At 38.9% G+C, this 51,519-nt stretch overlaps 1 protein-coding gene and 1 non-coding gene across 3 annotated transcripts; both read right to left on the bottom strand.

Moving 5' to 3' along the window:
* Positions 1–12,061: 12,061 nt before the first annotated feature.
* Positions 12,062–12,168, bottom strand: LOC145765784 (U6 spliceosomal RNA). Its single transcript, XR_014288657.1, has one exon. It is a non-coding gene; the product is annotated as a U6 spliceosomal RNA (small nuclear RNA).
* Positions 12,169–18,636: 6,468 nt separating this feature from the next.
* On the bottom strand, positions 18,637–48,896 carry LOC145787918 (alanine aminotransferase 2-like). Of its 2 annotated transcripts, XM_082599758.1 has the most exons (11): positions 48,609–48,896; positions 32,147–32,236; positions 25,743–25,851; positions 24,681–24,814; positions 24,389–24,502; positions 23,731–23,940; positions 23,003–23,085; positions 22,194–22,356; positions 21,357–21,578; positions 20,467–20,579; positions 18,637–20,230 (listed from the first exon to the last, which is right to left on the bottom strand). In XM_082599758.1, exons 1-11 carry the CDS (start codon positions 48,810–48,812, stop codon positions 20,137–20,139), a joined length of 1,536 nt encoding a protein of 511 aa, XP_082455884.1. In that variant the 5' UTR covers positions 48,813–48,896; the 3' UTR covers positions 18,637–20,136. The 2 variants fall into 2 exon arrangements, with proteins under 2 accessions (XP_082455884.1, XP_082455890.1); XM_082599764.1 differs by lacking the exon at positions 32,147–32,236.
* Between the last annotated feature and the right edge of the window lie 2,623 nt (positions 48,897–51,519).

The following is a 51,519-nucleotide window of genomic DNA, read 5'->3' as shown; positions in this document are numbered from 1 at the left end:
AAAGTGGCGCCTAAGCGGTTTTGGAACTGGGCTTTTCAAATGTTGACTGTACATGAATTGTCTTTTTAAGAAAGTATTTTAAGTCTGTTTGGGTGGAAGTATCAAAGTTTAGACTATTCTGCACACCTGACTGTCAAATTTGTGAAACCCTTTCTCTGTCCATAGTACGTTACACACTTGTTTTTGTTGAATACCATCTTAAATCATTCATACTGTCTTAAAAGTAACATTTTCAAGGTTGTAAGAAATGAGACACATCTACATTGCTCTCATAAAGCAACTTTCCTACGTCAGTCCAGGACCTGAATGGCGGCCATTTTGAATTTTGACGTCACGGGCCGCCATTTTGAATTTTCGTTTGGTTAATTAAACTTTTGAAATCTACATAGTCCAAAGTACATGTGTGCCAATTTTCATGCTTGTGTCACCAAATGAAGTATTTTCAGGGTTATCTACCTCACTACAGCAGTAATCATGCTCTCGATTTGATTTTGCAAGATGTTCTAAATCTAAAGGAAGTGAGGCTTATTGCCGATGCCTTAAACTTCGTTCAAAGTTTTACAGCTGTAATTCGTGAATCGTCAAAACATAAATCTTTATTTATGTCACTTTTTGGCTCCGATGAAGTTTCTTGCAATTTGCTGGGTTTGTGCCCTACTCGCTGGAGCGTTCGTACTTCTGCCCTCGCTCGTGTTGGTAAGTGCTACCCTACCCTGTTGCAATGTCTGACCGACATGACAGAGGATAGTGCAATGGAAGGAGACTCACGTGCAAAGATATTCAGCTTGGTAAAATAAGCACGCACGATGCGGCTTTATTTTGCGATTACCTGCAGAGGTGAACCTTTTCAGCCTGCAGAAGCCGTCGCTAGACAGCTCCAAAATAAGAAGATCTCCGCTTCTTCAGCTTTGGGTCCATCACCATTTTCCGCGAACGGATCAAAAATCTCAGAAAAGATGAATCCGTTTCCAAGCTTGTGGAAGCAGCAAACGTCTTTGCGTCTGCCCAGTAGCGCACCCAGCATGGGGCTAAGGGGGCTCAAGTTCCCCCAAACTCGCCACAAAAAATAAAGTTTTTGTATGTTCCCTATGTATACCTTTTGCTTACAGGTTAGATATGAATAAGACACAACAATACAACAGGGCTGAGCATTATAACAATATATTTTACATATTACAAATAGTTTTAACAGTCGAACGTTTTCGGCTTAATTTTAAGCCCTAATCAAGAATCAGAAAATAATTAATAAATGTATTAAATTTTAACTTCTTGAAGGTAAATTTACATTAGGAAAAGGCAACTTCATAAATAACTACAAAAAAATTTGCACCACAGGGAACGTGATGCATCAAGTAAATGTTGAGGAGAATGGACGCGCCTCCAGCAAATAATTATTTGTTTAAATTTGGGTTGTAGCGTATAGCGTTAACAGTGCTTCCTGAATTTTGGTGTCAAATTGGGATTTGCCTTTGAGTAAAATTATAAATGAGTCAGCAGAGAATTTTTGATCTGTGCAAAAAGAACACTCCATGATATGGTCTTTGATGGCACCTTTCTTTAACTCCCTAAAGTTTAGATGCTCCCGTACTCTCGTGGTCAAATGTCTGGTGGACAACTGGACATACCGATGTACCATACCGTCATACGTCAATGCCGAATCACACGGACATGTAAAACTGCATAGGTCTACGACATTTGAGCAGAGAGACGAAGGCGTCTGGGACTTTAATTGAAAATAAGAACTAATTTTGAATGTTTTGTATGTAGGAAAAACGTCCACATCAAATTTAGCCTAACGTTTACAAAATTAGTGTTTTGTTTCAAACTGTTTTCGTACTAGTTGTTGGTTTCGCACTTATCTGTGTTGGCAAACGGAAAGCTAATTTTATCTTGTCATAGGCCTACATGACGAAAAGTCGAGATCTATAGAAGATTGCGAGAGTGGACGTAGGGATGAGAGTGTTGATGGTTCTAATAGCTTGGAGTTCACTAGGCCAACTTCTAATCTGATTTGAGAGAACGAATCCTGAAGTATCGGCAACCGGTGGGTTGTGGGCCGTGAGTGACTTTAAATATTAATGAAAGGGATGGGCACAGTGCCGGTCATAGGGTATTTCGGGCCCTGTGCGGAATATACTTTGCGGCCCCCAATGACAATGATCCAATTCAGTAGCGAAGCTAGATATTTTGAAAGGGGAGAGGGGGTGGTCTTACGGTCGGCGGGCGAAGCCTGACGGCGTCAACGCCGAGGGCGACACTCTGTGGCGGGGGTCTGGGGTCCTCCCCCAGAAAATTTTGAAAAATTACTTTGAATTTGGGGCATTCTGAGAGCATGTTCAACAAAAATTTGGGTATGAATATTACTGTAAAATGGTGCTGTCCGGTGGCATAGCAAAAGAATAAGATCATACTTTCCTCAGCATTTTCCGGAAATATAAAGCTATGCCTCTATGTTGATTTGGATGCAAACTATTTCGTCCCCTAAAAAATTCTTACCCCAATTCCGTACCCTGAAATCGGAGTAACAAAATCAAATTTCGACCTAATTTGTTCCCTGAAAAGATCGAGAGAAATTTTGAAATGTTTGCGGCAACTCCGATCAGCGACTTCGGCTCTGTTGTTTGTATTCTCGATCTTTTCAGGGTACGAAATGCTCAGGGGACAAAATAGGTTGCACCCGTTGAGTCTCTATGTTTTCTTGTTGCTTATTCCTTTGTTGAATTCACTTTGTTGAATTTTTCCATTGGAAATAACAAAATTACTGCATTTTCTGAGTAAATTGGCCCAGACTTCAACAACGCTTAGTGATCGTTTTAGCATTGTTGCAAGTTTAATTTTATTTACTTGTGCTATCGTTATTTTGGCCTCCAAGCACGCAGATTTGGCTGCCGAGAAGGAGCTCCCGGTAGGCAACGATGGCTTCCAAAACAAAACGAGTTTTAAGGCCTGTACTGTGTTGCAGTTGCAAAATTTTGAGCCGTAAATATTATTTTGAGGCAAAAATGAAAGATTATAAATAGGCTAAAAGCGAATAGCAGAAATTGTTATATTGCAAAATGTGCAAGAGATCACATGACTTTAAAAGGGCACCATTGCCCCCCCCCCCCCGCCCCTCCATCTGCAGAAAAATTGAGGGCAAGGGGCATCCGCCCCCCCCCCCGCTTCCGGCGCCCCTGGTGCTAGTCCAGCCCAGGGCATCTCAAAATCACTTGAACCTTGTATGCAACGGCTAGGCTAGTCAAGACTAAGCTCAATACTAGTAAAGTTTGTCTCCAAAGCAATACTGTTAATTTTGTTTAATTACAGCTTGGGAATACGTCAACTTTTCAACAAAGTTTGAATGCATTTTTTCAAAGTTTGGGGTAAACACGTGCTCAAAACGCACGAAATTTAATGTGAAATTTCAAATTTTGTTGGGGGAGATCCCTCAGACCCCCTGCGAAGACGTTCGCCTTCGGCAAACTTAGCGACGGGCTTCGCCCCCCGGACTATTTATTGCAGCCCCACTGCTCACAAACAGCACCAGCCGCCACTGCCGTAGCCCACTGCTTAACAAAGGACTTCCCCTTTTCCTGCTAATTTAGTCGATCGTGTGGTTACCAGTGTGTTGTGCCTTTTTTTTTTTTTGCGCAACGCTCAGAGTTCAAGATGGATACCACTACATCTTGCAGCTTTCCATATGAAATGGATTTGTTTCCTGTCTCATCATTAGTGCGTCCGCTCCGGGAGCCGTCCACACACCCAAACACTCAGCAGGCACACCATACTTACATGGAAGATACCTACCAGGGAGGCGAGGGACTCACTACGACCGAAGGGACCCACCGCGGTAGATGGTAATCTGTGGATGTAAATGTTTGGTTAGTGGCTGCCTCAAGCTGATCTGCCTGTCTCGACTTTCCTCTTGCTGATCTTGGAGCAGACTAGGAGATGGCGGGTCAAGCATGGGAACTGGCGCGTTTTGGTAGATAATTTATTTTTTAATTTTATTTGAGTTTGTTTGTGTGTGTGTATCTTCTTGTTGCCCGCTTGAAGAAGGGCACCTGTTTGGAGAAAACGGGCCACTGCAGTCTGACATCTCATTTGGCGGAGATGCCAGAGAGGAGCGGCCAGAGGGAAGGTAGCTTTCGCTGACCCCAGAGTCATCTTGGAATGGGCCGCTGCAATCCTGTCATCCCAGGGCGAGTGGGATGACGGAGAGGGACGGTTGAAGATTCCCCGCTGCAATCACTCTTCCTGCATCAGGCCGTTGCAGAGGAGTGAGAGGGACGGGTTAAAGGTGGGTTGTTACGCCCTTGGCTGTCTAAACTTCTTCAAAGATGATCTACGACCGTACTGTGCTAGTGAGACCCACCGCTGTAATCAGTCATCCCTACCACCGAGGACGACTGAGAGGGCGGTTGAAGAGAGGGTCTCGACTGGTTCTTCTTTCTTCTGACCGTAGGAGGAGGTTTAGAAGGAGTAGAAATGTCAGATGACAAAGGAATGTTATGCTTTTGTGTTATGTCTTTCGTTTTTGTCATGATGACCCACAGGGCTTGAATAGTGGACCGTTTTGTGTCCTGTATGTATGTGTCGCCTATGTCCAGAGATATCTTCTTTTGGATGATGGTGTGTTTGGCGACATTCATCATGGTCAAAAGAATCGGGTTGTTCTTCTGTCCGTCAGGGATTTGGTTGTAGAGGATCATGTCCTTTGTTATTTCCATGTCTTCGTTGGTTAGGTCAAGATATTGTTGTTTCAGGCGCTCCCATATTCCTAGCGCAAAGGAGCATTTGGTGAGGACGTGGGCCACATTGTCTTCTGGTTTTTCTGCAGAATTTGCAATTTGTTGTTCTGTCGGAGTGTATTGATCTATTAAAATCTCCCCATTTGTATCCTCCATGTGCAATCCGAAAGGACATGGAGGATAGGTGAGGTGGAAGGAGGAATTTGATTTCTTTATTTCTTAGAAGAATTTCGTTCCAAGGAATCTTCTTTCCGTTTTGATCAATCTTGTTAGTCTTCTTTTCATTTTGCGTTTTCAGATTGAGGTAGATGTTTTTATAGGAAGTATTTTCCCAGTAGTGTTTCAAGCCTTTGAGTTTGCAAAAGGACTTGAAGATGTCCGCATACATTTCGTTTGGAATTGGGGCATGCGGAATGCTGTTGGAGAACAGATGAGGATTAATGTGTCTCATTCTGTAGCTCAAATTGAACATGGCCCATTCGTGCCAGATTTCGGTGGCGTCTTCTAGTGGGAAGAGGTGTCGAATTCTGTCTATGCGACTAGTTTGGAATTTTGATTGGATGTCCACCATGTTGATGCCTCCATCTTTGACAGGAGGAAATGTCTTGCTTCTCTGGAGCTGTTCAAATGGCGAAGGATACCAGAGGAAGCCGAAGAGGATTTTGTTTAGTTCTTTGATGTGTTGTTTCGTTGGCATCAGCACTCTACTGAGATGCAAAGTGACGGGTACCAAGAGAGTGTTGATGATGGAGATCTTTCCACAGAGGGAGAGTCTTCGTGGTTTGTGGATGTTGGCGATCGTTTGAGTTTTCCTGATGGCGGTCTGCCAGTTCATCTTGTCGAGTTCTGTTTTGTTTGTTCCTAGCCAGATGCCCAGGATCTTGACGTTATTCAAGATCGCAGCTTCTGGAAAGAGCTGCTGAGCTCTTTGGGCCAGGTCAGGTTTGGACGCCAGGATCTGGGTCTTTCCCTGGTTCACTTTCTGGCCGGACATCGTCTGGTAGATGGCTAGTTCTCTGTTGATTTCCTTGAGAGATGGAATGTCTTTTGTGATGAATGTAGTGTCGTCCGCATATTGCTGGATTTTGATTGTCAGCTTGGAAAAGCGAAAACCGTTGATAAGATGGTTTTTCTCTATGCGACGGGTCAACACGTCGGCACAGATTATGAAATAGAGCATGCGGAGGGGACAACCTTGTCGAATGCCCCTTTTGACGTTGATTCGTTTTGTTAAAGCTCCGTTGATTTCTATTTTGCTTTTTGTTTTGTTGTAAACCAAAGACAGGTAATTCATCATTATTGGTTTTACTCCGAGTTTCTTCAAGATTCCATAGAGGAAGGAGTGACTAACTCTATCGAAAGCTTTTTCAAAGTCAGTTATCATGATGTACAAGTCCCTGTGCTGTGTTTGAGAAGCTTCCAGGGCAGCTTGTATGTTCATTGTAACATGCTCTATTCTGCGGTTTGGCAGTCCACATTTCCGATTCGGACAAATCAGGTTTGTGATCATGGGTGTGAGTCTGTTGGAGAGGATTTTACTCAAGATCTTGTAGTCTGTGTTGAGCAGAGAGATCGGTCTCCAGTTTTTGAGCTTTTCTTTTCCACCTTTTGTTAAAGATTAACTTCACTTTTGCTTCTCTCATTGAGGGAGTCATTGTTTTTCTCATGTAGCAATTTGTAAGCATCTCTAGAATGTCGTGTTTCAGGAAATGCCAGCATTTTTGGTAGAATAATGAGCCGAGACCATCTGATCCAGGTGCAGAATCCTTGTTAAGAGAATTGATGGCGGTTTTTACTTCTTTTAGACTGATCAGCTGTTCCGCTTGTTCAGCTGCGTCTTCCTCAATTTTGGCCTCTCCAAGAATGTTCAGGTGGTTGTCTTGTTCTTGAGGGTTGATGTCGTTTTCCACACCCCATAGGGAGTGATAGAAGCTGTGTACTTCTTTAAGAATGTCTTTTTTTTTGGTTAGAGTTGTGTTGTTTGTGCCATGTATCTCAGTGATAGAGCTACTTTTACAGTTTTTTTCTTCTGCTTTGAAGAAGCTTTTGGAGGGCTCTTCATCGCTTGTTGGAGTTGTTCTGGATCTGATTTGAGATCCGATTGCTTTGTAGTCGTAGAAATTTTGGATTTTCTCCAAGAATTCCGGTCGACGTTCTTCCAAGACGTGGTTTGGATGAGCGTCCAGAGTGAGGAGCATATTGATGATGAACTGTTTTATTTTGATCAACGACGCACGAGTACAAAATAATTGACACGGCGAGAAGAACACAATAAACATAGCCAGGTCAGAGACTTTAAAGAACCGGCCTGCCACGCCCCATGGAGGCGGGGAGCGGCGTGATTATGGGGTGGCGATGCACCCGGAAGGAAGTCCACCAGACGATGATGAACTGTTTTATTTTGATCAACGACGCACGAGTACAAAATAATTGACACGGTGAGAAGAACACAATAAACATAGCCAGGTCAGAGACTTTAAAGAACCGGCCTGACTAGAGATGTAAAAAAACGTTTTTTTTTGTTTTTAAAAAAAACGAGCTCGTTTTTTTGTTTTTTATCGTTTTTTTTGTTTTTTATTCGTTTTTTTTGTTTTTTTTACCTATTTTTTTATTAAATGTCACAATATGCAGCAATTAGGGTAAACTCATTGCAATAGCGTCTCTTTCAACAAAAAAATAGTCTCATAACTCGTATAACATCTTTCAAATGAGACAATATGTCTCTCAAGTCTCAACACACGAGCTATAAAGGTTTCTCATCGTCTCAAATAGTAACACAGTGTCCTATGGTTGGCACATCTCAAGTATTGTCTGTAATTTGGTTCAGCCAGTTGTTAAATGCAGTACCACACTCGTGTACAGTTTCGAAGCCACCTGGGATTTTGGTTAATGGGCATGTTACGTTAGGACCAGGTGGTCAGGGTCCTGTTTCTCTACTTCACAAAGGCACTTTTCACCAGCACACCATTACCAGTACAACGTCAAGAGATTGTTCCAGTTGATGTGCATTTGGTGCAAACGTGATGAAAATCACACAAGCGGTTCTCGAGTTATAAGTGAAATAACTTTAGCCACTAAGTGGCTTTATAGATAAGGAGCAATAGAAAAACGGCCATATCTCAAGAACCGCTCAACATATTTACATAAGTTTTAGCTCTACCCCCATGTTTTATGGGGTGGGCTATCTGTTTATGAATATTAAAACAAGTTTTGGCTACTACTTTTTGAGCTAAAAAGAAATTAACCTCTTTGTTGTTACGCATCAATAAAACCATGGTGCGTAAATTAAAAAAAAATAATTGGGTAGAAGAAAGATTGATGACAAGTTTGGCAAAAGCAGTGTAGTGCTAAAGTCCCAACTTTTAGCCCAAATCACATTTAAATGTAGTGAAAGATGGAAACGTTTTGATGTTTTTTTATTTTCCCTGAAGAGATTCAATAATCCTTTGTGACGTCATAGTCATGTTTGTTTTCCCTTAATCACACCATTGTGCTGTCATAGACATGTTTAAAAGAAGTATGGTTATTGGTTGCACTTAATCCATCCAATTTGAACTAGTTCGCAGAACTTTGAGACTTTAGCACTTTTTTTGTCTTTGCCTAACTTTTCGTCAATCTTTCCTCTGCCCAATAAAAAAAATTAAAGTTTGCGTCATGGTTTTATTGGAGCGTAACGACAAGAGGTCAATTTCTTTTTATCTCAAAAAACAGTAGGCCTAGTTCTCAAATAAAATAAGTTTTCATCTTTGATGTTTGTTTTGTATCTTTATCCTGCATTGTGGGAATATGGGTAAAACTTTATTCTTGTCAGGAAAAGCATTATAAAGCATTTATTCACTATGTGAACACTGAGCACTGAGCAGCGCTGAAAAACTCCACTTTAAAGGAAAAATGTCTTCATTCAAGGTTGGTAGAATGGTAGTTACTAGCAATAGTCAACATGGGTGGTGGGCATTTGAAAGGAACATTAACCTAAACCTTTTTTGACAAATGCACTAACTTTTGACAGCTAAAAATATCAGTGATAAGGTCTCTTGCATTATATGTCCCAAATAATCTGCAAGAAGCATCAATGACGAAGTGTCCAATCCAAGATCTTACAACACACGAAAAGAATACTTCTGTTTCAACATTTATAAAGCATATACATCGTTGGCAAGCTATCAGTTACAAAACATGTTTAAACAAGCTATTGGCAATAGCTTGCATTAGTAAATTACCACGTCCACAAACAAGGTAAATGTGTGTACTGAATACTGCCACCTTGTTTTGTCAAAATTTCGTCAACCCATTGAGTGTGTACAAGAATAACCAGTACCACAGTATACTAACATCATAGGCTAACTTCCATAAAAGGAAAAAGAAATTAACTCATCTACATTATGTCATGTATCAAATTTCATTAATTCAATGTTTGTCAGGTCTACTGCCACAAACATGCCAGAGAATGAAGAAGAAAGCGAAACAACATAGGTTCTCATAGGACTATGCAAGAACATATGCTGCCAAACACAAACACTTAGGAATTTCAGCACACCAATAAAACTATTTTTAGTAATTTAATGTTTTTCAAGAGCACTATAATGAAACTAAGCTGTAAATTGCAAAAAAATTGCAACTTTTCCAGAAAAATATGAAAAAAAACAAAAAAAACCTAAAAACGAGTGTTTTTTTTTGGCTCAAGTTTTTTTTGAAAAAAAACACGTTTTTTTAAAAAAAAAACGGTTCGTTTTTTTTGCATTTACATCTATACTAGAGATGTAAAAAAACGGTTTTTTTTGTTTTTAAAAAAAACGAGCTCGTTTTTTTTGTTTTTTATCGTTTTTTTTGTTTTTTATTCGTTTTTTTTGTTTTTTTTACCTATTTTGACATTAAATGTCACAATATGCAGCAATTAGGGTAAACTCATTGCTATAGCGTCTCTTTCAACAAAGAAACAGTCTCATAACTCGTATAACTTACTTTAAATCAGACTATATGTCTGGTATAGGCCTATTTTTTCATTGCAATTTTGTAGATCCCAAGTCTCAACACACGAGCCATAAAGATTTCTCACTGTCTCAAATAGTAGTAACAGTGTCCTATGGTTGGCACATCTCAAGTATTGTCTGTAATTTGGTCGAGCCAGTTGTTAAATGCAGTACCACACTCGTGTACAGTTTCGAAGCCACCTGGGATTTTGGTTAATGGGCATGTTAGGACCAGGTGGTCACTGGTCAGTGTCCTGTTTTTCTACTTAAAAAAGGCACTTTTGAGCAGCACTCCACACCTTTTCCAGTACAACGTCAAGAGGTTGTTCCAGTTGATGTGCATTTGGTGCAAACTTGATGAAAATCACACAAGCGGTTCTCAAGTTATAAGTGAAGTAACCTTAGCCACTAGGTGGCTTCATAGATAAGGAGCAATAGAAAATGGCAATATCTCAAGAACCGCTCAACATATTTGGATAATTTTTAGCTCTACCCCATGTTTTCTGGGGTGGGCTATCTGTTTATGAACATTAAAACAAGTTTTGGCTACTACTTTTTCAGATAAAAAGAAATTAACCTCTTGTCGTTACGCACCAATAAAACCATGATGCGTAACTTTAAAAAAAATTTTTTTTTAATCGGGTAGAGGAAAGATTAATAAAAAGTTTGGCAAAAGCAGTGTAGTGCTAAAGCCCCAACTTTTAGCCCAAACCACATTTAAATGTAGTGAAAGATGGAAACATTTTGATGTTTTTTATTTTCCCTGAAGAGGTCCAATACTCCTTTGTGATGTCATAGTCATGTTTGTTTTCCCTTAATCACACCATTGTGCTGTCATAGACATTTTTAAAAGAAGTATGGTTGCACTTATCCATCCAAGTTGAACTACTGTAGTTTTCAGTACTTTGAGACTTTAGCACTTTTCTGTTTTTGCCAAACTTTTCATCAATCTTTCCTCTACCCAATAAAAAAAAAAAAATTAAAGTTTACGCATCATGGTTTGATTGGTGCGTAACGACAAGAGGTCAATTCTCACTCCTTTTTACTCCAGCGTAGTTCCCAAATAAAATAAGTTTTCATCTTTGATGTTTGTTTTGTATCTTTATCCTGCACTGCGGTATAGCCTAATATGGGTAAAACTTTATTCTTGTCAGGAAAAGTATTATGAAGCATTTATTCACTATGTGAACACTGAGCAGTGCTGAAAAACTCCACTTTAAAGGGAAATTTTCTTCATTCATGGTTGGTAGTTACTAGCAATAGTTAACATGAGTGGTGGGCATTTGAAAGGAACCTTAACCTAAACCTTTTCTGACAAATGCACTTACTTTTGACAGCTAAAAATATCAGTGATATTAAGATCTCTTGCATTATGTCACAAATGATCTGCAGGAAGCATCAATGACAAAGTGTCTAAGACCTTACAACACACGAAAAGAATACTTCTGTTTCAACATTTATAAAGCATATACATCTGTTAAGCTATCAGTTAAAAAACATGTTTAAACAAGCTATTGGCAATAGCTTGCATTAGTAAATTACCACAAACAAGGTAATGTGTGTTTAGTTCTGAATACTGCCATCTTGTTTTTGCCAAAATTTCGTCAACCCATTGAGTGCGTACAAGAATAACCAGTAGGCCTACCGGTATACTAACATCGTAGGCTACATTCCATAAAGGGCACTTCCATAAAAGGAAAAAGAAATTAACTCATCTACATTATGTCATGTATCAAATTGCATTAATTCAATGTTTGTCAGGTCTACTGCCACAAACATGCCTGAGAATGGAAAAGAAAGTGAAACAACGTAGACCAGGGGTCACCAAATGGCGGCCCGCGGGCCGCATGCGGCCCGCCACGCTGTATCGCTGCGGCCCGCGGAAGGTAACAGCGTACAAGTATACTCCAGACTTTTCTTGAGGAGTTAAAGAGCACGAAGGCAAAAAATACTTTCCGGGAAGCATATTTTTGCATTGCATACGATTCCACCGATCGACCAATCAGATTATAGTTCTAGGTGGGGGTTACTTAAAGTTATTCCAATGCGATGTCCAGCCACACTGTCCCAGTGGTTGATTAAAACGTCTGTTTTCGAATTTCGAAATTGTCTGTGAGCATAGGGTTGCTTATTTTAAGTTTGCAAATGTCATGTAAACACTAGTGCGAGTTTCACCGTTATTGTGTTTCACGAGCAGTGTTCTCTTTATGCAAGTTTTTGTTGGCAAAATAGGTCGGTGTGCCAACTTAATTTATAATAAATTGGCAAAACATTATATATAAATTTAGACACTTTTTCTGATTGTATTATGAAAATATTTAGCTTAGTAGCCTAGGCCTACTGCAAAACGTTTTTTTTTTAAGAAATATGGAACGCTTCACGATTTTGCGTGTCATCCTTGCCCAGGAGCCATGCTAATCTTCTCTGGATCGTTCCAATTATAGTATATGTACTGCCGAAGCAAGTACTGCAAAATGTTGTTAATCAACAAATTCTTGCCACGCTGATAAGCACCGCAAGTGACAGTTGTCTATAATAAAAGAAAGATTTATTGACTCTCACAAAATGGATGAAAAACCAACTCATTGCTTTTTTAGAGGAAAGACTGTTCATGATTTACGATAGAATTACGATTTTTCGGTGATTTCCACAAGCGTTTGTTTCATGGTACCTGGTTTCTTTTTCCCTGTTATTGGAGCCTATTTTTCGCTGATATGTTTGCAGGTCACTATTGTTGCCACTTGCCTGTATTGCGATGTGTCAAACATTTCCTTGTTTACTGAAACTGTTAATTGCAAGATATCTTTTGCGAAGCGAAGTAACAACACCACTCTTGCTTGGCGATGAATATTCTGATGAAACCGCTCGCCTCGCTATAAGTGCACAAAACAAGTGGCCTCGTTTATTAGGCATTGTTAAAAAAAGTCAAAAGTGTTGTAAAAGGAGCTTGGCCTGGCAGTAGCGTCGTTCGATTAATTTTGTTGCTGCAGTATTCTAATATAAATATGAACAACATGTAACGCTGGATACTGGGTACGAAATGCGTTCTTTTCTAGCATAAGAGTCAACCTACCTAACATTTTATTAGTGCGGCCCGCCACAGCTCTCCTTAGTGCCAAAGTGGCCCGCATGCAAAAAAGGTTGGTGACCCCTGACGTAGACTATAGAGCTATGCAAAAAACATATGCTGCTGCCAAGCACACACACTTAGGAATTTCAGCACACCAATAAAAGCATTTTTACTAGTTTAATGTTTTTCAAGAGCACTATAATGAAACTAAGCTGCAAATTGTAAAAAATTTGCAAATTTTCCAGAAAAATATGAAAAAAAACAAAAAAACGCGTGTTTTTTTTGGCCCAAGTTTTTTTTTGAAAAAAAACACGTTTTTTTAAAAAAAAAACGGTTCGTTTTTTTTGCATTTACAACTCTAATCTATACTATACTCATCTATACCACCATTTACATCTATACTCTACTCTACCTGCCACGCCCCGTGGAGGCGGGGAGCGGCGTGATTATAGGGTGGCGATGCACCCGGAAGGGAAGTCCACCAGCTTAGGTCGCGGGGGCCTTTTCAGCATTTGTTTGCCTTGATCCCAGGATATTAGCATGTTTGGTGGTTCCATTTGTGGTACGTTTATAGTCCAGTTTTCCCAAGCCGTTTCGAGCTCTGTTATGACGTGTGCATATTGCAATATGCTATTATTGATTTTGTATGAATATTCACCCCATTTGATGTGTTGTTGATATTTGAGATAAATTATCGGTAATGTGCAGTGGTCTGATGATGTGAAGTATTCATGTTTGATGTTATGATAATTTTCAAGTGCATATTGATTTATGTATATTCTATCTATCCTGGTCCTTCTATTGCGGTTTTTGTATGTGAACAGTCTTTTGTATGGATGTTCTTGTCTGAATATATCTGTCAATTGGTTATGACGTATGAGTGTTTTAAGTGATGTTTTATCCTGTGTAGTTTTGAAGTTTTGCGGCTTAGCAGTGTCCAACGGATCAAGGATCACGTTAAAATCACCAAGTAAGACCACATGTTCATGTTCACATTCCCGCATAGCCTCGGAGAGTAGCTCAAAAGAGGACTTTCTCTCTCCGATGCTCTGCGGAAGGTATGCGTTGAATATGTTTATGTTACTTTTACCACATTTGATGTTGAGAAGGTGTATTCGATTTTGTAGTATGGTGTGGTGCCATATGTGTTGTGCCATATTTCACAAAAATTAGGTAAAAGGATGACGCAGTACTTGTCTAGAAAATAAAAAACTTGGTTAAACGCCATACAGCCCTCTTCAACAAGGTAGGCCTAGTTACAAAAATTTTGGCGACGTGGAATTTTTTTTCCTGACTCCGGTGTCACAAATAAGTGTGCGCAAACCAAGAAAGTACCGTAGTGCAGGGGTCCATGGTAAGCAAAAGTTGAAGAATTCCCTGTGTAGAACTCTAAACCAGTGATTGTCAAACCTTAGCCTATCTATTCCGTGCCATTTGGAAGTTTTGTACAGTGTTCGCGTACCAACTATAGGCTATCAAGAAAACCTCAACAAGATAAAATATAAGCTGCAATAAAAAGCAAGAAGGTTCAACCAATTCTGCTCGCATAAAAATTGAAAAAAAAGTATCAAATAGTTTTTATGACATGGATGTAATTTCATAGGCGCCGACTTTTATTTTTGCACGGGGGATAGCACAATATGGCAACCTAAAAACTTTCAAACTGCATGTTTTTGTTTGATTTTTACTAAGCGCGTTTCGTAGATACAATTGTCTTTTCACACCTGATTTGTAGCTCGATAATTTACAAATCAACTTTAAAACAAAGCACAGGGAGGTATGTCGTGAATTTTATTGTTATGTTGCTGCTCTGACACTTAACAAGCTGGCAAGCATGGCAAGCTGCATGCATAGAAAGTGTTTCTTGTGATGATGTAGAAAGCATATTTTTATAGTTTTTAACGCAAGCATTCAACAGTTACTGCTGCACGATGGCATGCATTGGTTATGTGTACCGTACTATAGTTTACTGCAGATGTATAGCCCTTGGTTTTGATGTCAGCAGTTAGCAAGCGCCTGCAATACTGCAGAAATTTGACTATGAGAGCAACATACCTAAAACATTATATCTGGACGTGCAATGTGCATGCCTATCTTAATTTTGATATTAGCTTATTGGCATACTACAATGGAAAATTAATTAAAGCACTTGAATGCATACTCAATGAGGTGTTTTAACACAGATAAGTTATTTTTAAGATAAGCAATGGATTCTAGAAAAAGATCGTATAGCCTACAGATATAAGGTAGAATTATGTACAGTGTGCAAAAAAAGGTTTTACTCTGATTACAAAAAATAACACCTGAAGAGGATACACAGTGAGGATAGTAACATTAAGTTTATAAAAGTCAATAAAGACCCAAATACTTTTTATACAAAATATTTAAATGGGGTTGTTTTTTTTATTTGCGGGGTGTAAAACAATATTTGTTACTCCTACCTACCATGCCAAAGTGCAGAAGCATCGAGCAATGCACAGGCAAAGTATCTTCAAAGATGAATTCAGTTATTCTATCTTGATTAGTTTGGTAAGAAATTCTAGCTAGCTGGTGATCTTGTTATGTTAGTTTTTCACTGTTATCATGCACCACATACATTATATTTGGGCAATTTCTATAAAAGCGTGCAGATTTGGGCAAATTTACGTTCTGCCCCCCAAAATGGTTTGGTCTCGTACGTACGCACGCCAATGCATGTCATTGATCGTTTTCATGTCCTGCTGAGAATAACGTGACAAAAGTGAAGAACACTGTTTAAATAAGTCTAAATAAATGCTTTGGTAGTAAGCATCTACGGTAAAAAAAAAACGGTTGCTGTTGCTGGTCATCGAAAGATCTTGCAGTACGTCTACCGCGGCCACGCGGCAAAGATGGCAACTGCAAACCCATATCAACAGCTGATTTTTTACCGAGAAACTTTTACAGAGTTCTGAATTAATGGAGTTAACGACGCCACATTTATTTTGTTGTGCGAAATTGCCCATTTGCAAATCAGACAGAATGCTCTATCTTTGCATCTAGCCTATCGTATTCTAGCCACCGGAATTCGCTCTCCCGCGAGTTTTGACAGCTTCTCCCTTCAACAGCGATTATCCTGCTCTTCCACCTCTCTGATCGTGCTAACGCCTTTTGGCAGTGGCACACTTTCGTTTCGTTCAGGCGTTTGGTCACTTTCATGCTGGCTGAAATCCTGACTAGACGCAACAAAAAATGACTCAATGGAGGGCTGCAATTTTGAACGCTTTTTCGGTGGCATCATTAAGCTGAATAAAACTGGAATGTCGGGAAAACTTTTACTGCACGACTTTTCGTAATTTTTTCTATGATGTAACAAGCAACTCCTATGTCAGACCAATAAATTCCCACCTCACAGTTTGTCATGCAATGTTACTGCATGAAGTAGATAACAAAGTAGAAATTAAAGCATGAAGTAGCCTAGATGACGCAGTACACTCCAATTGAAATCGGAAAATAATTCAAAATGCAAAATCTTGAGTAGCCTAATTGAAAAAGGTTGCTTTTATTATTGGGAATTGGCAGGGGGTGTAGCTTTCCTCGAATAGAATCATGTAAATTTGCAGAACGTTAAAATTGCTACTTTTCTAAGTGCACTTTTTAAATAAAACTCAAAAAATTTCGAAAATTGCATTTTTTTTAATGAAATTTGAAAATAGATGTTCATTTAGGGGGTGGAGCTATCAATCATCTAGATAATTTTATTTCCAAGTATTTTATAGCTGTCATAATTTATAGCCATATTATGAGCATGTAGCTTGTTTGATGTTACGCGAGTATCATACTTGTGACAAAAACAATCATTTTCTTCGCAATACTGTATTGGTTCACCTCTTGCTTTACGTTGACTTGAAGCGAAAACCAATGATCAAAAAAAAGATTTAAACGTCCGTTCAAATTACATTTATTTGCAGTAAGTAATGTAACCTAAACGGGGTGGCTGCCACCCCGCCACAGCGGTTACGGGGTGGCGTGGCCACCCCGTAAGTCGGCGCCAGTGTGTAATTTATTGCTTTTTTCCACCAATTGGTCAATGCGAGGGATAATTTCGCCAATAACGCATCTAAAATCATGCCTAGGGTCAACAAAACAGTTCCTGCATTTCGATTAGATGGTGATCGAAGCCGAGAACCCCTATTGCATCATAATCGCTTGAATCCACCTCCCCCTAAACCAGCGGTTCTTAAACTGGGGGGCGCGCCCCCCTTGGGGGGCACGAAAGGTACACAAGGGGGGTGCGAGCGATGTCAAACTATGTGACTAAACGCATGTGACTAAGTGGATTTATTGCCAGGATAAAGCAAAAAAGTCCCAATGCCATAGGATCTCACTGCGTGATTCACCGTGAGGCTCTGGCCTCCAGGACTCTACCAGCTGCAATGAAAGATAAGCTTACAGTAATCATACGAGCCGTCAACTTCGTCAAAACCAGTGCTGTCAATACGAGACTGTTTGCCAAGCTGTGCAAGGATAAGGATTCGAACCATGAGACTCTCCTCTTCCATACATCTGTTCGTTGGTTATCGAAAGGTAATATGTTAGCCCGCGTGTATGAAATGAGAGATGAACTGATGCTATGTTTGGAAGCTCATGGGAAGCAAGATCTCCTTCTGCCATTTTCATCAGAGAAGTTTCAGCTGGAGTTGGCATACCTCGTGGACATTTTCAAGGCCCTCAATAACGTAAGTCTGCTCTTGCAGGGCAGAAATACTAACCGGATTAATAGCTATGATTCCATTCGAGCATTTGCGGCAAAGCTGGGGTTGTGACACCGCCGAATACAAATAGGAAATGCAGCTTCATTTCCCAACCTAGATACTGCACTTGACAAAAAGCAACTTGAACTGGAAGGTGAGCTTAAAGCTGAAGTGGAGGCTCACCTTCAGCTTTTGAAACAAGAGTTCGAACGCTATTTCCCAGACTTGGGTGACACCGACCTTCCAGAATGGAAGATGACAAGAGATCCCTTTTGTGTTAACGAGGACATTCTTCCCGACGGTTTGCAAGAGGAATTCTTGGAAATAAAGTGTAACTCCACTGCAAAAGACGATTATGAAGCAATGCCACTAACTGATTTTTGGGTTAAATATTTGCACATATACAAGGGAGTGGGTAGCGTGGCGATACGCACACTTCTTCCGTTTTCGTCCACTTATCTGTGCGAAAGTGGCTTTTCTACACTTTTGAACATAAAAACAAAACATCGAAACAAACTTATTGATTGTGAAGCCGATCTGAGGTGTGCATTATCAGCTACAAAGTCTCGAATTAAACTTTTGGTTTCCGAAAAACAATTACATCCTTCACATTGATGAAAGCTAAATATAAATTCCTGTAGTCATTACACATAAATGTTTGCTAATTTTATAGTTTGGTGGGGCGCAAGTTTGGATGACACGTCAAAGGGGGGCGCGGCTCAAAAAGTTTAAGAACCCCTGCCCTAAACGAAGTAAAGGATACAAAAATGCACATTGCGTGATCTGAAAGTTCTCGCAAATTTTACTATTTTTATCTTAGCTCGTGTTAACTTCAGTGAGTTGCTCGCGTAGGCTACCACATGGAAGACTTTCGCCACTAGTGGAACGCGTACTACAGTGTGAGAACGACTGCTTTAGACTAATGGCTTGCTTTGTTGCGTTGCAATCACACAAACCAAGCAACAAGAGTTCTTTCACCGGTTAAGAACAAAGCTATGTGGAACCAATGGATAAAATAATTACTTGTCATGGGGAAGTAAAATAAAAACATCCATTTTTGAAGAGGCTTGTACTTTTTAGTGTAAGCGCTTGTCGTTTTTCCGTTCGTACTTGTGTTTTCTTGTTGAGAAAACAAAGAACTTCGCATCTTTCGTTAGCATACGTTGTATTAAGGATGCAGTACGTCGGTATGGCGTCGATGGTAAATCAATGAAAACGCTTTTATTATTTGGGTCGAGAAGTTGTAACGTCACTTTGACGTTGGCAAACACATAAAAAATGCTCCATCGACAAAAAGCATCCAACATTTGCTGAAGAACACGTCACACCAATGAAAAAAACACACCAAATGAAAAAAGAAAGCAAGAAACAAGTGACTCAAGGATAAGTTGAGCCACATTAACCTAAAAATGCATCTAAAATAGAAACTAGGCAATAGAATTATCAATAACTGGAAATAACGAAGCCAGGTTGAGAGAAAAACACCAGCGGCATTTGCTTATCAGACTGACTCTCCAACTATAGGCCTGCAGATTAAGTTAGATATTTCATCGGGGCATGAGTAAATCTGTAAAAAAAAACGGCACAAGAGTTGGTAGGATCGAAGCACAATCCACTCCTGGAAATAATACTGGATCCATTACATAATCCATTGCTGGAATGAACTTTTAATAATAAAGTACTGGATGACTTGAAAGTGTATGCTCGCATCAAATGACGCTTGAGGATAAAGCAAATGCCTTTGAAGAATACGGCACTGTATTAACTTTTCATGTAGGCCTACGTAACTTTTCGTAACGTATTAATTAACAACCTGAACTTATTAAGTCACACAATATTTGAGCGATGGGTCTTAATTGAACTGAACCTAATCCAATGCTTGTAAAAGTACTTCAAATTTTATGAGACAAAGAGTGAAAAATACAAACTAAGCAAAACTGTTTGCGTTAAGGTACAGGATAAATCGGCAAAATCAAATAGGCAGTCGTTCTGTTGAGAAATTATCTTATGAGTTCAAAAACTATTTTTCTAACAAGACAATGTCATCCAATTGTTAGTGTTCCCAATCCCAAGTATGACAACTTGCCTGACCAAAACATCACAAACATGCGGATAAACAAAATTAACTTTCATCGTTGTTAAAATGCTACTTTGTGTATCATTTAATAAAAGCATATATCTTATATAAAAACACTCCGCAATATAAAAAAGTATGAGAAAAAGCGACCCATGTTTAAACCAGGATGTATTAAAGATGAATTTCAATTCTAGGTTGCCTTAAGCACTTTTACAAAAATAGACTGTGTAGTGTGTACTGTGTAAGCATGAGTATTATTCCACCAAGTGAAATTGCTCTCCTTACATCTTTACATTGTTGTAACAATGTAAAAAGAAAAATGCTTCGGTTGCATTCATTACTAGTGACATAAAAGGTCAAGGGAGTGATGTGGCATATTGTGGATGATGATTGAGTTAAAGACTGGGTAAATCATGCTGAATGAAGATTTGATTCGGAGCGAAACAGTGCGATCCCTGCATCAGAAAGTGAACTGCCGCGAGAGAAGTCTAGATGAGATTGGATGCCGACTTATTCACATTGTGTTCATCAAATTAAAAATCTGCATATTTGAAACTGTAACAACATGTAATATTCGTTACTCGGCAAATTTCTCAAGAAAAGCGACATGAAAATCGCGGAATAACTTGAATAGAGATTTCATTTTGTCGACAGGAGGGAGAATGGTCATTCTGAAATATAAAAATAGATGTGAATAGTTGTTGATAAAACCACAGTGGTCTGTTTTCAACCAGGCCAGTGACAACTGTTTTAATGAATGGAACGAATTCGAGTCCGGGTAGGTTTGCGCCAGACTTTAAATACATTACAGACAACAACGCATGCGATCTTTCGTAATTGAAGCAGTGGTGAAAAGAAAACAAATCATTAAAGACAATGTTCGAAGTAAGTAGAGAAGAAAACTTACCTGAAGTGATGAGTGCCTGGCCGTTGTCCAAACCCGCTTCCTGGCACGATACAAATCCCTGTATGCTCCAGAAGCTGCTGAGCGTAGAAACTATCAGGAGTTTCGCCTCTTTGCTAAATAAAAGAAAGTTTTGAGCATTGGTTCCCAACTTGGGGTATGCGGCCCACAAGGGGTGCACAAAGTATTAGGGAGCCCTTGGATGCATTATTTAAATAAAATCAAATTGATGAAGTGTAATGTTGCAAAATCTTTTCTCAGGGAACCTTTTATATTTTATAAGCTTCGAGGTTTGCAAGCTTAATCATTTTTCAAAAAGGTCCACGATGCCAAAAACTTGGAAACTAACAATGGAAACAACTTCAGTAACCCACTAATAAAAACACAGGAATACAACATGATCATTATTTGTAATTTAAAGCGTTGGTCAATGATGAAATTAACAAAACAACTTTAGAGAGCGGAAAATTGCTGTTTGGATCAACAACTTATAATCAAACATAAACAAGTAGACAATCAACCAATGATGTATTGTACATTGTGTACAAGTCAATACATAAGTAGCACACAAAGGAAAAGGTATCTTTGAAATTTTGAAAGTGCATGTTCTTCATCTCAAAAAATGAAATTAGTTGGGGGCGTTGAGGCCATGTAGCTTTAACCCTCCTTTAAAACTTTACAAGTAAAAAGCTACAAAAACAAGTAAATGAAATATTTAGGCAGTGCAAGTATGCATAACAGAAGACATCGGTACTAGTTTTAATTAAACAACAATAATTGTCGTACTTCGGGATGGTGTAAACTGAACTATCAAAGTAAAACACCGAAGCACTTTCCAACCACGACCTCCTGGTCTAACGATACAAACTCGTCGATTACAGAACAGTCACCACCTTAGCTTCGTTGATCGCCTTTTGAGGAATTTCTATCCTTGGAAACGAATACATGGCGCCCTGGACTGTGTTGCACGTGATGCCAGGAATGGAGTTAAACATTTCAGCAGTAAGACGAGCTTTCTCTGCCAATGTGCCGAGTACCTCCTTCTTCTCAGCGTCAAACTGGGCAAATGAGGGCTCACCTGGCTTAGGGGGGTTCATCACAGCGTCTAAAGCGGCCTGAAATGTTTATAAACATAAATTTAGAAAACGAGTTTCTATTTTAGAATGCTTGATTAATTCATATGCTTTAAAAAAAATGAAGTTTTTTAATATCAAAAGAAAATGCACAAAAAATTGTATTATTTTCATTCTTCTTCTTTGTGTACCATACCTATTTCGGGTCTGCTACTATTCGGTGAGTCCGATTCGGTGAGAGCCTTTTCGGTGAGAGCCTTTTTCGGAGAGTCCCTATTCGGTGATTTTTTGAATTTTTTTTTGAAAATTATTGAGTACCGTAGCCTAATTATCATTGCCGCTTTTACATCGTTTTAACGTCGCTAAACGTTGAAATAAGACCCTAACCCCTAAGCCCTACCCCCTAACCCTGAAACGGCAATGATAATTAGGCTACGGTAACTGATAATTTAAAAAAAAATCACCGAATAGAGAACTCTCCGAAAAAGGCTCTCACCGAATAGGGAACTCACCAAATCGGACTCACCGAATCGGACTCACCGAAACGGGCCATTCCGGCCTATTTCAGGCTTAGGCGTTGATGCATAGTTTTTTATCAACACAGTTTTTTAAGATAAGTTACAACCGATGCAATAAAATCAAAACCGCAAAGCTGACCTGTCCAGGTACAGGAGGGCAAAGACGACAAGACACGTGCTTTCGAAGCTGCTCCTTGACTTCTGGGTCAAGATTTATGATTTCCATGTAACCACCCCTAAACCCACATTCTCCCATATAGCCTTTTGATATTGAATGAAAAGAGGCTAACTCAACCGTTGAACTGAAATTAAATAGGTAATAGTAGTCTTTTTCTCATAAAACGTAGTTTTCGCTTTGTGCTTAGTAAAAATTTTAGACTGAGCATGTGAAAAAATACCCAGGCAAGAAATTCAATATTTGTAATTTGCATTGACGATCAACTATGTCAATTGCATCTCTTGCCAATAAACTTGATAGGAATATAACCGATGCATTTTCGTACGTCGGTTAAATGCTCTCACCTCTTGACTATGAATTGAAACCGATTTTAACAAACTTGTATCGTTATTACAGAATGCTCACACCACCATCAATGAGTGACCACTGATCACGGAAGTGAATTAACAATCGCGAACCAGAGTTCTGTGATCGATGACAAAGAGAGCCATGATAAGTCACAACACGGTGGGACTGCCACGGTCATTATCCTCCAAATTCGGATCAAATTCAGATTTATACCAATGCAAATTACAAGTCCCACAGTCGGAAAAAACGCCGTGTTACTTTCAAGCAGAATTCAATACAAAATCACTAAAATAGCGTTAAGTTAATGTAAAGGTTGAACAAACACACGACTTATAAAAATGTGCTTAAAAATGACGTTTAGAAGTTGAAACAAAAAATACCAGACCAAGCATCATGTTATGCATCAAATCATGTTAAGTCACCTAAATTCGGAACCAAGCTCATAAAGAACTTTCTTGAAAGAATGAAACGCACAGCCATCAGCGTATACATTGTCTTGGTAAACCTACACAAAAAAGAGAAGTGTAAGCCACTGGGAGTGAATACTTTTGCGCTGGTGGCTTGAGTGGTGGATACTAAAACCTACAACGACATCAAAACTTAGCGCGAGGCACTGAAGAAGACCATTAGAGAGAAGCAGCTGTTTGTGACTATTATGGTGTCGATTGCAAATACTATTTTCACGTTACTTCCTATTGTACTTTCACAGCCGTAAGAAGCACTATATAGTATATAGTATATATAATATGATGGTTAAATGCACATGGAAACGTGACAAATGTGATATACCAAGACATTTTGTTCCCACATCATCACAATTGTAATCGAATAAAATATTTCAGTCGTTTGAAAACCCAACTGACTTTTATCCTTCCATTCATAGCAGACTGCAGACGATACATATTTAAGTAACTAACCTCATATAACCTTGTACACAACGAATGTATTGAGGACAGGTCTGCTGAAATTAGCAACAACCCAAGCTAGAAAAGTTGGCTCTTTTTATACGTCTTTTTTACTCGTCTACAAACGTTAAATAGAAATTAAAATCAATTTTGCTAGTTGAAGCTATTGCTTAAATAAGTACAAAGACTAAATAAACTATTCTGAATGATACTTTCAGTTGCCTTTGTGTATATTAACGTAGTACCTCATCCGCCAAAAGAAACAAATGATTCTTCTTTGCAAATTTAATTACTTCTTCGACATTTTTTCGGCTTAGAACTTGGCCAGTTGGATTTCCAGGATTGATAACACACAAAGCACGAGGACGACATTGTTTCTCAGCTTCATCAAAAGCTCGTTGCAACTCCAACACGTCAAGCCCCCAGTTGTTATCTTCATCAAGGTAGTAAGGTATCTTCGAAGTCCACGCGAAAGGTGTTAGTAAATGGAGACGTGCGATAACTATTTATATATTTTGTCATTCCAATGCTTTATATAAACGCTTAGTGCAAACAAAATATAATTGTGGGAATCTTTATCATTGGACTGAAAAAGCGTCTAAGAACTTATTCTTGGTAGTTTCGCAAACTTGTGGATGATTTGAACTACTGACGCAGGCCCGGTCACCGAGTTTGACACAGTAAAGTTTCCGTTTGTTTTCGAATTGTTGTTTTCTCTGAATTATTTAAAATATTAGTTAACCCCAGTAAGGTCAATTACCTTTAACAAACCAGAAACTTTTCTCAATGCAAACTTAGTGTAAAGCTGGTTTTAAAACATTTTGGTAAATTTCTCAAATCGATATTTTTTCTTATTTGTAGTATCACAATTATTATTTTAATTACAAATAAATAAAACACTACCATCCTGGCATCCAGAGCAGCAAGAGTAGCTGAATACAAAGGATATTGTGGTATTGGAATCATAGCTCCTGTCCTAGCTTTGCCTTCACCGGACGTTAGCAGTTGTAGCATTGCCTAACAGATGCAGTTATTAGAAGATCATCATGCAAATTGTTTTTTTGCACAATATAATTTTTTTCTTAAATATCATGATGTCAAGTTACACATTTTTGTCAATATCACATCTTTTACAAATTGTGTTTTCTTACTCAGATTTTCCTCCGTCCTACTGTCTTCACAAGCGCACACTTACCACTATTCCATCACTTGCTCCCGTGCACAAAAAGATATCATTTGGATCTGCCGAAATTCCTCCATCACGTTGTTCAATATAGTGTGCCACATCATTTCGTATCACTTCGACGCCTTGGCTAGCAGAATATGCACCTATCACAAAACAAATAGGTTCATGTTTCAAAAAAAAAAATAACAAGTTGACTTCTTCAAAGAGTGGCTAGTACACTGTCATTGACAATTTTGATATGACATTTCATTTTCTGACATTTTTGATAACACATATCTCTGGACCAAATGTTACACCAAGTGTGCGTGAAAAGTTTTAACACAGGTTGTTTTTTTATGGAGTGACAAATGTTTTCAATGTTTTAGTTAATCCTGGATTTATTTCTTCAGTCGAGGTTGAATTGGAATGCTACTTAGAAATTTCTAAAACATTAGAAATATTTCTTTGCATTAAAATATTTTTTGTAGGATTTCTTTGTTTGACCTCTATCAAAATCGCAACACAATTATCAAGTAAAACAGCTTCACACGGCCGAAGAAGCGAAACAAAAACTATGTGCTTTGAAACAGGTGCAGAGTTCATCAGTATAATTTGTGAATTGTGATTATTGCTTAGACTTGATTCCAGTAAATGTGTGTGAGTTTCCAAAGCATTTTGTTCATCAGATGAAGTGCAAGTGTTGCATGTTATTACACCAAGCATATCATGTGGCATTAAGTTTTGTGTATTGGATCATTCTGCTGTTCTAATCAAGCATAATGTCTCGTTGTCACAGATAACACAACATTCTAAAAAGTAAAACGGATTTGTGATTACTCGACAATTTTTTCATCATAAATGTATATATACAAAAGACTAGATTGTATAATCAGCAGTTGTTGAATATATGCGCAACGATAATAAATTCATAACAGATAATACAAACATTGGCACACAAGTATACTGTGATTGTTTGTCTGTTTAGTGATATTTCTACTAATGTTCTACTGGCTTAATTTTTACACATAACAGCACAATTTCACACCACAGCAATAGCACCCAAGCTAAAGCCAATCAGGATCAACCACATACCAAGAGATCCTCCTCCACAGTCACTTAAAATTCTTTTTGCTCGATCTTTAGCATCTTGAGGAAAATCGCTTGATTTTAACAAGTCTGGATAAATGCACAATGCCACTACCTGTAACATGATGATGCACTAGAATTAGGGGGGTATGTTAAAATACGAATTTTGATTACAAGCTCTGAGTATCCCCCAAAATTATGCCACTGGAAGTAAAAACACATATTATGAAAAAAATTTTGGATTGCTCCTCCGGGAACTCCCCACTACGGGGGGTTTTATGAGCGATTGTCAAAATACATGGGATTTGATACCTAAAATTTCAACAGGTTGTCATAGAAGGCTGAGACCAGTCTCAAAAGTTTCGTTTTGAAAAGTTAAGATAGGAATGTAACAGTTTCAGAAGTGTCAGGTGTATGGGACAGGTCCATTTTGGTCCAAAACGGCCTATTTGACCTATCGTAAATGTATAAAATTCAAAATTTTACCTTAATAAGTTTGAAACCGAGATAATTTTTTTGTTTAAAACCCTATATTATATAGACATTTGTGACAGATCTGTTACGTTTCAAATTATCGCAATTTATTTTACTGTAAAAGCATTCATAAGTTTTAATTTTGAAGAATTTGATTCTGTGGCATCTGACTATAGTATTATTTCATTTTGGAAACACTGCGGTCTCGCTTCACTGATTTTTTCGAACACAAAGTTCTTTGAGTCAGGTTCATAGCAACAGCAGCTTAGCCTAGATGTTCTCTCGTAAAGTTTTGGATTTTCAGAACACCCAAATGCGTTGGATTTTTTGTTTTATTTGAAAATAAGACTGTTGGAGTAGTTGATAACAAAATATTTCATAAATGATGTTTATATATGCTACAGTCATCCTAAGTTCAAACGTAACAAATCTGTTGACTTCGTCCATCATGCAACTGTTTTTTTGACCTCAAAACTTTTGTTTTGTTAGATTTGTAATCAATAAAGTTTTATTTTCATAGGTGCAAAATGAAATGAATACATGATCTTTTTATGGAAAAAATCGGTATACAAGACCAGTTGGTGGAAAAAGAAAAGATGAATGTTTTGATATTCTGGAGTCTGACACGAATATTGTTCCAGTAGTGGACCCTTCTACCTTTGTTGATGTGCCAGATGACAGCTTTAGTGATTCAGGTAAGTTTTATACAAATAAACACTATCAGTGAACACGTATAATGACTGACCTTCCATATAACCAAGCATTAACTCAGCTTTAGTGGACTTTGTCACAAAAGAAACTTGCTGCAAAAACTGCAAAAAAATCCATTCCATGTTATAATGATAACCAGAGGCCCATACGACGACGACAACTAAAAATATACATCATACCTCTCTACTATCAAACTGATGTGTTCGATTATATACTCTGATGGTAAAAAGGACTCTCCACCATGCTCTCTTGAGCCACATTGCGTTTTGTATTTGTTTGAGAATGTCTCACTTATTTCTCAGTCCCACAATAGGTAATGTTTGTACAATGCATAATTGCATATGTATGTCAAATTCATAAATGGAAAATAATAGTGATTCTTGTCATTTACTTTTATACTGCTTTGTAGTATTTTTCCTGACTCTTTTACAACTTGTTATTTTTAGATGAAGGCATAATGGAATCCATCAATCCACCAAGGACAACCAAACCACCCTGTTCAATTTGGAGCTGTGTAAGAAAAAGTCCTTCCATGAGAAACACCCCTTCGATGACCACTGTGCGTGAATAAGCTGACCCACATTTCATCACCAGCCAATTACTTCAAACTGTTGTATGATGAAGCTATTGTGCAGCAGTCCTATTTGTATTTGGTCCAGTTAGACCCTTCCAAACGTCTCGGAAAAACAGCTAAGAAGTTTGCATAGAAAGGGGATTATGCAAAATGTCTGGCTGGACAAGCTGCCTATACTTTTGTCAGAAGTGTGAAGAACACCTTTGCATAGACAAAACGAAACACTGTTTTGAAATTTCACAAAAAATGAACAATTTTGTGCTGTTTAAGTGAAAATAAACTAGTTGCTTGTTACTGTTTATTGTGTGCTTTTGTTGCTAGAGCGCCTGACGTTACAGATCTGCTACGTTTCAAAATTCTGTAGGTAGTGCGAATGTGCCTGACGTAACAGATTTGCTACGTTTGAAAAAAAATTAAAGTACTCGAAAAAAAAAAATTTTAAAATACATGTTTTAACTGGACTAAAATGTTTTCAAAAAATAGAAAAAAATTTTTTTTTAACTAAACGATAAATTTGTCCATATAGGGTTAAAACGTTATGATTCGAATTAGTACTTTCAAATAAATCATATGCATGTCTAGTTGTAGAAAATTGATTGATTATATATATGACATCGTTATGTTTAAAATCAGGGACGTTTTGGGTAATGTCATAAAAATTCAAATATAGGCATACAGCCAGTCATTATAAAGCATTTTCATAATATATACTGATAAAATAATAAGAACAGGATGTTATGTAATATTAAATGATGGTTTGTTTGTGCATTCGCAGTTTGTGTATTATTTCGTTGTTTTGGATATGGACAGCTTTGTCTGGCGCAAATAAATAACAATAATAGTTATGTTTCAAAGGTCCAATGTTATGGAAGTATTGTGTAGTGTAGTTCCAGATATCAAATTAAGTGTTTTTTTATCTTTTCATTAAGAGCTTCATTCAATAGTTAAACTGTTTCATTTGAAACACAGCATTTGATTCGGGCAGCTCTGACATACGACACAGTCGACACATCCAAGCTATTATGAATGATCTGATAAGTATCAGTAACAAGAAGTTCAGAATTTTGAGGGGAAATCCATATTTCTCCATCTCTACTGTTGCCAACCTTCTTGAAGTATTTAAGTAGTAAGGCATCATCATTCACAACTTCAACAATGTTCGCAAGGTACCAGTGTTACTCGCTTCCTTCAATCCAGATGGCAGCCACGAACTCACCAACTTGATAGGCTGGTGCTTAGGGGTGTTCAATTTCGATTTCGATCAAGGTGATATTCGAAATTCGTTTTTTGTATCGGACATATTCGAAATTATAGCCGCCCTTTCGGCAGAACGCGGTTGAAAGTAACGCGAGTGGCGCGAAATCTGTCTTGTCACATTTTGCAAGCGAAAAAAGACTTCGACGCATGCGCATCGTCGATCACGTGACTATCACACGCTCTCGCGGGTCCAACGGCCAGTCCTGCACCAGGGATGCCAGGTTGGCATTTTTAATGCCAAGTTTCACAAATTTCTTTCAAGAATGAAGATAGCTAGGTTGTGCAATAGCAGAAAGTGTAAGCTGAGCTTTGTCGCAGTTTTATCCATTTTTTACCGAATCCATAGGCGCTTAAGCCGTGGGGGCAGGGCCGTAGCCAAACCGCAGAGCAAGGGGGGGTCAACTTTTTTTTAGGGGGGGCCGAAAAAATTTAAATAGGCAAAATCATTATAATTGTAGCTGTTGCTCGAGAATGTTGAAATTTTGCCAAGGGGGGGTGAAATTTTTTTTCAGGGGGGGCGAGGCCCCCCACGGCTGGCTACATATTTCTGTGTGGGGGCAACTTTTTATGCTGTATTGATACATAAAACAATAGATGAACTAGCGATCGGCAGCAGGAAAACACTTTTTGAATGCAAACCGCAACAGCTTCGCGATAAATAATCACTAGAACGAGTTGCGATGCTACAATCCAACAACAGACAACAAAATCTGTCATTTTTACATTGATTTAATGTCTGCAGACGTTGAATCAATGCAAAAATGACTGATTTTGCTGCCTGGGACATAGCAAAAATCTAACATTTTGTGTCGATTCAATGTCATCAGACGTTGAATACACCCAAAAACAACATAATTTGCTACGTAGACGGAGTGTGCATTTAGCTTTATGCGCTTGAAAACATACTCGATGCCGCTTTCGAGTCGAAACCTCTGCAGTGAAATGTCGCGGCAGTGAATCGCTCGGTGTGAAAATGAACATGAAGTGTTTGGGATCCCAGCGACCTCGGCTTCAGTGGAGCGATCGTTTTCAAAAGCTGGCCTGACCGAAGCTGAGATCCCGACTGATGGGTGACCATGTCGCTTGTGTTCTTAAAGGGGTATTAAAGGAAAAACCTGACTTGGCGATTTTCCACGTTCTTTGTGTTTAACATGCTACCATAAAACGATTTTCAATAAAATTTTGCCCCATTGCGGTCTGACCACCATTGTGCGCGTGCTTTTGTCAGAGCTTTCAAAACGAGATTGGCCTGAGCAACGAAGCGTGCGACTGTAAAGAACGTCATAAAGTCTACGTCATAAAGTCTAGCAATCAACCGATCACGCAATAATTGTTACTGCGGGCGATTTGACTGTAGGCTATGTATGTATTTACATCAAAACAGCACATTTTAACATCAAAACAGCAGACAGTTTGCTCAAAACATCAGATTGGTAACGTGGCTTTTGTTATTGCTGGACTTTATGACGTATTCTTGAGCTGTGTTTGCACGTTTTGGTCATTTTGAAAAAAATGAAAATAAATGAAACACTGGACTTTGGGCCTTGCCAGCGCCATTGAAAACAAATTTTTTTGGGTAATTGTTTTTGAAATGTATTCTTGAATGTTCAGTTTACTCATTTTAATGCTTAATTCCGGTTTGAAATTTTCCTTTAGTATGCCTTTAAACACCAACATGGGCCTGGAGCTGTAGACGTTATTTTGTGTTCTTTTTTTCGCAAATTTTCATCGCTTTTTTTCGCGTTTTCTAGCGAATTTTCATGTCGTTTCTTTCAATAAAATCACATTTTGCAGTGTGGTGAATAGAGTTGTGATATTCGAAATCGAAATTCGGAAATAGAAAATAAATTGAATTTCGAACTTCGAATATTCAAATAATCGAAATCGAACACCCCTACTGGTGCTGCGGAATCAGATTCCTGATCATTTGATGTGGAGCTTGAATTTGCCTTTGTAAGCAAATACATAGCAGAAAGCACACATTGGAGGTCTGACATTGTTATAGTTGCCCAAGAACGTGAATTATCTAACTAGCTGATAAGGTTGTTGGCATAGTCTTCAAATCTGGAATTTTTATAGTGTTGTTTGAGTCAGAATATTGAAGCACTTGATTTTTGGGAGAGGCATGCCTTCTTTGCATAGCGAACTTCAGTGTAAAGTGTTTTGTTCTTATGATCTGTTGCAGCATCACTTTGAAGGTAAGCAGTCACTTCCTCAGAGGTGGTAAAAGGCCCCGGTGGATTTTGCGCTTTCAAGAAATCTAAATCAGCAAGTTTACTTTGCTCTAATATTAAGAGCTTCTTTTTCAGAGTAATCTTTTTCTTCATAAGCTTTCATTCCATTGCAGTCTAATTTCTTTGATGTCTTGCACTGATTTTTCCCATTCCATTTTGTCAATCTTCTGAATATTTTCAGAACTACACTTCACTTCTTTTATTGAGAACTACACTTTTGGAGACTGTATCAAGATTTCTTTACCACAAATATTTGTCTTGTAGTTCGCTAATCCGACACTATGTTCTTCACCCAGGTTGTGAACTGGCAGATTATCCAGTTTCTGTAGGACATCATCACTTGCCGATCTAATTTTCCAACAATCAACAGCGATCCTGTGTCCTCATTTGCAGCAGGATCAAAACCAAACAGAGACCCTTTTTGAGTTGCCAAGCCTTTTGCAAAAGGTTGAACAGAGCAAGCAAGCTCTTAACTTCATTACAGTGTTCTTGCAAGCAAACATCGACCGAGCTGAGAATTGTTGGTTTAAGTAATGTCGATTTGAACATATCAATTGATGAAAAAGAAGTAACACACTCTGATGTTTGCAGGAAATGATGTGCCTGAAGCATAGTCAAGTCGGGCATATATGACTCATGCAAAAATATGGCAAGTTTGCAACCCTATCATAGCTTATTAATCAAAAAATTTAGGCCCATTTTCAACTCATTAAGGCCAACTATTGCCAAATTTTCGATTTTGTACCATCGAGGTAGGCTAAATGGGCCAAACTATACACCTGAAACTTCTGAAACTGTTACCTTCCTCACTTAACTTTTCAAGACAAAACTTTTAAGATTAGTCCGAGCTTTCTATGGCCACCGGTTCAAAAGTTAGGTGTCAAATCCTATGCATTTTGGAAATCGCATGTTACACCCCCCGGTAACGGGGAGTTCCTTGAGGGGCAACCCAAAATTTTTTTTATAATATGTTTTTTTACACCCAGTAGCACATTTTTGGGGATACTGAGATTTTTTTAAATTTTAACATAGCCTACCCCCCTACTAGAATGCAGCACAGAAAACTGAATGACGTCAAAACATGTAATGTGAAAACTGAATAACCTTTTATCAATAGTCACTCTGTAAAAAGCATTCAATCGTAAATAAAATTGACTCACTTGACGAAGAAATGTAATAGGAGCTTGACCCATAGCATGCGCATCACCTATATTTGCAGAAATCACCTCTATGAAAGGTTTCTTTAAACCCTGCGAACAAACACAATTATTCTTCTCTCATGTGTTGTCACTATATTTCAGGGCACCCATCATTTAGATGCTGCCTGCCACCACTGTCAATGGACAATAAACCTTCCATATTATGGAGTGGTCTGTACAGCGGGTAATCCTTGATTATGTGGGCTGCCATATCTGCATTCCACCACAATCACAGGCAACACTCTCTGCCAAGTCCCAATGCAACATGACTGTGCCATCGCATCTTACACCAGTGAGCAAACAGTTATACCTTGATGAGGCAAGTCTAGAGAGGCCGTAACCACTGGTTCTCAGGTGGGGATCTTGACAATACTTGACAAAGTGGAGATGTCATGTCCCACCTGATCATGTTTTACATCACACGGCAATGCACCACAGTTTACCAGAGATTGCCTGAAGGCTGAGTGCATAGAGCACAAATGCCTATTTTGATTTTTTTCACAATGTGGTTGCATGTAGCAAATGGCCTGGGTTTGATAGCTCAAATACATTTTATTTGTAGAGACCAGGGGCGCAACTAGGGGGGCTGTTTAGTCGGCATGACAGCCCCCTTTAAGATTTGCATTTTCAAGAAGAGGGACGACTAACTAGACTGAGACTTACGTACTACTTAATGTGTGTCAGTTCAAGCTACGTTCTACGCATACCAAACTTGTTTCACGCTCAAGTCACATAAACTGCAATACAAAATATTAACAGACCGTCATTTATTCACGCAAACTTGTGTCAATGGTCGAATAAAAACAAATGTAAATACATTGTACCTACCTCTGTAAGGTTGGGATTAACTTAACGAAAACACAGGAATATAAAGAAGCTCACACAGTGGCCAAAAAAAAGCCGGAGTTGGGCCAACCTTCTTTGGGTCACTGTGTGAGCTTCTTTCTAATCATGTTTTAAATATGAAGACCGTTGATCTGACGTCAATTAGGCCTATGTTATACAGTACTGGATAATTTATTATGCATTTTGTTTTTGGACAATTTTACAACAAATCTCAATTTTTTTGTTGTTTCGATAACTGAGAGCTCGGAAATAATTGTAATGGTGGCCCAAAGCAAAGAATCTGCCTTTCTACACAATCGGTATTCAACAGCACCACATTGTGATGTCATAATAGACGTCATAAAGGTTTAACCGAACTGCTGGCATTGTAGTAGAGACTTGCGCCATTATGACATCACAATCCGGCATTATTACGTGATGTTGAATAGTGATGTTGGAGAATTGTAGCTTCTTTGCTTTGAACCATGAATAATTGCATTTTACTAAGTTAAACAAAGCAACTTTAATATACATAGTAAACACAATTCCATAATTCATGAAGTATATCACATATGTAACAAATACATTTATAACCAAAAGCAGCATATATCAGATGAAAATTCAGAGCCGGTGTTTAAATCTCTGCCCTAGTCATAAACGCTACGATAAGAATCATACGCGCCGACTCCCGGGGGGAGCGGGGGGCAGCGCCCCCTGTAAACTTATGGTTGAAGGCCAACAAAAATGGTTATTACAAGTGGTGTTTCAAAGATAAAACACTTTGCGAAAGAGATTTAGATCATTTAAACGGACTTTAAGAATGCTGAAAGCGAAAAACAGCCCACGTTGCTCTTGCCTGCAAAACAGCAGCTGATCGCATAGCTTTCTCATACGGTATGGAAATTTCAAAGTAGATGGTAGAGTAACTTATTCATTGCAAGATTAAGTTAACCAGCTAAATTAGACGCGGTATTTTCAACATGGTCTTCCCGCTGTGAGATCAATTATGATTCAACAGCATTGTTTTGTTCGCAATGTGTGAGAATTAAGTTGAAAACTGATAAAAGAAAAGGTGTTCAGTGGTCTTGGTCGCAGATATTGCCTGCATTAACGATGTCTCTTACCACTATTGTCACCTAGCTAACCTGACATCATTGTTTTATGCGGCTGCTTAGGTTTGACACCGACTTCAACAATCATCGCATGTTACGAAATAAGAACGATTATATTCAACACGCAAAAATAAAAAAATCGATCTCTTAAAACAGCTCTTTCCGCTGTTTTGTCTGGTGAGCTTAGCATATTGCTCAACAAGTGCATAAAGTTTAGAATTGACAAGAAATCATTAAATTTAAAAATTAAGTTTGAATCACTGCAAATAAACGTATTCAAAACTTTTACTTAAAACGACGCTATTTCAAACTCCGTAATCTACGTCGGCAATGATTTTGCGGCAGTAAAAATGCGTTTATTTTGAAAACTGCCGAGCTAGAGATAATAGCTTGTCCCGTGTATAAGTTGAACCTGTCTTTTTGAGGTGAAAATCACTTGCAAACATCTCGACCTATACTCGAGTACATAAAGGACTGTAAAGACTTTCGATAAAAAAAACAGAAAAAAAAACACTTTGCCGTTGTTAGCGCTTTGAAGGTAAGTAATTAGCAAAACGAGGTTAATAAAACTGATAGCGGGTTTCCACTCTGCTTGAAATCATGATTTTTTGCGTTTTATTTCGATAACTTCACTGTCTTAAATTGATCGTTGTTATTCTCTCGCACGAAAAGGAAATGAATCGGCTTGTTTTCCAACTGTTCCAATTATGAGCTAACAATATCAAAATTTTTACGACAAGGCGTACTACAAGCGTAAAACTAATCGTTTCAAGCAGCGGTTCTAATAAATTCGGTTGGCGACCTAGGTGTCAATAAACAAGACAGTAAGCTTAATCAAAGACTATTTTAATTGAGTAAAATAGCGGTATGTTTATGACGTCATCACCTTTCTTGCCCCCCCAAGGTTTTTTTGAAAAGTCGACGCCTATGATGTGAATATATGTAATAGATTGGAATCGATCAAGACATATAGGGTGAAGTTAGTGGACAGTTTTCTACCATCCCTAGGTGAAGTGTATGAACGGTAAAGCAAAGGTAAAGTACTTACACCCTACATTTTCGGTCGATTTCAATGTACACCAGCCCCAAAAATTCTACTTTGGGTGAATTTTATTAAGATTACCATAGACAGATAATTGATAACAACTTGATAGGATTGAATTACATAATTCAAAAACAATATTATACATAAAATAAAAAGATAACTACATAAATTTGAACAATTTTGGCAAAACTTTCTGCCCTAGTCAGAAAAATTATTTAATTCATCTAAACCAGTGGTTTTCAACCTTTTTGGTGGAACGAAACCCAATGAAACATTCCAAAAGCTCAAGGAACCCCTGTTCAATAATTTAATTGCTTTATGCAAAAAACATCGTTTGATTAATAAAATGAAATTAAAATACTCATGATCTCTAATACGTTCACGGCGATTTGACCACCGGTGTACAAACTGTCTGAAAGAACTCCTTGAACTTGAGTTATTTTTTTGTTCCTTGAAAAGGGCTAACATGTGTATGGCCGAAAACGTTCATAGTTTATATTTTATGTTCAGTTTAATATATTATGCAATTGATTGAGTTTCGCTTTTAGCAGCATGATCGTTGCTTACTTCACAGTGTAGATTCTAACGATCTGTTTAAGCCTGATGCTGCAAATTAGTTGTGGTGATATCGAATTACACGAGCTTTCGGAACACAGTTCCCTAGTCATGTGCTATGACGAATGGTGTTGAATTCAGTGAGTGCTTCTTTCATGTGGCTCTTTGGTTTAGCTTGAGGCTGCCGGCTGTTGAGTTTCTGTGCTGTTATGCGCTATTGCTGTGAAATTTTGTTGAATCAGTTGTTAGTAGATTAGGTGACGTAGTTCTTCCCTTTCGGCACGGTTGTTGATTTTTGGATTTTGCCTGCTGATGAATATGGCCTCTTTGAAAAGTAATTGTACCGAGTCATTTTCTCTGGCAATAATTTTAAATTCAAAGTCGGCGTGGCACTGTTGTTGATGATCAAAGATCGAACTTTTATCTGAGCTAAGGTGTTCTTTGATGCGGGAGTGGAGTGGGCGGATCATGCTGCCTATATAGCTTTCCCTGCATTTTTTGCATGCACTGATCTTGTAGACACAGTTCTTGGTGGTACACATGTCGTCGTTCCGTAGTTGGCAGTTTTGCAGCTGGCAAGGTTCGGATTTTTGTAGTCTCAAGATGTGCTAATGTCTCAAGTCTCAAGATGTGCTAATGTTAGTTTTTTAAGTGCATTTCGGAGGGTTCGTGAGCGTCGAAAGAGGTGGACTGGCAAGTCCAGGTCTTTGAAGACTTTCTTTATATTTTACGATCCGCGTCGTCGCTCATATAAGGAAATTCGAAATGTATTGGGTTGTATGGTGTCTGAGGTGGGGGTTGTCTGCTTTGTCGCTGTCATCGTCGTCTGGGTGGTTGCTTAAGAAAGTCCTTTGGGTATCCGTTTTCCCTGATTGTCTTTTCGAATTCAGTCAGGTGTGGTGCTGCTTTATTGGGTGAAGAACATCTATCCCTTCTTCTCTGTATTTCGTTTAAGAGTATGGTCTTCTTACTGCTTGTGGGTAGGGCCGAATCGAAGTGTGAAAGTAGTTTTGCCTTTGCTTTTTTCTGGTAGAACTCGTGGTGGACTGTGCCGTCTTTATCGATTTTTATGGTGAAGTCCAGTAGTGAGATGGTGTTGTCTGCTGTTGGTAATTCTATTTCAAAGTTGATGGCTGGGTGCGCTTGGTTGAGAGCATTTTGGATGACTAAGGCTTCCTTATTGTTGACTGTCAGCAAGAATGTGTCGTCAACATATTGTCTGTAGAGAGTGAGGTTTGTCTGGTTCCGCAATGTCTGCTTTTCAAGGGTGTCCATGAAGAGGATGGCGAGGACTCCAGGCGAGAATATAATGTTAATATATTATGTTAAATGCCGTGTGGTGGCTTGGTTTTATCTGTTTATGCTTGAAGAAAGTCACCTCTTTACCAAAATTGTAGAACTCCTTGAAGCGAAGAAAACATGTCGACAAAATTTGGCAGGAAAGCAGAAAGTTAAAGGTAATAGCACCACAAGAAAACAACGAAAATTCAGGATCGGAGAGAACTTGTTAAAGTGTAGCGCATTTATTAATAGTTGCAAACCTAATCAATATTTGATTATATTTAAACAATATGCATATAATAATAAAATATACTCTCGGATTTGAATGTAAACTTGCGGAACCCCTAGACTTACTGGCGGAACCTTAGGGTTCCGCGGAACCCTGGTTGAAAACCACTGATCTAAACAAAACAACTGATATTTATAAAATGTTAATACTAAATGACTGAAATTAATTACAATCTGCACTGATCTACGTACAAACACAATTGAAGAACAAACACAAAAGGTGTTAACATTTTGTTACAACTTCACAATGTAGATATTAACGACCTGTTTTAGCCCAGGGTTCGATCTTAACGCTGGTCCGCTAGCCAATGGCTAGTGAAAATTTGCGCGGACTAGTAGAAATGTTGCAGTACTAGTCCGATTGGCTAGTGAAAATATTTACAGGCGAAGAAGAGCTTGTTGTCACTGTGTAATATTAATACGTCCTCAAGCTTGAACAATTTTACAAACAATATTTTATTTGACTTTTATTTCGTTTTTGTCCCTCTTCGTTGGATGGGTCTGCTACTATTCGGTAAGTCCGATTCGATGAGTTCATAACCTCTAACCCTAACCCTAAAACGGCAATGATAATTAGGCTACAGTACCCGACAATTTAAAAAAAAAATTGAAAAAATCCCCCGTTAAGGGATCGGACTCACCGAATCGGACTCACCAAAACAGGCCATTCCGTCTTTGGATTGCTACCTTGTCGTAGTTGAAGAGCTCGTGTGCCTCCGTGACCTAAAAAGTTATGCTGACCCAACAAGCCAGACAGGTCTGACGCTGACGGCAGAGGCCTAACCAAACTCAATCCATCCAATAGTCCACTTCTTTTGACAGTGAACGAATATTATTATTGTATCACCCTGGCGAGTGGCGTGTCATCTTGTACTACAGATGCACACAATGTAATATTACAACATAAGTAAATATTAAGCACACACCGCATGCCACATTTATTTTTTATGTTTTAAAATTGCATTGTTTGCGTCTCTGTAGTACGAGAAGGTGTTTTTGTACGTATTGTTGCTCTCTTGTGCGTACTGAAATCGGAAAGCCTTTACTTTAGTTAGTTTCAGTTAAACCAAAACAGTTATCTTAATACATCATGAGTATGAAGGTGAATCTTGAAAAAACAAAAGTGATGGTGAGTGGAGCAGAAGGAACAGTTGTTGAGAGCAAAGTAGATCCCTGTGGAATATGTGGCAAGACAGTGATGAGAAATTCAATGCAATGCAAGGAATGTGGAAAGTGGGTACATGCAAGATGTGCTAATGTCAAGAGAGCCGCAACAAGATTGGCGAAGTGTTTTTTTTGTGGGAAATGCAGGAAAGGAAGGAATGAAGTGGAAGGCCATGATGATGAGTTCTGCCATGGCATCGAAACAGTGACAGACTTCTGTTATCTGGGTGATCGGATAGATGGAAGTGGTGGATGTGAAGCAGCGATGACAACAAGGGCAAGATTGGGCTGGGCAAAGTTCAGGGAATGTGGGAAAATGTTGTATGGCAGAAAATGTTCACTAAGGATGAAAGGAAAAGTATATCGGAGCTGTGTGCGGCCTGCAATGCTATATGGTAGCGAGACATGGCTATTGAGAGAGAGTGAACTAGCAATCCTGAGAAGAACGGAAAGGTCAATGGTGAGAGCAATGTGTGGGGTGAAAACGAGAAGGGAAAAAAGGACTGAAGAATTGTTGGATATGCTAGAGATGAGAGAGACTATAGACCAAATGGCAAGGGCAAATGGAGTAAGATGGTATGGACATGTGATAAGGAGGGAGGAAGGAAGTTTTCTTAGAAAGGCACTAGAGGTGGATGGGCACTAAAGGTGGATGGAAAGGGGAAACGCGGTCGTCCAAGAAGAACGTGGAAACAACAAGTGAAGGATGAATTTAAAAAAATCGGAGTGAAGGAGGAAGATGCAAGGGACAGGGTGAAATGGAGAAAAGGGATAAAAACAATTGCTGCGCGGAAACAATCGGCCACCCCCACTAGTGGGGAACAAACCGACGATGGATTATGATGATGATCATCAGACTTTAAGTGAAAAGTCAGTAAACTGGTCGGACTAGTGAAAAATCGTGCGGGCTAGCGAAAACGGGGAGCAACTAGTCCGGTGAGCTAGTGAAAAAAAAAGTTAAGATCGACCCCTGTAGTCTGATGCTGTGAGTTCGCTGTGGTCATAGCAAATTGCACTAGCTTTCGGAACACAGTTCCCTAGTCAGTAGTCATGTGCAATGACAAAGCTTCATCAATGTTAAACAGAATGTTAACATCTTTTGTGTTTGTTCTTCAGTTGTGTTTGTACATAGCTCAGTTTACGACTATCTGTTGCTTAGTTTAGATGAATTATAATAAGTTATTTTCCTGATGAGGACAGAAAGTTTTGCCAAAAACATTCGAATTTATGAAAACATTCGAAAAACATTGAAAACAACAAACATTCCAAAAACATTCGAAAAACATTCGAATTTTATAGTTATCTTTTTATTTTATGATTTGTTTTTGAATTATATATGCTATTCAATCCTATCAAGTTGCTATGCAATGCATTATCTGTCCAAGTGTCTACATATGGTATTCAAGAATTATCTCTCTACGAAAGCTACACAATTTTAAGATTGTATGCCAGGGGTTAATTTTATTCACACTACACTGACTACGGGAGCAAATCTTTTAGACGCAGACAGTTAGGCGCCAGTCAAATAGGCACGCACACTGTGGCGTTTGGATATTTAAGTACGGAGCACTGTGGCTAGGGGTGTTCAATTTCGATTATTTGAATATTCGAAATTCGAAATTCAATTTATTTTCGATTTCCGAATTTCGATTTCGAATATCACAACTATTCACCACACTGCAAAATGTGATTTTATTGAAAGAAACGACATGAAAATTTGCTAGAAAACGCGAAAAAAAGTCATAAAAATTTGCGAAAAAAGAACACAAAATAACGTCTACAGCTCCAGGCCCATGTTGGTGTTTATGAAAAGCTGATCGACATGGTCACCCGTCAGTCGGGATCTCAGCTTCGTGACGGTTAGGCCAGCTTTTAAAAACAATCGCTCTGCTGGAGCCGAGGTCGCTGGGATCCCAAACACTTCAAGTTCATTTTCACTGCCGCGACATTTCACTGCAGAGGTTTCGACTCGAAAGCGACATCGAGTATGTTTGCAAGCGCATAAAGCTAAATGCACGCTCCGTCTACGTAGCAAATTATGTTGTTTTTGGGTGCATTCAACATCTGATGACATTGAATCGACGCAAAATGTTAGATTTTTGCTATGTCCCAGGCAGCAAAATCAGTCATTTTTACATTGATTCAACGTCTGCAGACATTAAATCAATGTAAAAATGACAGATTTTGTTGTCTGGTGTTGGATTGTAGCATCGCAACTCATTCTAGTGATTATTTATTGCGAAGCTGTTGCGGTTTGCATTCAAAAAGTGTTTTCCTGCTGCCGATTACTAGTTCATCTATTGTTTTATGTATCAATACAGCATAAAAAGTTGTCCCCACACAGAAATATGCGTGGGAGCCTGGCTCCCACACAGGCCCGTAGCCAGGGGGGCATTGCCCCCCCTTGACAAAATCTTAACATTCTCGAGCAACAGCTACAATTATAATGATTTTGCCTATTTAAATTTTTTCGGCCCCCCCTAAAAAAAAGTTGACCCCCCCCCTTGCTCTGCGGTCTGGCTACGGCCCTGCCCCCACGGCTTAAGCGCCTATGGATTCGGTAAAAAATGGATAAAACTGCGACAAAGCTCAGCTTACACTTTCTGCTATTGCACAACCTAGCTATCTTCATTCTTGAGAGAAATTTGGCTTTAAAAATGCCAACCTGGCATCCCTGGCCGTTGGACCCGCGAGAGCATGTGATAGTCACGTGATCGACGATGCGCATGCGTCGAAGTCTTTTTTCGCTTGCAAAATGCGACAAGACAGATTTCGCGCCACTCGCGTAACTTTCAACCGCGTTCTGCCGAAAGGGCGGCTATAATTTCGAATCTGTCCGATACGAAAAACGCATTTCGAATATCACCTTAACCGTTTGTCCTGTGGCGGGGGGGTTGGTGGGGACTTGGTACTTTTCAAAGCAATATCACTAAACAACTACGCGATCCACACCTTTGAAATTTTTTGACTTTTCCTAAAAATTATTCAAGTATTTATTCCGCTTTAAATGACGTTGCTATTGTCTATAGTTTCAGGGATATGACATGATTTTCATAACATACTCTGATATTTTAGCTTGCTACTAGCTAGCCTTTTTGTTTTCAAATTATACGGATTAATAGGATTACTGAGCGCCGCCGTGCGTGGAACTGCGACGCAGATATCTCATGACTTGGCTTTGTTGTAACGCATTCAACCATAACAATTCCGCCTTTTGTTTGCAAACTAGAGTTTTGAATTGCTTTGATTAATCTTTTAATTACATCTGAGTTTCTTTGAAATTATCAGAGAGCATACGATGAGCCATGCTGAAAAACATGTGATTTTACATTGTTTTCTATGGCAAATACATTTTGTTTCTAACTTACAACAAGAAGCAGTAGGAAAATTCTTGACAAAACTCAGTTTATCTCATAAAACAAACCGACTGACGTGGTAAGTTTCTTGTTGATTTCTTGTCGGAAAACAACAAGGAGTGAGTTCTTGACCCGCCAATAAACTTCTGCATGTACCTGAACACTTATATTCACATGAATATTTATGGATGTAGTTAAAATATTTTATAAAATCGAGAGATTGAAGGATATTGAAAAGAACTTGACATCGGCTATCTAAACTTCTCCGCTTTTGTGGAAAAACACGCGCAACTAAATTATTGTGCTTTGACAAACATTGCACATATTGTATAATCACTGAATCTTTACCTAAATGGTAATTTTGCAGTTGCTTGAGAGATTACAAAATTATTTTTTCTCTACGAGGATTCAAAAGTTTGATATATCTCAGCAGAAACACTATTATTAGGACCAACTCAATAAATTCAAACTTTTTATTCAAATGTTGGTTTTCAAAAGCTTGTTTTCACAAAACCGTGTAGGCCTATATCTTTTTCTCAATAAATTATGACATTTATGTCATTTGGAGCAAAGTTGTTGGTTGGGTTGAGAGAATCTGAAATCAATGCCTCGTTTTTGTAACGTAATCTATCAGTCAGCCGCTTTTGTGCCCTTTTGTTTTCTAATACATTTCCGTGACAAAAGATTGGCTTTTGCAATAACGCCATCAACCGCGAAGTGGCATTCTTTGCATCTCAAACGCTATACCATTCTCAGCAATTTTTCTAAAGCATTGTTGCACAAAATACATATCTGACAACATAAGGGAAATATGTTGAATTGAATTACTTTTTACACGGATTGTTTTCCTTGTCTCATAAAACTAATTAGAAAAAAAGGAAAAACGATTTTTATCATTTGGCATAAAAATTTGTATATTGAGGTTCACCTTGGTTTGCATAAGGAGAAATTAAAATCACAACGAAGGATTGCTCTAAGTGATTTTCACAGCTATTTGGTCCTTCGCTATGAAACCAATTATAGTTTCTATCAGATGAAACTTGTTCAAACTATATTTTTCTAAAACTATGGTTCATTCAAGAATATAATACTTGGTAAATATAACTTATTTCATTTTTGTGTTTTTACTTCGACTTTTTCACAAGCAAGACTTTACACAAAACAACTTCACTGTGAGACTACCCAATAACGTCGATAAGTAATTTTCAGCGTAAGTCGATTGACCAGAGTAGCCTAAGTGGACCAGAAAGATGTGGCAAAGACTTGATTACTTTTTATCAAAATATTTGCACATTGGGAACAGCAATCACTTTGTCTCACATCAGCAAGTCACTTTGATGGTGGCAATGCGCAGGGTATCGACTCCGGCTGGGGAGCCGGAGTCGATACCCTGCGCATTGCCACCATCGCGCTAGTTCACGCTCCAGCAGAATACTGTGCACCTGTCTGGAGCCGCAGTGCCCACTGCCATCAAATTGACACTGCCATAAATGACGCCTTGCGTATCGTGACAGGATGCCTGCGACCTACACCATCGGAAAATCTCCCTGTCCTTGCAGGCATCCAACCAGCTGAGCTTCGTCGCGAAGAAGCTATCCTGTCTCTTTCTCGTCGCGCTACGAACCCCAACCACTTGCTCTACTCAAGTCTCTATGAGTCTGTGAACGAGAAACCTCAGCGACTGAAATCGAGACACCCATTTGTACGTGCCGCACAACTCCTGATGAAAACTGCTGAAGACCAATCCATCAGTGCGGCTACCTGGGCGGACCACCAATGGAGCTCGGAGTGGAAGAAGAACTCCTCAAGACTCCAAAGTTTCATCTCCGACACCAGCAACCACCCAACCGGAATGCATTTGCCAAGGAAGGCCTGGGTGCGGCTCAACCGCCTGCGTACTGGCGTCGGACTATTCCGCTCGAACATGCACAAATGGGGGATGGCTCCATCCGCGATTTGGGGTCCACGTCTTTTAGGCGCAGACAGTTAGGCGCCGGTCAAATAGGCGCGCACACTGTGGCGTCTGGATATTTAGGTGCGTAGCACTGTGGCGCCCGTTCATTTAGGTGCTATTCCTAGTAAAGTCTGCAGATTGTATCAGCTTGGCAGAAAGGGCAATGCTTTTCACACAAAATGTTTTATTGAACAGAAAAATATATTGTTTTGTTAATGCGCGTGTGAAGATGACGTGCGAGACAACGCTCTACTACTCTTGATATTAGCACATCTCCACAGGACATTTGCTATTCATCCTGAACACCGGTTGCAGCCAGATGGAACTCTACTTAATCTGTTATCTTTCGCAATTAGGCTACTTCTACTCGGGATGGATTGGTCGTGTGGCGAGTAGCCTACTTATGAGACAATGCTCTACTACATGAATACATTTCTATAGGGCATGTGAACCCTGGCTGCAAGCATAATGGTGCGACTTCGCTGGTTATTAAACATAGTCAGGGTTTTGACGGAAAACTAAGTTACTCTTCACTCAAGCCTACCAACCATCCGCTTGAATATAGGCTATTTTATTATATTTTTTACTGATGTTTAGCGTAGTTATTATTTGACTTACCTAACTAAAAGTGAACTCAGTCATGTTTGGAAACTTGAATAATTTATTGATAAAACTTTCGCTGACGCAAACCTGGACTAACAACAACTAAATACCGAACATGCGCATTAAAATACAATATATTTTTCTGTTCAATATAACATTTTGTGGGAAAAGCATTGCCGGTTTTAAGCAGCATTTGCCGGTTTAAGCATTGCCGGTCACTCACGGAAGCCATGACATATTTTTTTGTTCAATATAACATTTTGTGTGAAAAGCATTGCCTTACCTGCCAAGCTGATACAATCTGCATACTTTACTAGGCATAGCACCTAAATGAACGGGCGCTACAGTGCTCCGCACCTAAATATCCAGTTGCCACAGTGTGCACGCCTATTTGACCGGCGCCTAACTGTCTGCGCCTAAAAGACTTGCTCCCGCGATTTGTGAGTGTGGTAAGGAGGAACAAACCGTAGACCACACCATTTGTAATTGCGCCATCTACCATGCGCCAAATGGTGTGCGTGGTCTGCGTGAACTGGATGACAAATCAATTGAATGGCTGCTCGACACCTGCCCAAACATCTAGACCGCGTCGCCGCCACTGCCCAAGGGTGGTAAAAGGCAGAGCCCCTCGACCCTTGGAGTGGCGAAGAAGGTTCAAACGAAGAAGAAGTCACTTTTTGTCATTGGTTGAACGTCTGCAGACGTCTGAACTAATATACAACAAAATTGGTTTTCTGAGTCTTTGGTTCGGAAAAACGTCATTATGACGTATTGTGACGTGGACTATCGGCCAGCAGTAGTTCATGCGCCTTTTGTTTTTGAGTGTGTATCAATCACAAAAGATGGCTTTTGCAGTAACGCTGTCAACCGCAAACTGCATCTAACGAGCTATTTCAACATTTGAAGAGAAAAATCTTCTAATGCGTAAGAAATAGCTTGCCACAAAATGCATGTCCAACAAATTAGAAAAAAATGTAGAAAACGTTATCCTGCAAATCTACTTGACAACATGAAAAAAGCCATGCCAATCGTTTAGACACAAACGTGCATTTTTAAAATATCAATAACCTTCAATGTTGCCGAAGGAAAAAGTCAAAACTTTGGTGATTGTTTCTTTTGTACGACAATAGTAATCAGCCTAAAAAATATTTTTTTGCAAGATTTGATATCTTGCTAAATGTATTTATTTTTCGTATCGTTATCCCACGACTTTGAGTTTGTCACGCAGAACGGGAGTTCCATTTGGCAATGTACAAACAACCTCTTCTATAGCCCACCAATACGATTTGACTAAGCGATTATTATATCACTACACTTTATCAAAATTGTTTTATTCAAAGTGATCATTGTTGGTAAGTATGGAAACATATCACTTTTGTAATGCATCGTGACATAGTTTATCAGTCAGAAGTTTTAGACGCTTTTTGTTTTGGAGTGCATGAAGGTCTAAGTTGGAATGAGCTCCTATCGAAGCAAGCAACTACCTTTGGATAGGTTGTTCTTCAAATACCATGTGACACCATTAGGCTACCTTACTTTTCGGTATTTAACCGCTAGCCAGACAGCAATTCATACATTTTTTACATCGATTCAACGTCTCTAGATGTTGAAACAATGTTAAAAACGAATGAATAGCTCCCTGGGATGTGCTGCAAAGTACAAAGTGTTTCTTGATCATGTATAACCAAATTAGACAGTGTGAGTGTGAAAAGAAAACTGGATAAAACACAATTGTCACAAATAAAATGTTTACTAAAGCTCATTGCTTGATTTAGTTCTAATATCAAGTGATGACAGTACGTTTGAAAATATGTAGACTATAACATGTGGCTATAACAGTTTTTTTTGTGGTGATTTTGTCTCATTCTCTGCAAATGTTGAGACAAAGCAAAAAATTTTTTCAATGCCTCCGGCAAAACAACAAGCAAACGCAAGTCTGACACCAATTACGATTTCATTGAAGCGTGAACGACGTCTACGCGTAAAAGATTAAAGTCCAACACAAAAGAATCCGCCGGTCACACTCAATTATAAAGTAATTAAGAAGCGGTTTCTCAAATCAAATAAAAAAAATATGACCAGCGATCAAATTATTTGATTTTTCAAGTTGTGCTGTTGAACAAATTGCAAAAGATTTTCGATGCTGTGTTGTCAGATGAATTATCTGCATCATGTGAAAATTTGATTGTTCTATCTTGTGTAGTTTTGGAGTTACACAAGCTCAAAGTGCTAGTGTCGAACCGACCCCTCCGTCCGCAAGTCAACTGGCCAAAAAACGTCACAGGAAATAGGGTTAATCGAAATCGAATCGAAATTGAACACCCCTAACTGTGGCGCCCGTTCATTTAGGTGCTATTCCTAGTAAAGTCTGCAGATTGTATCAGCTTGGCAGGTAGGGCAATGCTTTTCACACAAAACGTTATATCATATTGAACAAAAAAATATGTCATGGCTTCCGTGAGTGAAGCTGCTTAAACCGCAATGCTTTTCACACAAAATGTTATATTGAACAGAAAATATATTGTGTTTTAATGCGCGTGTTCGGCATTTATTTGTTGCTAGTCCAGGTTTGCGTCGGCGAAAGCTTTATCAATAAATTATTCAAGTTTCCGAACATGACTACTTTTAGTGAGTCAAATAATGACTACACAAACCATCAGTCAAAAATATACTGTAGCCTACGGTATATTCAAGGAAGCGAGAAGTAAACTTGAGTGAAGAGTAACTTAGTTTTCCGTCAAAACCCCGTCAAAACATGCTGTGACGGCGGACATGTCCGCCGTGAATTTCGAGGCCTGTATGTAAATGTAATGCAACTCAATACAAAAATGCACTTCGGGTCAAAATTTTGTTAAAAAAATAATAAATAAAAAAATGAACGCTTCCGGGTAGTATCGAACTCAGTCCCTCTAGAATAGGAACCGGCGACGCATCGCACGCGCCACGTAACGAGTTGAATAAAATGGTCAGATTTAGAACTTATATACGCGCTTCTCGTCTTCTGCTTTGAAAGAGAAAAAGAAAAAAAGTGACTGTATAGTGACGTCATGACCGGTCAAATAGTGTTTCAGATTCAAAGATCGGCGCCGGTCAAATAGCCACTGCCTAGAAGTAATTGCGAAAGATAACAGATTAAGCAAGGTTCCATCTGGCTGCAACCTGTGTTCAGGATGCATAGCAAATGTCCTACGGAGATGTGCTAGTATCAAGAATAGTAGAACGTTGTCTCGCACCTCATCTCCACACACGCATTAACACGACAACATATGTTTCAGTTCAATATAACATTTTGTGAGAAAAACATTGCCTTACCTGCCAAGCTGATACAATCTGCAGACTTTACTAGGAATAGCACCTAAATGAACGTGCCACAGTGCTCCGGGCAACACTAAAAGGCGGAAACGCGGAAATAAGCCGGGCGTGAAATGGCGTGTTGTCCGCAGAAGTAGCGATTTAATGCCGATGTAAAAAACGCGAAAGTACGATCTTGGCGTCCATATTGTTTAACACAGCGATAACTTCATCATGAAAGAATGAAATGTTGCAACATGGTAAAAGGCGGAAATGCGATTTTTTACAACAACTCACCACCGAACCTACTTTTATGTTGAAATATCATTGAAAGATATTGTTTAGAAGCAATTGTGAGGTCATTAAATACTTTGACTGTTTTAATTGCACAGTTATTGGAGTAAATTTCGAAAATTGAAAGGAATTTATTTAAACCGGAAAAAGGCGGAAATGCGATTTTCAACAACAACTCAATACCGAACATTTTCTTATGTTGAAATATTATTGAAACATATTGTTTAGAAGCAATTGTGAGGTAATTAAATACTTTGACTGTTTTAATTCTACAGTTATTGGAGTAAATTTCGAAATTGAAAGGAATTTATTGAAATAGGAAAAAGGCGAAAATACGATTTTAGCCACAACTCAATACCGAACACTTTCTTATGTTGAAATATCATTGAAAGATATAATTTAGAAGCAATTGTGAGATCATTAAATACTATGACTGTTTTAATTCTAAAATTATTTCGGTTTATTTCCGCGTTTCCGCCTTTTAGTGTTGCCCCAGTGTTCCGCACCTAAATATTCAGACGCCACAGTGTGTGCGCCTATTTGACCAGCGCCTAAAAGACGTGGACCCTTGACTACAGCCAAAATGCTGTCCACTTCAGCCTAATTCTACTGTATGGTAATTTTAAATTATTGTCAATTTTATTTAGAAATACACCTGTTCCAGTTCTCGCCGAATAGCTCCAGCACGAACAACAATCGGACCCCGCACAGCATATTCGACTTTTCTTGTGTTTTGATTCATGGAGTCCAAAGTCAAGACTTTTTGGCAACAAGCTGACACATTCGCAAGGCCTCGTTTCAGTATGACACTTGCTGCCAAATGTCTTATATGACATGGTTTAATACAAAGAAGCTTCATTTCAATAGACCAAGTGGTATTAGGCTGAAATTAATTCATCATATATAAAATATTTAACCTACTTTGTCTAATTTTAAGTGTAATGGCAACACCTGAAGCACAGAACAATAAAACCTGAAATCTTAATTCTTGCAAAATCTAACAGTTGAGAAAAGTTACGGTATGCTGTTGTACTTTCTGGGTCTTCTCATGTCAATACATCAAAATTGTGTGCATTTTTTTCTCTATATTTTGCCACCCTTTTTAATTTTATTATGCAAACTGCAAAGTCTTAAGAAAATATTATACAGTAAACTAAATCCAATGTAGGCCTAACACCATTTAAGAAAGTATGAAAGTAGTCGGCTTCATGGCAGAGTGAGCTTGAAAGGATTTTAGTTCAATCCTGCTATGCAATCACTGATAAAATAAGAGGAGCAGCTAACAATTGGTTTTGAATCTTTATTCTCAGATTGAGAAAGCCAGAGAGAGATTGTTTACTAGCCTTTCAATATTGTAAATCAAATATATATTATACTTAACAAAATAAAAACATATAGGCCTAGGCAAGAAAGACCAACAAACGGTGCTCTCACAGTTCGCCCTGTTGGTCAACTGGGTGATGACGTCTTTATACACGTCACACACGTTGGAATGGACTGTTATAAAGGAGGAAGTACGGGGTGGAAATGCACTGAGTTAGGGTGAGGGGTTAAAGTAAGTGGGAAATGTTTGTTTTCCATATCTTTGGTTCAGACCACAGCGAAATGGAAAGAAATAACTTGGTAACAAAGAGAACTAACAGATTTTTATGTCCAGAAGAAATGATTTTATATGTAACTTTTTAACACTTCCAACGCAAGGGGGGGTTTTAACCCTCAAACCCATCCTCTCTTGCGTACGCCACTGTTAATAGGGAATTACATAAATGAGCGAATGATTTGCGAGCCGTCAGACACAGTATATAAATCTGTAAAAACCCGTTATGAATATTCATTATTTTCAAATTTCAACCATGTGCAAAATGCTTTTCTCCTATAATATTTGCGTTCTTTTTCTTTAAAAAACTCACTTGTTGTGAAAATGGTAAATCGTTTTCCACCCAATCACTCAACCACAGCTTTTAGTACTCAGTAGCAATTCTGTTCTGGTTCAATGGCGATGGATCGCTTTTAATTTTCTCCGTTTTAGTAAAACGTTACATTATGACGTCATTGCCTCTACTCAGTGAGCGATTTCGAGTAATGGGTAGTACCAAATTTAAGTCATAAGTAGAGTAGACAACCGGAAACAGACATTGCCGTCGGCTGCAGCGTGGGTCAGGTGTATGTCGGAAGGCGTACATCGATGCATAGCGCTCAAGTCCGCTTTCTCGCAATGCAGGATAAAGATAAACAAACAAACAAACAAACAAATCTCCGATTTCATCAACAATAACTTTTAAAAAATAGCTTCGATCAGTTTCAAGTTGCTGCATGAAGTAGCCTAGGCTAACAACTCGGCAATGGTTATTTGACCGGCTCCGGTCTTTTAATCTAAAATACTATTAGACCGTTCTTGACGTGACCAGGGACGGATTTAGCTGATGGGGGCAAAGGTGGGCAAAGTTACAGTAACTGAGTTACAGTTACAGTTACTTGGCCAAAATAGTAACTGAGTTATCGTTACAGTTACCAATTTTAAAAAGTAACTAGTTACCGTTACTAGTTAGCCTACAGTTACTAGTTACTTTCAGTTACTCACAAATCTGAACATAGGCTAAAATGCTGCACCTGGCCAGCTCTGCATGCAAGTCCAGTTTCACCGCAATGTTTGATAGCCTTTATAGCAGTGACGTTCGGTGGCTTAAACCGTTGGGAAAGCAACTTGGAAATATGCTGCAGCAAGGTAGTAGGCACGAAAGGCGTAACCATCGGGCGAAGCCTGAAGGCGTGTTGCCGAGGGCAACACTTCCAGCGGGGGGTCTGGGGGGCCTCCCCCAGAAATTTTTGAAAAACATTTCCAATTTGGTGTGCTCTGAGAGCAATTCCAAAACAAATCAAAAATAAAAATCTGTCAAATTGTGCTTCGCCTATGTCGTGATTATACATCCATTTAATGTTTAGAAGTCATTAACAATCTTAATTTTAACGTTGCAGGACCAAAATCCAGTGTTAGACATAGAATAATAGTTGTCTAAATGTTTAATTCGTCATGAATGTTCATTCTCAGATATTCAGTTAAGCCTACACTGTTAATTAAGTTAATACACAGTTAAGCCTACTATAAAGTTTATAGTGTTAGAGCCATCCATGCTAACATAACAGCACAAAACCAACAATGTTTTATTTAAAAAAAGTTACTCAGTGGCTTATAAGTTAATTTCCTTTGAGAAATACGAGCATTTCAAAGTGCTCGTCACTTAGACCTGCTCTTTTGGGCTTTAAAAGGTCCTTGCCAATCGTCGTCGTCGTGTGAGCGTTTGGGGCCGAGGGCCTATCCCAGGGCTACGGTATACTCAACTGGCGGACCGCAGTCCGAATCCGGACCTTCTGGGTGTTGAAGGTGGACCTCGGGCTTCTGGAAGAATAACCGTTGCCACATTTTAGGGCCTCTTTAAACAGATTTCCATCAGGAAAAGCAATTTTTTGTGATTATCCAATGAGCTGGGGGCGAAGCCTCCAGACCCTCCAACGCTTAATTTGCCGTCTTCTCTGATGTGCGATCCACTCAGCTACACTACAAAGAC

Source organism: Aplidium turbinatum, chromosome 2 (assembly GCF_918807975.1).
Source record: "Aplidium turbinatum chromosome 2, kaAplTurb1.1, whole genome shotgun sequence".
Taxonomy (NCBI): Eukaryota; Metazoa; Chordata; class Ascidiacea; order Aplousobranchia; family Polyclinidae; genus Aplidium; species Aplidium turbinatum.
The sequence above is the reverse complement of the archived record's forward strand: the minus strand, read 5'-3'. Positions and strand labels throughout refer to the sequence as shown.

Coding starts and splice junctions, on each gene's coding strand:
- LOC145787918 (XM_082599758.1), bottom strand. CDS start 48,812: ATGAAGCTTCTTTGTATTAAACCATGTCATATAAGACATTTGGCAGCA. Junction 32,237..48,608: donor TTCGGCGAGAACTGGAACAG/GTGTATTTCTAA, acceptor GTTTGTTCGCAG/GGTTTAAAGAAACCTTTCAT. Junction 25,852..32,146: donor CTATTACATTTCTTCGTCAA/GTGAGTCAATTT, acceptor ATCATGTTACAG/GTAGTGGCATTGTGCATTTA.